The 72,089-nt window shown below is 36.5% G+C and overlaps 3 protein-coding genes and 1 long non-coding RNA gene across 4 annotated transcripts; 1 reads left to right on the plus strand and 3 right to left on the minus strand.

Moving 5' to 3' along the window:
- Window positions 1–11,488: 11,488 nt before the first annotated feature.
- On the minus strand, window positions 11,489–12,451 carry LOC126791145 (60S acidic ribosomal protein P3). The gene is made up of 2 exons (XM_050517551.1): window positions 12,202–12,451; window positions 11,489–11,809 (listed from the first exon to the last, which is right to left on the minus strand). The coding sequence occupies exons 1-2, from the start codon at window positions 12,397–12,399 to the stop codon at window positions 11,645–11,647; spliced, it is 363 nt and encodes a 120-aa protein (XP_050373508.1). The 5' UTR covers window positions 12,400–12,451; the 3' UTR covers window positions 11,489–11,644.
- Window positions 12,452–22,401: 9,950 nt separating this feature from the next.
- On the plus strand, window positions 22,402–24,061 carry LOC126792539 (uncharacterized). Its single transcript, XR_007671927.1, has 3 exons — window positions 22,402–22,552; window positions 22,873–22,937; window positions 23,938–24,061. It is a non-coding gene; the product is annotated as an uncharacterized LOC126792539 (long non-coding RNA).
- Window positions 24,062–25,147: 1,086 nt separating this feature from the next.
- Window positions 25,148–42,923, minus strand: LOC126790038 (protein NUCLEOLAR FACTOR 1). The gene is made up of 25 exons (XM_050516165.1): window positions 42,790–42,923; window positions 42,343–42,447; window positions 42,004–42,139; window positions 41,325–41,449; window positions 40,564–40,759; window positions 39,347–39,491; window positions 38,600–38,723; window positions 38,370–38,470; window positions 38,141–38,272; window positions 32,150–32,230; window positions 31,480–31,682; window positions 30,855–30,927; window positions 30,504–30,563; window positions 30,379–30,417; window positions 30,010–30,098; window positions 29,745–29,809; window positions 29,032–29,078; window positions 28,231–28,290; window positions 27,086–27,157; window positions 26,601–26,630; window positions 26,417–26,511; window positions 26,192–26,297; window positions 26,013–26,075; window positions 25,812–25,883; window positions 25,148–25,530 (listed from the first exon to the last, which is right to left on the minus strand). Exons 1-25 carry the CDS (start codon window positions 42,815–42,817, stop codon window positions 25,456–25,458), a joined length of 2,322 nt encoding a protein of 773 aa, XP_050372122.1. The 5' UTR covers window positions 42,818–42,923; the 3' UTR covers window positions 25,148–25,455.
- A 956-nt stretch (window positions 42,924–43,879) lies between these two features.
- Window positions 43,880–49,491, minus strand: LOC126791233 (2-methoxy-6-polyprenyl-1,4-benzoquinol methylase, mitochondrial). Its single transcript, XM_050517653.1, has 9 exons — window positions 49,395–49,491; window positions 48,790–48,888; window positions 48,263–48,389; window positions 48,097–48,158; window positions 47,089–47,247; window positions 46,838–46,982; window positions 45,939–46,010; window positions 45,206–45,314; window positions 43,880–43,995 (listed from the first exon to the last, which is right to left on the minus strand). The coding sequence occupies exons 2-9, from the start codon at window positions 48,884–48,886 to the stop codon at window positions 43,894–43,896; spliced, it is 873 nt and encodes a 290-aa protein (XP_050373610.1). The 5' UTR covers window positions 48,887–48,888; window positions 49,395–49,491; the 3' UTR covers window positions 43,880–43,893.
- Between the last annotated feature and the right edge of the window lie 22,598 nt (window positions 49,492–72,089).

Here is a 72,089-nt window from a genome sequence, read left to right on the forward strand (position 1 = left end):
CAAACTAGGACTCTAAACCAATTATGCGTTTTAACTCATGTAAGCACAAAAATGCATCCAATACCGCTCAAGAATCTTACTACGACTCAATGACTCAATAGTACAACAATAAGGGCTAAGCAAAGTACAAATTGAGGTAAAAACATGTTAAGAACGTCGCACAAAATGCTCTTATCACTGCAACGTCAGCCCACGACGGTCGAAATCTCGAAATTTCCGCACGGTGCTCAAAAACTTGAAATTTCGAGATTCCGACCGGCACTGATAGGAGCGTCGGAAGGGGAGAAGTGCGGCCAACACCTTCCAGGCCATCGTCATGACTCATGACCCACCAGTGATCGGAATTGCCAAATCACACGGTGTGGACCATGCAGATGTCCACAGCTGAGAAGTATGTATGTCAACCCATATGCCAATAAGTATTTGAGAATATTAGCTATGTTACAGAAAAATGTAATACACATCGAATAGGGAGAAGTATCATCATTATTCATTGATAAAGAGACCTTATATATAGGCATTACATTGAGTATCATGTAGATACAATGATTATACATCATTCCTTAACTAGACTAACCTATACTAATTATGACAAGATACACTGGAAGATTACAGAGAGTAATTCTCCAACAACACTCCCCCTTGTATCGCGATCCTAATGTGTCATGGTGCATAACCGTTGCCTCGGTAAAAACCTTGCCAAGCAAAACAAAAACCTCTTGGGTAAAATAAAAAGCTTCATCGAAGGAAAAAAGAGCACAATGCACCAATTAAAATTGAAGATAATATGTGGTATAGACTCCCCCTGAAGTCTACAAAACAACTCCCCCCAATCGGTAACTCAATCTCGGAGTTTAGATAGATAGCGTATACGAACGCTCTTCACATTCTTCAAAAGTAGTAAAGGGTCAATGATTTGAATATCAAATCTCACCAAACATTCTTAAAATCAAACATGTACACTTATCCGTACATGGATAAAAAAAATTGCATAACAACTCAAAACAAGAGTTTGCAATGAAAAACATATTCACGCGTGATATGACCTTCACGCACTTAAACAGTCATAAAATCTTCGATATATGAACCATAAAAGGTTTTGGAAAGTAGACACCCGTGGCTTTCCAGTGATATATGATTCACAACCTAGTTCGTTCTGAGCTAATCACAAAATTCCGTCGAAGTTGACTCAGCTGCAGTTTCCGGACAGATCCGTCCTATTTTAATAAAACCTCTATAACTCACTCAATATAATAGATATGGTCAAATGGTTGGTGTTCCTGGAAAATAGACACATAGAGCTTTCCAATGGTACCAAATTCACCATTTTCCAACAAGTGAGCTACCTTATAGGTCCCGTGGAAGTTGACCTATGAACCTAGGCAGATTCTGACATCGCTTCATTAAAGTGTCTTTTGTGTTGGGATATATAATTTGATGTCATAACATGCTGTGATCAAGCATTGACATGGTGGGCGCACTCAGCCATCATCTTGGCCTTATGAGTTTAAATCGAATGAGATGTCGAGTCATGTATATTACAACAAGTACATGCATACACATATCGTACTTAAATATGGAGAGTTTCATCTCTTAAGACTTATCATCGCTCATACGGCGGGAACACGTCTTTTATGACTTCGACTGATTCATGGAATACTTGTAGGCATTGGGTTAACGTCCTTGTTTCCTTTAGTCAACTGATGAATAACGTCATCAATAATTGTCATCACTTTTGAGACATAGTATTCTCAAGATCCTTTCATTCTAAGTACAGCTGCATGCAATATTGCATATCCCCATACAGTTATGAGTAAATTACTTACACGTAACGGGGGCCCTAGCTATAAGCTTTAACTGCTTAATTGTCACTCCTGCTCAGCCATTCATGCAGAATGAACATGGGGTTACGGGGATGTCAAATCCCGGCTATGCAATAAAAAGTTTTCGAAGTGAATTCTCTTGCATTGTCAAGGTGGTGAGCCCTGAGTTTTGAGCAAGGAGCTTCAAAAAACAACATTTTGGCTCTTAGTTCATCAAGAGTCCATCACACTTCATTTTACTATCCATACTTTAATCAAGTTATCGCACTCCGTGGTCTGGAGGCAATTGAATTAGGTGAAAACCAATCCATTCAGGATCTTTATCTACATCTCTTTAAGTTAGTCCCAACAGAGATGATCTGTGACCACAAGTTGCAAATTCAGTTATTTTAGAAACCACCTAACTGACAAGGTATTATGAGAACAAGCCGTCTCATATTTGATTCCAGGGCGTTTTGCTAGAGAGTTTGCGCCATAAGGTGATTCTAAACTCTTCACTTTCTCATTACGCCTAACAAAGGTATAATCGATAGGATTTACATTTGCGGTGTTGACATTACCTGACCAATGACATATCTCTTTGTTGAAATGGATCCTATGACTTTTAAGGAGGATGTGGCGGCGATATAGGTCGATCATCACTATCAATTCCTACCGGATAATACTTTCCATGTAGGCCAATCTACAATGTTGGAATTTTGCTTCAACAGAGTATGTATAGTTTGACATCAAACTCATTTAACATCGTCATTCTTCGAGATCTCTCATTTGGATTAATATTGACATTGAGGCGTCCCCCAATGATAATCATCATCCAAGAGAACAGACGAGTGAGTATCATTGATCATAGATCAAGTTGTGCCATAACTTACATTCAACACGTATATCGAACCAAGTGGTCTCTCTACACTTTCATAAGAGCCACGGCCTAGTGACACCATCTACCACATCTGTGGAGTCACCACGTCACCAACAAAGAGTGACTACATGTCCATTTTCGGACATCAATCCTTACAGGCATAGTTGCAGTATGTATCTCTAATCTCGTCACTTCCATTTGTAGGACTATTACGAACATGATGAGGCATAGTGGGACAAACCACGACAAAACCAAGTCGTTGAACTTGAACAAACTTGTTCTTCTCTCCCCCTAACGATGGGGAGATTGGCTCATTAAAAGTGACTAAACGAGATCGCCTGTTAAGGTCTTTATATAAGCGGACATAGGTGGAAGTTCATGTCTTATTCAAAGACAAAATTCAAAACATCAAATAACCCATCATTATGTGCTTATGGAAGCGTAATTTGGCACATAATATGTGGATGATAAACCGTTAACATAATCCGTTTACAAACATGCAAATTGTTAGATTTGAAACACTAACATGCGAATCGTTACAACCGTAATGTCAATGATGGTGATATATATGGATACCGTAAAACAAGACACGCTACAAGCCGTAGCTTATGGTTCGAATTGTTGGTTCGTTGGAAGTCTAGGCACATCAACAACCAATACCGAGCCTCTGTTTTACACTTCCTTGATGGTTCACTAACTTTTCAAACCCCGAATTCTACTCAATTTTAGGATCAAGTAAACACGGGTGTTAGGAATCCAATGCCACCGGCCTCACAACCGGAACCGGTCGGAAAGGTACCGAACCGGCCAGAATACTCGCCGGAGGTCAGTGACCACTTGTGTCGAGCAGTTCACCATGTTCCAGGTCTCCAAATTGGCTCAAATTTTGTGAGTAGGTATCCTTGGATGTTAGGAATCAGTGGCCACAAGAAGCACCTCAATAGTCCACTTAAAAGAAGGTGAACCGGTCCTCACAATGACAAGTCCGCAATCTGTAAATCTCAATATTTAAGGCTTTTTCAACTTTTTGTCATTGTGTTGGGTGCTCTATAACATCTAAATGTTATGGTTTGAGTTTAACCATGATATATATATCACCACAATATATTTTATCCTCAAAGTGAATCATGATAAGCCAATTTCGGCTTCCATCTTATGTCTCATTCTCTTTAGCGTAGGAGTGTGTATGTCACTCCTAAATTGTGCTAAAGAATAAGCTTAGAGATTGAGCATAGTCAATGAAGGATCATAGATGAGGCTTATGCACTTGTTAATGCATATATTACATCTCCATTACTTTGGAGGAATATTATTGATCCGTAAAACATTTTTGCTCAAAAGAATAGCCTAAATGAGTCATTGATTTATTATTCTGAATCATAGTATCGTGAAAGAATACAATTCACACTATTTTGACTCATGAGATGCGCTACATCATTAGAAGCGATACATAAGAACTTTTTCACAATGAGTTTGTAAGTGATAAATAATATTGGCACAAGGATTATCTTCAAGTAGCTTATCGTCTCACCAATTTTTATATATGGTATCGTTGTAACTCATTAACGTAGACAACTACTATGACAAAAACCATTTCATAGGTTCAATTGCTCTCTTGATGCATAAAAGCATGTGACTAGAATCATGATGTTGTAAGTCATTTAAGCTGGAGCACTTAAACTGCTCTTGATTCTATGTGTGATGATCTCGTCATCATAGTCACAATGGATTAAAACTAAATCCATTAACATATGAGAAACTTATGTGTGCCAAAGAGTAAGCACGTTGCCATTAGATCAAGTAACTATGATCGGCAAAAGACAAAAAGTGGCACTGCAGGGTCATATGGCCATGGCGGGGCTGCAGCGCCTCGACGGGGGTGCCTAGGCGGGTCTGCAGTGTCGCCATGCAGGGAAGCTGCAGAGGCCTTGCAGGGGGAACTTCAGGGGTGTGCGGAGGTCGTGCGGGGGGCTTCATGGAGCTGTTCGGAGGGGCTGCAAGGGGTCTGCAGGGCCGACAACAAGGCTACGGTGGTGGGTCTGTCGGCTTTCCGGTGACATCTACGGTGACTTTTCCCAACCAATTTCCGGCTAGTTTTCTGGCCAAAAATGTTAAACATCTTGCGGAGGTAAACCGGGCGGCGGACGAACTATCTTGGTGAATTTCCAAGGCCGTAGCTCACGAACATGTTATAGTTTGCCACTCCCCCTAAGTTTCATGTGTTAGTTCAATTCGAACCTTGTGAAAACATCACCATATTTTAGAACCGTGGAAATATAGAGTGCATTACATGGCATGTAACACTGCAAATCATCACCAAAACACAAGGTGGAAACATGTCATAACAAGACATCAATCTTATGCCACAATTAAAACCGTTGACTTATGTAGGTAGTGTCATGTAGTATGTAATGCGTTACATTGCATTAACATATTGCTTTTGGTAATGAAACCATAAATGCATTAAGACATTCTTGTATGTTCGTTTACTTGAACTACATGAGAATTTTATAGCCAACAATTGTATTGAGATCCTGACCATGAACCAATTTAAAATTGTAAAGACTAAGTAACATTAGTCACATTAAACTTGGGAATAAACGGATTTCTAGTCATTTAGACTATTAACCAAAACATTTATGCTTCATTATTTTCATTAAATAACCGCAATGTATAATTATTTTAAAAATACGTAATTCTGAGAAGATATTCTCATGTTCTTCCATATAATGAGTGTCTTGTTTCAAGAACTTCTTATATCTAACTCTTGTATATTTTCGACCATAATGTTTCTGTCTTTCAATGAAACGATGTTGCATCAAAAGAAATTAAACTGGACTAGGTGCATAAACACATCAAACATGAAAATCCCAAATTTCAGGCACATGTTGCGGTCAACAAGAGGGAAGATTCATTATGTATCAATATACGACACAACTTCCAAGTACTGAATTGGAGGTCAAGTCCCAAATTATGGTAACTCAATTCAATAAACCGTGACAAATTCCGTCACAATGATATAAGTAACAATTGTCGTCGCAAACCAATGTTTGTCTTTTTTTTTTCAAACTTGTAGCTACGCACAACGGCTACGAATGGTAACAGCGGCACTCCCAGCCGCTCCTAAAACTCGGTACCAGGAGAATCATATCCCCTGTGTACCACCCGAGAAGCGAAATAATCGGGTTAAAAGTCCCCAATGAAAAACAAAATTCAGAGGAATTTAAATTTGCATGAAAGCAGCAACGTTAATTTAAAACATACTTGGTTGTTTGCCAAATAAACAGCATATATATTGCTCTTGCTTAATTTCCACGGTCATGCATGAATCCACAAATATACGTCGCAAAGTGACTTTCGCCATTCGATTTTGTATCATCATGTGATAAATTTTCACCAAAAATGAAAAGATATGGTTAATTTAATTTTATCACATAAATAAAACAGTAAAATTGAAATCAAATTGTTGAGGGTGAAAACTACTTTTTACATGGGGCAAAATTACCACCCCTATTTTTACTATTTACCGAGAGGTAAACTCTGTCTATACGAGTCGGGTCACGCCACATAGATCCGGGTCGGATCCTACAAACTGGGTCGCGCTTGGCTAGTCTGCAGCGCTGGTCGACGGGGGGCAGAGTGCCGTGACGACATGCGAACGTAGCCTTGAAGGCGCGGGGCTGCACTAGCAGCGCTGGATTTGATCTAAGCCGATATGGGCGATGTCGGGTTTGTCGTCGATTTGGGTCGTTGGCGACCGGGTCGTGGAGCTGTTCTACCGTTGTGGCATGGAGGCGGCGACGAGGTTCTGGACGGAGCAAGGTCTCGGCGCTTTGCTGCGTTGACGCTTGGCGGCGCTGAGATGTGCTGCCGACGATGGGTCGTTCTCTATCGATTGGAGGGGATGGGTGCCCAGAGTGAAATTCTGGGTGCCCAAACTCAAAACTGATTTTTGGTTTTTTCTTTTTTTTTTGTTCGTATTTTCTGCGATTTTTCTTTAGTAGAAGGAAAATTTTCTTCATCTTCCGTCGAATTTTTTCATGACAGAAGGAATTTTACGTCTTCTTCTGTCGAATTGTTTTCATGACAGAAGGAGATTTTTCAAAATTAGGGTTCTAGACCTAGGAACTCAGGGTTAGAACTACGTGTTGATAACGTGTTACAAAAGAATGTAATACGCATCGAATAAGGAGAAGTATCATTATTATTCATTGATAAAGAAGATTTATATATATGCATTACATTGAGTATCATGTAGATACAATGATTATATATCCTTCCTTAACTAGACTAACTTATACTAATTAGGACAAGATACATCGGAAGAATACGGAGAGTAATTCTCCTACAACAAGCTAGCTGATTTTTATGTTTTTTCCCATCATACTATTTGATCTTCTTTGTGAACATTCACCTAACTGGCTAGACTATCACTCCAAAATTAATATTGTCTCCTAAGTCAAGAAAGATAGTTGAGAATTGAATTTTTGTGTTTCTTCTTGGCCTATATATATTTGTGAGCTGCCTCAACTCTCCTTCACACTTCAAAATCAAAATCTATGCAAATCTATAGCTCCTTAAGTTGATAGAAAACCTATTTAATGCTCCTCACACTAAAATTCTAGCCTCTACTCTCTTGAAAAGTTCATTCTTTGTTAAAGTAATCCAACTTTGGATCCACATCAAAACCTTCATTTCACCTCTGAAACTTCAAGAGTAAGTACGTTTTACATCCTTATAATCCTATGTCTTTTAAGATTTATCAAAGTGTATAACTAAGGATACAATGGAAAAGATCATACTTTGGCAAGAGTTGTATTTTCGAATTTCATAAAATCTGATTTTGTCTAAGATAACAATAGAATTAAATTCTTTATAAACAAATTCTTCAAGGGCTTTTGAATCACTCAAAAATGTTTAGAAATGAAGAAGTTATGGCTAATCAAAGTTAGATCTATCAAACTCAGTAAAAATCACTGGAGCACTTATGACTTTAAAAATTCATATCTCACTCATTGTCGAGTTCAAAGGCTTTAAACTTCAATCTAATGAATCTATGTGAAACAAACACACCTATAGTTCAAAGGCTTTCATCTTTTGATCATTGTTGAGTTCGATTATGAAGAAATTGGGAACAAGAACACAGAAAATTTGAGAGAGATTTTCTCTTGATTGATATTCTTTGATAGATACAATTGGAAAGAAATACAAGAACATGTATGAATCTATGTAGCACCGACACCGACACCGCGACACCGACACGGTGCGACACGGAAAATCTTAAAATCCTAAATCCCGACACGGCGTCGACACGATAATTTATATATAATTTAATATATATTAATGTGTAATATATATATATATATATATATATTAATGTTCTTCTTTTTCACATCTAGCAGATTCTCAAAATTAATGTTATGGCTTAGGGCTTAGATTTAAAAAAAAATCAAAATGCTAATGTGGCGTGTCGAAAACAGTAGGTGGCGTGTCGGTCAACGTGTCGGGCCGTGTCGAAAAAGCCACGTGGCGTGTCGGACACCGTGTCGTTGTGTCGGGCAGTGTCATACACTCCGACACTTCAGCCTTTGAAGTGTCGGTGCTTCATAGGTATGAATTATCACACGTTGAGAAAATAAAGCTAACAACTATTAAAACAACTAAAGCAAGATTAAAGCAGTGAGAGTATGATGCAGCAGAAGACAGTGCCTGTAGAGCAAAGCCAAGGGGCAAATGTCACATCTTCTCAACAAGAAAAACTGAACTCAATTAACAAAGCTAGATTAGGCTAACTGAGTTTCTTCAACAGATTATGAAAGCAAAATGAAGGAATGATTTATAGTATCATAATGGGACCAGATGTTGACAGCATGAATTTTCTGCTCCAGTTCTCTAAGTTATGATTGGATATCTTTTTGGGACTAGCATGATTCAGATATTAATTTGTTTTCATTACTGTAGTTTCTGAAATGAGTAAGCCAAAGTGGATCTGCTCGTTGATTTATATGCCATGGACTAGATTGTGCATTGTTAAATGTTATCTCAGGATCATTCATATTAGCTTCAAGTAGATTTCTATTTTAACTTACTGGTGCCTAGTTGATAAAATTCTGGCAAGAGATCATTTATCAGTTGTCATTAATTACTGAGTTTGGTCGTCGCCAGACCCCAAAAACAAAATAGCATTTTTTTGGTGATGCAAGCTAAGATTTGGGAAAGATGATGATTCGCTAACAACAAGGGGCTAGGGTGAAGTGGCAGAATGCACGCAGGTTCGATTCCATCTACAAAGGTTGCTAACCTTGCTGTAAGCTCTTTATACATATTATGCTGAAACAAGCTAGAGATCGATATATGTATCTCTAAAAGAAAAATATATTCGATTACATCCGGATGTTGTTGCTTACACATGTTTGATTCAAGGAGTCTGCAATATAGGCAGGTGGCAACAAGCTGCGAGATTTTTGAATGAGATGTTGAGTAAAGGTATTTTTCCCAATGTACACACCTTCAGTGTCTTGGTTGATACCTACTGTAAGGATGTGATGGTCGTGGAAACTGAAAGAGTGGTACAAATGATGATTCAAAGAGGTATTCAGCCTAACACGATCACATACAGTTCGCTTATGGACGGTTACGGTTTGCGAGGCTAAATGAATGAGGCCAAGAAAGTCTTTGATCTAAGGGTAGGAAGGGCTGTATGGTTAATGTTCATAGTTGCAGCATACTGATAAACGGATATTGCAAGAGTTAAAGGGTTGATCAGGCTTACAAGATTTTCAAGGAAATGACTTGTTGGGAGCTTGTTCCAAACACTTACTTTTAACACTCTTATTGACGGTTTCTACAAAGCAGGGAGGATAGAAGAGGCAGAAAGGTTGTTATCAGATATGCAACGTGGTGGCCAACTTCCAGATGTTTGAATTGATGCTGTTATACTTGATGGCATGTGTAACAATCAACAACTTTCTACAGCACTGGAATTGCTTAGAAGATGGAAGGCAAGAAGTTGGAACTAAATATTGTTATTTACAATATTATCATCGAAGGCTTATGCAAAGCTGGGAAAATGATTCTGCAATAGATATCTTCTGTGTTTTGTCGTCAAAAGGAGTACAGCCTGATATGAGGACAATCAATATATTGATTCATGGATTTTGTAAAGGAGGCTTGTTAAGTAAAGCAGAAGATTTGCTTAGGGATATGGAAGAGAAAGGCTTTTCTCCTGATGGCTGTAGTTATAATGTACTCGTCCGGCGTTTTATCAATAATAATGAGGCATCAAGGGCTAAAGGATATATTCGAGAAATGCGTAAGAACAGTTACTTTGCAGATACATGGCACAACATTGTTAACTTTCGAATTGATCTTGTCTGAGGATAGAGAAGTTTCTACTTTGCTGACATTGTTAAAGAATTCATGGTAAAGTTCATCTGAATATTTGAAAAAGAACTTTCCTGGTACAACATGAATTCTTGAACCTGCTGATCCTTTTTTTTCTTTTTCTGACCAAAGAAGAGTTGTGGTGTTACTTGCTAGCTCAGGATTTAAAAGCACAGTGCTATTTTCTGGTTTCTATCTAATTCTATCTTTATTTTTTTTCATTCATCTCCTCTTGTATATGGAGAGGAACGTTCAAAGTTCCACCACCAGAGAGGATTTAGGTGTTACTTGTATGTGCATGTATATAATTATGATAATCTCAAAATATTTAGTTGCTGGGAACCGGCATATCTGAAGAATTACAGCATTGTCGTTCAACTGGTACACAAACAAAAACTGACACTGTAAATATTCCTGTTTTCTAGTTCATATGTCTTAAATATGTCCTAAAGGCAATTGTGATTCAATTCTAGTTTATCTAGCAACTTCACATAAACAAGGACACAAAGAAAACTGAAATGAAGACAGAGCTTGAATTTATCAAAATAATACATGAGTTCCCTTTGGCACGTTGTACAGATACTCTATATTGATTCCAGGGTACCTAATTTTTGAGGTAGGTTCTGTCAAAGCCAAAGAAGTCCACAATATATCAACTCCTGCATTTTCTAGGCATAGCAGGAAACTTCAAGACAGAATTCTGTCTTTTTTGACAAAAGAAATTATTAACTATGATATATCTACAGTTCCAGAGGCCAAGATGAATGGACTGACTGAAACAGTCCGGGGAGTTCAACTCTCCAGAAATTGGAGGAAACCATTATATTCAAGTACACAGGAAAAATATGTAGCAATTGATGCAGGGTTTTAAAGATAATTTAGTCTCCCATCTTGACTAGGAAGAGAACAGCAATGGCAAAACGAAAAGCTACTCCAATTAGATGGACTACGGAAACAATCAAACCGTGCAACAAACAACAGAGCCTGTTTCCCAACCAACTTCTCATTCATCACTTGTCAAGTCAGATTCAGATTAAAGTCCCAAATTCCACATAACACAAAACTACAAGAGCGTTATGATCTGCAGTTCAAACCGTAGATTATTTATTTTGAAAATTAGGAAAGATATCCACCAAGCACAAATCAAGTTACTTCGCAAATAACAGTAAGAGTAATTTGATTCTTCAAATCTCATTACTCAAAAATATTCCCACCTCTCCTTCCAAGTACCTTTAACTTGGCTACACTAAAATGTAATCGTCAAGCATCTGACTCTGGACTCTTGGGTAGTGCAATTCTTGTCGAATACACTGCTGCTTTGGATTCATGGGCTTATAGCACAACTATTTGTTGAAATGAGTAATGATGCATATCGAGCATAAGATGAAGCAGAACAAAAGGAACATTAAAACATATGAAAATCTGAAACAAGTCAACAACACGTTCAATACTATCATTTAAAGATAGTGCATCCAATTGTCAAACATAAACGACCACAACAAAACTGAGCAATTCACAATAATCCAACACTAGGTGCAAAATTGAACAGCAAGCCTAGACAAACTACAACTTATACGACTTAATCAAAGAGGGAGAATCCCATGTCATCATCACTCTCCTCCTTCTCTTCCTTCTTCTCCTCAGCTGCTGGAGCCTCGGCAGCTGCAGATGCACCGCCTGCTGGGGCTGCTGCAGCAGCACCTCCAACAAAGGCACCACCGCCGCCGCCGCCACCAATGATCACCTGGTGTAACAAAGCTCAAAGTTCAAAATATATTCCACAACACACCCAGCTATCAAACAGGCATAAAAAACAAGCTAGCATCACCTAGCAATCAATTGTTTTAACATGTCAGCTTAAATTTCTAACCGATCACATCTGCACCATTATTGAGAACCATAGCCGAATACAACCTAATCACAATAGGGGAAGGTGCTCCCTATCTGAGCAACAGTTTCGGCAAACTTAACTGGCATCCTAATCCTAAACCAAACACGGTCTTTGTTTTACAATCAAATCATAGCCGTAGCTTATTTCAATGCCAACCACGCATTGAATCATCAAATTAGTTTTACAAATCCAATACAAGACGAATTGGAGGAATCAAAGTTTTGGATTGGGATAAGATGAAGGACCTGGAAGACAGCAGAGGAAGGAGTGACGGGGGAGTAGGAGCTCTGAACGCCGCCGGAGCTGTCAGAAGAGAGAGCAGCCTGGACGAGCTTCCTCTGAAGTTCATACGAAGAAGGAGCACAGGCCTCAAGATCGCCCTCGTATTGCTTGGCACTCCATTCTCCTCCTGAGCTCTTGACGACGAAGGTGAAAACTCCCATGGCGAATTTAGAGATCGGGCTGCGTTTTCAATCTGGGTAGAAGATACATGGAGACTGGAGTCTCTGATGTGTTCGTCTTTTTATACGGGGCAGAAACCCTAATTCTGGCTATGGAAAAGACGTCTTTGGCCTTATTCTCTTCACGTTAATTACTCTCCGACTTGATCACGGTAATTAAATTGAAGGAAAGTAATTAATCCTCTGTTTTCTTACTTTTACTCGTAGGAATAAGATTAATAATTTCATATATTGATCGAGGTCTCCTACTTACCTAAAAAGGAATTTGCGATTTATATACTCTACAATATGATAGATTTCACATGTAAAATTCCGGCAAGAAAATCTGCCAAATCCAACATGCACCAAAGTCTAAACTCTAAAGGGACGTTAGCAACACTTAAAACAAGTAGGACCAATATGTTAAGTCTCTCAGAAATCAAACATAATAAGTCCCTCTTGCCTTCATCAACAAGAATTTCTTTGCAGTCAAACAACAATGGAATGAGCAGGTATAAAAGACTAACATGGACTGGATGTTCATATTTGAGTTTGATCATGTAAAAGATCAACTCTCCTAGGATTACTAGCACTGAATAAACCTCTAGAACCCATGGCAACTTGCCCCAAACCAGATTTTCATCTTCATCAACCAAGTTGTTTCTCTTCAGTGACCTCTTTAGCTCTCAAATTGCAAGAGAAAAAGTAAAGAATGTCGTTGCTATTGCCCCATTCGTAATTTTAGGATTATGCTTATTTGCATGAAACTCCAACTAGCTGAGAAACACTTCCAAGCCAAACTTGACTCTAAAAATCACTCAATCTACCTAATTTTGTTCCTCTCCAAGCTTCTCATTGTTATGGTCAATCTTCCCTTTGTCATTTTGAGCAGCTAGCTCTATGAACTTTTTAATAGTAGTGTCCTTATCAACACCCTATTTTTGGACTTCAATTGTCAATTCATTCACTTGTTTCACCTTGTCTTCCATTTCATCCTTCAACTCTACAATTTCCTTTTTAAATCCATTCTGAGCGACGTCCCTTTCCTCCACCTTTGCAATCGTATCCTTCAACTTATTCTCCAACCCTGCAATCTCATCCTTCTAGATATTCACAACAGTATTCATTTTATCCTTCATTTCCTTCAATTCTGCAATCACTTTCTTCTGGATATTAACAATCAATGTTTTAAAAGGCTAAGGCGTAGCTGAGGCATTCGAAAGAGCCTCCTCGTTGAGGCAAAAGGCGTAAGCCTTATGAATAAAATCTCTATTGTTGTGCATTCATTAGTCTTATACATATATAATGATTTGTAACCAAAATAAACATGAGAAATTGTCATTCGTTTATAACAAATACATATCAAAACTATGCAATTCATCCAAAATCACATTGTATAACATAAATCCATATATCAAAGTACTAACTAGTCTTGAGATATAAAAAAAAAACATTGTTTCAACTAACTTCAAGCTTCAAAATTGTCATCATCATTAATTAGACTATCACCATCCAACACCTCCAACACCAACACCTCATCGAGGCTTACAGAGGTTGGGAGAAGAGTTAACGCAAGAAACAAAGACGATGAAGTCCTTTTAAAGTCTCAAAAAATCTTAAAACCCTAAACATGCATTGTTAAAAAAAATGTTGTCTATTCATAGAAAAACAATTTGAGCCTAGCAACGCCTAGGAAACCAGTGCTAAGGCATTTTTGCTTGCACCTTTATGCCTTTAGGTACGACGTTCTTTTAAAAAACATGTTCACAATGGAATTCAATTTATCCTTCACCTTCTCTAATCCTACAATCTCATCCTTTTAGATATGCATAATGGTGTTCAGTTTATCCTTCACCTGCTCCAGTCCTGTAATCTCATCTTTTTAGATATTCACAATGATATCATTATCCTCCACCAACTTTAAATTCTTACGCTCCAACCCACTCACAACGACTTTCTTCTCAAATCCAAGCCTTGAAACCTTATCTTGTAGCCTTTGGAACTCTACTGGCATTTGAAGCTTCAATTTTTTTTCTGGAGAGCAATATATGAGTGTTAAAATTAGTATAATGTACATATGAAAAACATGAAAAATCAATACTAAATTGTGAAGATTAACTCAAAGCGAAACAGAACTACTATAAAAGGTATTGACATGTGAATATAGTATATAATGCATATCTAAAAAATGAAAAAGCAGTATTCAACGGTGAAAATCAACTTGAAGCGAAACAACAGTACTATACCATACATAAAATTGAAGAGAAGGTTCACTACAAATATAGACAGACCATGAAATAAAGTACACTTGTTTTCATAGCAACTCTTGACAAAGTAAACATAGAGAAATCATAATCTATATTGATAAGGATGAACTGTCCATTTCTTATACTCTTTAAGAGACTATCAATTGCATAACTTAGTTTTAAATTCTATCTAGTGAAAGATAATCTTGAAGAACAATAGCATACAAAGACTATCATTTGTATACTAAATTTGGAAAAGTGCTCAATGCACATAAAAAATCTAAGGAAAGAAACACTAAATTCGAACAACTTTGCTGTTTTCATAAACAAAATCGTTACTCAAACAAATCTTCACAAATACTAAAGTCTAATTCATTGAAAACTGAGTCGTACATGCTTCTAGCCGATGATTGAACAGTTCAAGTTGGACAACATTAGTATCAAACAAGTAACAAAGCAAGAGCAGGATCTTGAGTTCTTCCTTAGGCATTATGATGAGAACAATAACAAGCTGTTCAGGATTAGAGATGTTGAGCTACGAATAGAATCGACTACTGTTCAGAAGTTGTTCCATCTGCCTAGAGCAGGGCATGTGATTGAGGACTTGTCATCCATGTTGGGAAAAGTATCTAATTATTTCCCATTTGCTGATAAAGAGACCATTAAATGAGTTTTGATGGCGGATGAACTGAAAAGAGAGTTGCGCAAGCCAAAGAAGAAGCATGGTGCATCAAAGATAACATCGTTGATAATGATGTACTTGTTGACGGTCTTCTTCTTCTCCAAATCTTGCACTCATCTTGATCAGAAGCTCATATTGGTGTGTGAAGACTTGGTAGAAATTAACACATACAACTTGTCTTAGGTGGTCATCAATGCTTTACACAATGGAATCAAGAAGTATACACCGTTGATGTCACAACCCTGAAATTTCAATTGATAAAAAAAAAATCGAATGAAGTCATGAAAACTCTAAAACAATCTCAAGTATAATGAAATCATCTTATAGCAACAGTGTATCGAAACTGAGTTCACAGTACGACTCAGTCGACTTGAATAATACATAACCAGTTTATATTTCAAGTATTATAACAATTGGAAATGTAAAATTCACTCAATCCTCACCACAAACAGAAGAAAGAAATCTTCAACAATCTTCAGAGTAAGCCATCAGAATCTGCTAATCCCCACCTGCAGAACTATCCCCTACACCATTGAATTGGTGCACCGAGATTGTAAACACAAATCTGGTAAGTTTTTCAGCCCGTATGAGTAAATCAACATTATAACATACATCGCATACAAATGAAAAATAACTGATAATATTTAAAGGCAAGTGTGCTCATGAGACACTGGACAACCCATCTGGTTGCCCAATATTATTTCAAAAATATGTGTACTCATGAGATATTGGGCAACCCATATGTTACCCAATATCATTTAAAAATATGGGTACTCATGAGACCTTGACAACCTATCTGTTACCCCTCATGCAGTACACTGACAGACACTCGGTAACACATCTGGTTACCCAAAATCATTTAAAATATGGGTACTCATGAGACCTAGGTACCCATATGTTACTTCTTATGCAGTACACCGACAGACACTGGGCAACCCATCTGCTACCCAATATCATTCAAAAACATGGGTACTAATGAGACCCAGGCAACCCATCTGTTACGCCTCATGCAGTACACCGGCTGACAGACTAGAGCTCTAACTGATCGTAACCGACACCCGGCAAGGCTTGGTTCCGATTTAATGTCAAAAACGTCCGAAGACCAGAAAACGTTTTAACAAAACTCAATGTTAAAACCACGTACAATATAACAATCAACACATATTTATGTACACAACCAAGTGACTCTTGTACAACAATATAAATATAGTCACCACAATATAATCTCATATTTGAATTAAAAACCGTAACATTATATAATATAACAACTCATATATATGTATCGTATTTACCATTTTTGTACACATACACAACCCACTATATTATATAGATGTCACAATTCACTCTTTTAAGAAATCGTAAATATGAGTTACCGCCAAGGGTAGACTTCTCATAGTGAGATTTACTCACTTTATTTCCTACGTGCAACTTCAACGACACCGAGGGTGATTCCCTCAATTGTTTCGTCGGTCACCTTATAGCATAACAATGTGCTTAGAAAACGATACGTAAAATCACATGCGATGATTCATTACAGCTGATCAACTGCGCGTGAGCTTGCTTGCGGCCACAAATTCCACCCCTCTTCCCCCCTGTTTCCTTCTATGGCCTAAAGCTGTCTCTCCGCCGCCCCACTTCCCCCCACGCGCTGCCACAGACGGCGGCACGCGCACTACGCCCACCTCCGCCCAAACTTCCTCAAATCCACAAACATCCAACAATAAAAATGTAGATCACAAGGAGGGAAACACACTTGTACCTGCGTCGCAACCCAGATTGCCAGAAAATGGTTGGAAAGTCGCCGGAAAGCTTCGGCAGCTCCAAGCTTGTCTCCGTTGTTAAAACCTCCGATTTTGAGCTCCAAATTAATGATAAATCCAGCTAGGATATCGAAATCAAGAAGATATGGTTCGGAACTCACCAGCGACAAAGCTTGAATCGGCGACAGAAGTTGCAGAAATCTTCGATCGTCGGTGTGGCTTCTCGGTGGTGATGGGGGTGCGTCACCTCCACGGGTTGGAGCAGCAGGTCGTGCGCTCCTTGTGAGTCCGGCAGTGAAGGCCACGGTGGCCGGAGGTGGGAGATCGGCAATGGTGAATTTGATGAAGGAGGGTCGAGGGAGGGAGAGAGAGCTGCCGGGGGGGGGGGGGTTTGTTTTGGGAAATTAAGTTTTCCCCAAAAAATTCCTTTCATACATTTCTGAATTTGGAAACCAACTTCTGTTGATAATAATTTTCACATATGACGTCTGATTAAGGTGTGTCACATGTCCACGAACTCGTATCAACAACCTCTACAATTTCTGTGAAGGAAGTTTTAGGAGATGAGTGACATAATAAAAGTCGACTCTTGAGCCAAAGAAACGTAACGTTTTTTAACTTAAATTTCCGAAATCAGTTTCGTTTCGCAAGATATAGACGAGAAGGCGTAAAAATGCGATTTCTCAAATTACCAAGCTTAATAATCTACAAAAATTATATGAATTAATCTTGAAAATTCCGGGTATTACAGTTGAGGTCGCAAATTTACAATGGATGTACAACATTGATACTTTACTGGTTCCTTGAGCACACAAGGGTGAGGGGAAGGATATCAGGGAGAGAGAACTTCAGACCAACCTTTGGGCTTTGGAATATAAGGGAGATTCTCTCTGCCGAAGAATGGAAGAAAAACCCTACCTTGAACAGAAATTATAAGCTATGTTACAGAAGAAGCTAGAGTTACTCGTACCAAAATTTATGCAAACTTTGTTGCTTGTTTTCACCTATAATTGATCAACAAATGATAGTGTTAAAGAACAATGTTTATATCTAAAACTAAACCAAATCTTGATCATGCATACTCAAAAAAGCGTAGAATTAACAATGACGGAGAGAGAGACAAACCTAAATTACTCCCCTTTAAATTTCTCACTGAATTCTCGAACTGATTGTAGAATAAGAAATAAACAATACAAAATATGAGGATTTGTGTAAGACTTCTTAGAATTATGCAAGAAATTAAAGGAACTTGAAGGACAAGCAGAGAGAGAGAGAGAGAGAGAGAGAGAGAGAGAGAGAGAGAGAGAGAGAGAGAGAGAGAGAGAGAGAGAGAGAGAGAGAGAGAGAGAGAGAGAGTTCTACCTTGATTCCTCAGTAGATTTTTCTCAAAATTATTGAGCTGATTCTTGAAATTGTAGAATGATAATTGCACGTTTTCTAACTTGGAATGAAATTGAATATTGATTCTGGATGGGGAGAATTTCATCGGCTACTAAGAGCATCTCCAACAACTTCTTTTAAAATTTTCTATTATAGAGGATGAAAACACCAAATCTCTAAAAAAAAATAGGCGTCAACTCTAACAACTCCTCTATTCTACTGTATAAAATTAAATACAAATATGTATAATTAAATGAAAATTGATAGATCGTTAATTAAAACGTCTATAATAAACCCTGTAAAACATCATCGTTAGTATAGAATAAGCAAAGATCGTTCATTCCGGGGAATTGAAGGGAACTCTAAAATTTTAATGTTAACAAATAATAGGGGTTTGAGATTGATTATTAACTACTAAAATAAAACCTAAATTACTATTTACATGATCAACTTCTCTTTAACAAACTTAAACCAAATTTACCACTGCACCACATAATTACAAGTTCGAACCTATCATGCATTCTAAATCGACCAATTACATTCTTTTTAGACACCAATACAATTAGAGCCTTAGGGGATCATCTAATCATGCAAGATTCCAATTAACATTTAGATTGACTTAGGTCATAATCTAAATTTGCATGCAATCGAGTTCAATAACACTTCGAGTAGAAATCAAACAAGATTACATTTAAGCACCAAATCTTTGTTAGAGACATGTTTCATGTATGGCGTCACCCACCATGGTTTTACATGTAAATTTTCAGAATTTTTACCACTTTTAATCAACACAAAACCGAACCTACTTAGGGCATGATTCGATTTGTGTCAATATGGTTGATGAATCCAGCACTCAAATACAATCTTAGGGACTGCATCCAAGCACTAAATTCATATGCACATATCTAAAATTTATCTAAAAGTATGAGAAAGATGATTAGAACACAACAATAGAAATACAAACTCAATAATTATAGGAAACCATCAATTCGACAACGATAAAAAAATCCAATAAAACAATCTGAAAATTTCGATTCTTAATACAAAACAAGAATCTCACACAAACATCATATTACAATCTTCATAGACAAAGTATTGTAGAAAATCAAAAACGAACAAACCCATGGAGATGAGTTGTGAGAATCACACGTTGTAGGAACCTTGGAGGTGTGTCTTTAATGGTGATTTCGGTGGAGATGGAATTGTATATGGGGGAAAACGGCTTGCTGTTTTGGTGAAGGATGTTTGAGGTAGTAGTTTGGTAGAGTTTTAGCTCTTGAATGTAAAAGATAATTGATATTATTTGAGAGGTGAAGCCATGTATATATAGAGTAAAGAGGGAGGGTAGGCTTGGTTTGAACTTGCCTCTTTCTTCCTATTATAATGTCATGTTTTAATCCCTTAAATCATGCCATGCTTTATTCCCTAAATCATGTCATGTTTTATTCCTTAAATCATGCCATATTTTATTCTTTTAATGATCATCTTCTAGCTTTTAGGTTACATATGCATGGCTCCATCTCTCTTCTTTTTACTTAATTAAACTTCACATTTATTTCTTCCTTCTTCTTTTCTTTTTCCCACGGCAATGACTCAATCTCTTAATTCTCTCCACTTTTTTTATCTCTTCTATTTAATTGTTGCATGACTTGTTGATGATAGGACTCCATGTGCATGAGTTCTCCTTGTTTTCCTCTAGTATTATCTCTTAAATCCAATCTGAAAATAAGAAAATAAAATCATGAGTAAGAGATAATTAGTTTCGAAACCTAACAAGGATTTCTAGTGCAAGAAGGACTCTCAAAATATCGTCAATGTGACCAAAATGTAGAAATATGAAGACTCCTAATCCAACTAGGTTTTCTAGTCCTACTCAAACTAGGACTCTAGACCAATTTTGCGTTTGTAACTTATGTAAGTACAAAAATGCATCCAATACCGCCCAAGACTCTTACTACAACTCAATGACTCAATAGTATAACAATAAAGGCTAAGTAAAGTACAAATGGGGTAAAAGCATGTTAAGAACATCACACAAAGTACTCCTATCAAAAATCAAATTGAATCTCATAATGCCATAATTTATACCAAGACCAAAGAAGGAGTGATAAATCATTCCCTTTTTTGGGTTATTTTTTAGGATGAAGATTGAACTTTTTTTGGTAAAAAATAAAGTTTTAGAGATTGTTTTCAAAATTATATAGGTTTTGAAAATTCTACGAATATAAAGATTATGTTTCTCTCTCCTCTCACTTTCTCTATTATAGATGACGGTTTAGATGAGTTGTTTGAGCTCAATATTGATGTTTTTCCTCTATAATAGAGATTATTTGGGTTTTAGAGGAGCTGTTGGAAATGCTCTAACACATCAAGGAATTAGATTTAATGTGAGTACCATCTCCTCATCAGGAATAGATTCCTAAAAAACCCCCTAACTTAATACCCAAGGGGGGAAGTGGGTATCAGAATCAATTCCTTCATCAGTTCGGGTATCAATTTTTGTTACCAAACCTACCCTAATGTAATTAAAAATATTTCTAAATTATCCAATCCAAATTGAGAATATATATATGAATAGTATTGTTAAAACATAATAAACAACCACATATATTCTACAGAATACTTAATATCACTTCTTCTCTTTCTCTAATAATAATCTCCAATTTTGTTCTTTTATTTACATATTATATGATCGATAGGTGAAATATAGTTAGAATTAGATTTGTCTTATTGGGTGCTAAAGGAAATAAAAATTGGTGTAGTGACCTTTATATGTCATTTACTAGTAAAAATTCATGTAGCATAGTAGCACTATTGGTAAGTAGAAGAAATACAAGACTTCATATATAGGGGTATTGTAGTAATCAAATTAATTTAAATTCGGATTCTGATAGTACGTAAACAATATTAATTGTAATTAGTATTGTTTATGTTTTTAATTCCATGTTATAAGTAAATAATTCAAGAAAATTAAAATCTCCACATCCAAATCTATTATGTCTCCTATTCCTAATAAGTTCCATTACAAGTTAGTAAACGTGCCAAAAATGAAACAAAACAGAGAAGAGAAATTGTGTAAGCCTCACTGAATATTAAGTAAGAAATCAAAGAAACTTGAAGAACAAGGTGAGAATTTGAGAGAGAGAGAGAGAGAGAGAGAGAGAGAAAGAGAGAGTTTCCGGTTTATAGGGGGAATGAGAAGTTGATAAAATTAGTCCATTTCCTTATGTGTGACCAGTTGGCCTTTTTGTCCCATTGTGTTACCATCTATTATCTTACCTGAATCATTTTGCATGCATGCGTCTCTCTCCTAAGTAAGTCGTAATGTAATAACCCGAATTTCGGTTTTCATTTCTTGTAATTTCATGGAGATTAATGAAATGATATTTTGGTTATATCCATATTCTACAACTTCTAAATAGCTTTCGTTCAAAGTAGAATTGTGTTCGTAAATCAAAACGTGTGATTCGATTAAATTCAATTGACTCAAGAGTTGACTTTTGATCCGTCACTCGTTTTCGAAAACTTCATTCACGAAAATTGATACGAGTTCGTAGACACGCGACACGCTTTGATCAGAAGCCGCATAAGTGAGATATTTTTATTTGGAGTCTGACTTGGAAGAGGTATAAATACAGGGGGTGAAATTTGGAAACTAAAAATTAGATGTTTCATTTGGTTTCAGCCGAGTCTCTCTCCTCCTCCTAAAACTCCCACCGCCTCTTTTCTTCATCAAATCCCAGATTTCATTCTTTCCCCCGATTCCTCATTTCTAGCCACCATAGCCTTCGCCACTGGATACATTGGCACCACGCCAACGTCTCTTTCAACATACCCAAGAATATCATTGCGCCACCACTTGTGTCAGGAGCTACAACGCCTAGCAGATCCGGCAGTGAACAACACCGTCGTTGCAGGCTGCTGTGTCGCCGGCAGGAGGGAGCTTGGGGTCTTGCTTACTTCGTCCTTGAAATTGCATAAGGTTGAGTGAGGAGCTGGGTAACATTTCTGTGCCACAGCTGCAGTTCGGCAAGGGAGGTGACAGAAGCCTTCCGGCGGCCCAACTGTAATCTTGACCGTTATTTTGAGTAAGGAATTCCATCTTATCATTTGGTTGCTGTTGAGTTTGAGTTGGTGGAGGTTTGTGAGTGTTTTAATTAGTTAAGTTTTGGGTAGTTCCAAAAGTAGAGTCGTTGTTAAGGTGAGATGTGGGTTTCGTTTTGGAATGGAAGTTCCAATGTCAAGTTTAATTGACACGTTAGGGTGGTTAAGGAGTTTAGGATGGTGTAAGGGAGTTTGGCTTGTGTTTGACTTTAGGATCTAAGTGAGGGTCCTAAGGAGGTTGAGAATTCTTGTGAGTCGATTTTACTCTATTCGTTTATTACTAAGTGAGGCTTTTGTCACTTAGGTGATTGAAGGAGAAAAACGAGTAAATTTCACGTGACGTGGTGAGAAGTTGCAAGCGGAGTTAAGGTAAATAAACCTCACGTTTGTCTAGTTATTTTTGGCGGTAACTAGACGTGTGAACTTACATTTTATATATTTTTACTTATTGTGTGATTGAAATATAAATATGTATATATTTGATGATTTATATACTTATATCTAAATGGTAATAGGATATGCATATATTTATCACTAAGTATATAAAGTTACTATATTTGCGAAATATATTATGTATTTTTAGTTGGTTTTCATTGAATTGTGGAGAATGAGACCGAAGAGGAATAAAATATACCTCTCGGTAATTTAGATGGAATACTTGTATAGTCAAAGTGCTTATATGTTGTGTAGCCGGAAGGAAAGAAAATGTACATTCCGGCGTTATTATATTGTGTGGCCGGGAGGGAAGAAAATGTACCTTCCCGCCTTATTGATTTATATTGTTGTTTTGTGGTTATCAGAATGGAAGAAAATGTACCTTCCGGTATGATTGTTGTGTGCGTGGCTTTGTGGGTTGTGGTATTGTGTTTGTGGCGGCCCTTTTGAGACAAGATTTTGTGTGAGTTGTTCTGCCTTATTGGCGAAAGAAAATGAATACATATGATTTAGCTTTAGTGGTGGCCCAAGTGAAAAAATGTATTTCAATGTTCTGCCTTTGTGGCGGCCTTACTGGCGTAGGCATATGTCAGAACCACTCCTTGGCCAGTTGTGGGGATGATCATCTAGAGCTCTAGTATTATTACCAATCTTCTGGGTGTGATTTGAGGCCGCATTAACCCAGAATGTTTTGCATGTATTGCGATATGATTGTGAATTGTGATTATACTTGTATTGCGATATGTGGCGTTTGTTGTGACATTGATTGCGAGTTTGACGTTGTTAGTGTTGTGATGATAATGTTATTTTATATATATTTCTAAGTTACGAAATATGTTACATTATCCTTGAGTATTTCTTTTAGTTTACTCATACCAACTTTATAGCTGATCAAGTTTGTGTTTACAATCATGGTGTACCATTATTGGTGCAGGGAGTAGTATTGCAGGTACTTCGCTGTAGTAGAGGTGGAAGGAGTGAGCAGCGTAACAACAGAGTGTTGTTTTCACTTCTGTTCATTTTCCTATTTTACTGTGTAATTACGTTTTGCTACAGTTTGCAATTTAAGTGTAGTTAAACTTGGAAAAAATATTCAACTGATGTAACGTAATTTTATTTATTGAAGTTATATTAGAGTGTTAGCATCCATAAATTCGAAATTTTACTGTTTTGAATTTAGGGATGTTACACGTAATCTATCGATCGCTACTAAGAGTCGTTATAGCTACAGCCGTCATTTATGTCACAAGGAAAACTTGTTTACCAACTATAAGAGCTTCTCGTCTATGGATGTTCGCACGGTGCAGATTTGACGATTCCGGCCACCGGCGAGGCGCAACAACGGCGCCGACCAGCATAGCCGCACTCCCCTCCTCCCGGCATTCATGTCTGTGCCAACCGGAATCTCGAAATTTCAAATTTCTGGGCACCGTGCAGAGATTTTGAGATTTCGGCCGCCATAGGCCGGCGCTGCAGCTCCCGGCCGGCACAGACAGGAGCGCCGGGAGGAAGGGAGTGCGGCTGTGCTAGTCGGCGCGTCGCTGTACGGTGAGGACGTCCGCAGCTGAGAAATTTTGTACCAACTATTAACTTTCTGCCAAGATACTTGCATTGCTGCTGCATATGGTTAACATACATACATACATGTTACTGATTAATCGATATTGTCTAACCCTATTTATAAATTTAATGAACTAACAATTAAGCTGGGTAGGCTGCTAATTGGGTAACTGCTTCATCCGTACGTACTGGCATCCTGCAGATCGAGCATTGAGTTTCTAATCGGGCATTGCAAGTGCCAAGTGGCAAACAAAAATGCCAAATGATTTCTCAGTTAACTACTGACTCATGATATCTACATTACTTCGATAAGCTATATACCATTGCATTGGCCTCCTCGTTGGCATTGTAACCAAATAACAAAGGAATAGATTTCCCACCAAGTTAAGTCAATGAATCCACAAAGGAAAAAACCAAAAGAGGCCGAGCTAGATTTCATATCAAAAATGAAGAACCATGTAGGGGCTACTAATGATTTGGGAAGATTGACGAGACTTTGAGAGAGAAATTTTCTTGTTTAATTTATTTACAGATCAAAGACAAATAATTACAGAACATCATAACCACAACCAAACACATCAATGTACGAAAAATTCAATGATATTAGATATCAATAGCGAAACAATGATTCTTTCCCTTATAAAAAAAACCATGTTTATATAAATGAGCGACAACTGCTAGTACACGCACTAGGTTCTTGAACATCCAAAAACAATGGGGTTCTATTCTATCAGTCCTTTCGTTTCAGTATGGGGGACAACTTCATATCCAATTCCCAATGACTTTCTCCACTGCCTTACGAATCATTCCCTGTACTCCACCTTCCCATTCTCACATACCAAAACCACTCTTTTCAATCTGTTCTCTTCGCATACATTAGGTCACCAGTTCTTCAAGCAAAAGAAAACAAATTCATTTTCGATGTGATCATTCTCTTGGCTGGAGCTGTTCCTACAATTCTCTCAAGCTAAAAGGCAGCAAAATGAAAATTATATCATTAGTATCCGCCGCATCAGGGAAGGAAGTTAGCAAGAGAAGAATCAACTCAATATGTACATCGTTTGTTGAAGAATGATAATAAATGCTCTAATATATATGTTAAATTTCTTTTATCCAATTAAAGATAACCATATTGGAATTTGATTTACTGGATTGATCATTAAGCTTTTAAATATTCACACATTCTAAGAAGATCAGCCAGCAATCAAAGAGAGATCCTGTATTTCAAAAGAGATGCGAAAATGTTACCCGGAGGAGATCAAAAGGAGAAAAGAGCACAGTGCATGCCATGTCTTGGGATCCATCAACCATATTAACAACCTGCAAACAAAACCACTGGGACGAAGTTCAGTAATTAAACCCACGTGATCAACAGTAATTTATTTAGTCATGTTTTCTTGATTTGGTGGGAGTTCAATTGAGCTGCATAGATAGAATATCCATGCTGACCTCAGGGTAAAATTCCTTCCTCTCTGGTAATGAATAGATGATTAGATTCTGAATTCCTCGGATCTATCCACGACCACCAAAAAGAAAATTGGTTAAAGTTTGATACAAGCCCATCATTCTTACTGGGCTATATTGATATATTAGCATTTTGACAAGAAAACACATTACTCCTACAGTACCTTATATCTGTGGTAAAAATGTGATCTCTCTGTATAGAGCATGATCTTTCTCTTCCCTTCAAAGAACCAAACCCGTGCCCGGGAAATATCTTTTTGATCCGAATATCTGACGAGAAAAGCAATTGCATTAGTATAATAGCAACCACAAGAAACTAATCGACTATAATTTAGTATTTCAGAAAAACATATAATGATCATCTAAAAGTAAAGAGAACAGATACTCACTCATGAAGCAGACAGAAGGAAGCATTCTGCGACTTCAAAAAATTCCGAACTCGTACATATTCAAAGTAAGAGCTGATAAATATCATTATCCCACCCTGAGTTAAAGGTAGATATTACTTACCAAGAAAACAAAAAATGAAAACACAAAAGTAATAACCGTTGATCCTGGGATTAAAATAATTACCTCAACAGAGTTTTTTATCTTTGGGAAGACCTGAAATAGATGATCAAGTATCTCAATACGAGGGAAGAACCAAAAAAGAATCAATTTGTATGTACTGTTACATAATCATAGCTTTGATACATTAGAGTACTTTCTTTAATCAGTCCAATTCTTCAAGTCCAAAGATTTTTAGTCTAGGTATTGACTATTGAAAGAGCAAATGGCGACAAATCAAAAAATGATCTTTTTAGGCTTTTAATTGGTTTAGGCATTAGCCAAAGAACTTGAAATCATATTATCCAGGTGAACTTTCAATAAGTCATTTGACACTAGTTACAGTTCAAACATATCATTAAGAATAGCTATTAATTCGAAGTTCTTTTTTTTTGGAAAGTTAAATGGAACTCTAGAATCAAGTTATTCTCAACACTCAAATTAATAAAAATAAACTATATTTCGCTTAGTCTCATGACATTGAGAAACTTTTTTAAGATAGCATAACAAACCTTAGTAGCAAAATGTTCAAAACGAGCATCATCAATATTCATTATTTCATCTCCCTCAAACCGCTGAAAAATCTGTAAAGGTTGAAGAGTGACAGAATGCATTATTTGATGAACTCTAGATCTACTTATAAAAACAACTGAAACAGAATAAAAATGAAACCTAATACCATACAGCTTCAGAAAGCAACTGAATATTGTGGCGTACAAATCTTTTACTAGGTATTCAAATTACACCAAAGAACAGAAAGTATATTTCATTGTCTTTATGCTGTTTAAAGATTGAGGAACAGCTATCTAGCAAGACACATGACGACCTTTGGTATCATAACAGGAACTTGATATCAAATTCCACCTCCACCAGGTAGAACTGTGTCTCAAAAAGTCAATTTTATGTGACCCTTAATCTCAAATCCCAAACAGGTTCGCAACAAACTCATAAACATGATAAAGTAAATAATATATTCATTTTAGAATTAAAAAAATAAAACTAACTTTAGTTTATCAATGAGAATGACAAACATTTCAATGTTTTCATTTTAGACCATTTAACCACTCATAATTTAAAATGAAGCTTGTTTTAGATCTACTAATGGGACATACTAACAGGTTGTAAAAAGAAAAGACATCGTATAAGAGGACTACCTTCAACTTATTTAAGTAACTACTTCTGTTGAAATTATATAAGACAGATCTGAGTGACTCAGTACCATTTTAGTAGTTTCAACTCAGGAGTCCGGACCATTCGATCATAAATCATAGATGATGAAACATAAGCGATATATTAGTGAAACTTATTATATAATCAATATTTGTAAATAGCATAATTATACTCGTTATTTTAGTTATTGAGTTAAAGCATAATCATTAGAAAGTGTTTGTAACATGTAAACAGGAACATTTGCAATCTAGAAAGTTCCAATTCTTAGTCACACACCTAAAATCTAAGAGAGATAGAAACAATACAAACACATTAGGCACACAACATTTAGGAGGATGGGGATCATATGCATCCATCATACATCTACATTGCTTTACAATATAAGCACAATGAATCTTGACCAAATATTGACCACCAAAAAAGTTTCGCATTTTATATTTTGCAACTGCCACCAAACAGAAGGAGAAGAGAAGAACTCCATACATACCTGGCGTACTTGTTGTACCACTTTAGGAAGAACTCCCTTATATTCATGCACCAACTTTACCTGTACATAACATACAAGTATCATTTAACAAATATCTTTTTACTTGCAGTATCATGTTACCATGCAAGAAGTAAGAGCATGCAACCCCAAAACAATAGATAATGGGTCACAAGCTAAACACCATAAAGATTATTTAGTCTGGCTTTATATTTTCCGCATGAAATAGATTCTCACATAAACAACATCCTTATACACACAGAGATCATCTGTTGATGCCTAAGGATGCAAAATTATGAACTGTTGACATACAAAAAGGCAGACTGTATCCATGGTCGAAAACAAGTAGACAATATGAATTTCATTTTTGGGAATCAAACCAATGCATATTAGCAATTTAAAAGAATAATAAAAAAAACTGTCCTTTGATACAACTACCATGATGTCTCACAGGTGTTCTACAAATAAACTGTCCCTGCTTTCTTTCCTACGAAGGATCTAATCTTTTCGGATTCTAAAATTATACATAATATTAACTTTCAATGATCCCTTATATGACAAGCATTTCAATTACCAATCTTTAAAATGCTTACAAGATCTGAGACTGTTCTAGAAAAATTTCTTTATCATGAAGAAATGGCAAAACTTAAATCAGATTTGAAAGAGGACAATATATAGAAAACTGAATTTTTTTTTAAGTTACTGAAAGAGGCAAAAATGAATTGTGGGAACATTGCTGGGCACAGAAGTGATACAGCACACATTTAATAATATTTTACTCTCAATTCTTGTTTATGAACACACCTTCCCACAGTAATTTGTGCAGTGCTTGTTAAACAAATTGTTTATATCTGCAATAACAAAAACACATCATAATTAGCGGATGATGAAGACTTCTTGAGATTGGAACTCAACATCAATTTATGATACCAACTCCAATTCTTTCATTACTGGGTATACGGCTGAGTGCTTTTTTTTTATGGGGGGGGGGGGGGGGGGGGGGTTAATGTCCACCATTACCTTTAAATGCATACAATGCTGATCTTAACATTGTATACAAAATTAAATCTTAGCAAAAGTATACAAGACTGCATGGTAAAGAATACTAAACAAAAGTTACTTATCAAGAACAGCAGGTTTGATAACCATTTCATGTTAGGTTTTTTGTCTGTCGGTTTTTAGATAAAACAGATGGGAAATGTGAAAAAGAAGATGATGGAAGGAGTTAGGAAAGACATATTAGGTACATATGAATGCAAGTATAGGCATGTTCAAATAGTTTTCTTTTTAAGGTTTTGTGATCTCCTCTCTTCAGTCATAAGAATGATAAGATTATAATAGAAAAGCAAATACTAATTATTAACATGGAAAGACAAAATTGCATGACGAATCATAAATAAATAAAAATTTACCTAATTGAAAAAACAAAATTGCATTTAATTAGTGTTACTATTTTTCTTCTTTCCCACTCAGTTCTCCTATATTTGTTATTTAAAAATCAAAAGTAGGAATCTTACCTGGGTTTGAATAATAACTCAAAATTATTGTTTGTCTATAAAAAGATGCATGTCCATCCAGGTACCTAATTGTGAAAACATTATTAGTATACCAATGATAAGACATGTCCTGGATAAATTTTTTTATCAAATATTGCACTATCTGAACCTTCACAAAAGTATACGTTGTATATGAAGCACTTTAAGGATGGAGACAACAAGAAGAGCAGAATTCTCTGCCCACAATATAATGTATCAGTTGGAAAAGATTGGCAAGAAAATATACCATGGTCTTATACGCATGATATCAGTTCCATGCTGCTTAGTTGGTTGACGGTTCAACTGCTCAACAACTGACTTCAAAAAGTCCCAATTCTAATATTTATCAACAGAAAAGAAAAGTTATCAACTTCGACAACTAGTATATAATACAGTCAGCTTTAGCTGTCTAATCATCTAGATATTTAAGCTCGTTAGTTTTGCTAATAGCCTAATCATAGGACTGTAAATGCTTATCTAGTTCTACTAGTAGCCTAGTAAAAGAACTGTAACTGCCAAATAGTAATTTCTGTAGGTTCCATTAAAATCTGAGCATTGTATATATAATATGCAGGTCTCAATGAGTGGATAACTCATCAGAGTATACATTATTTACCTGCATTGTTATAACATCTGCATGATCAATGATCAGAACCTGCCAAATCAAAGAAATATCTCCATTAACTGGAAAAGACCCGGATAAAGGACAAAACAAACTGATAAAGCAGAACGAGAACTTACCTCTATAGATGAAAGATAGTCGACATCCTTTTCCTTATTTGTTTTAGCCTCATCAATTTTCTGAAAAAAAAAAATCCTTACTCACTAATCGTAAGGGAAAAAAAGAGTTGGACAATAGTAATGCCATTCTATGGATAATAGACTTTACTCTTTTTTAATCGGGTTCTGTAAGTGCATTTTTTCTGACAGGAAATGCATTCACATGACATATAGTAATAATTACACAGTTATATTATATCCGTACAAGACAGGAACAAGAATTAGAAAAAAAAAATCTAAAATCTGGAGAAATTCAGCTGTAAGCAAATTGTGATTAGGAACTCCAAATAAAAAAGGAAGCTAATTACTTACTCTCAACAAACCAACAGCAGAAGCAACTATCATATCCGAAGAATAAAAATCACTGTACAACCTAATGCTCCTCCTACAAAACAAGTATGACAAATGAGTTTGTGGTCCATATAGCCAAGAAGGCCAACAGCAAAAGAGCACAACAATAATAAAGGAAAAAGAGAGACAAAAGCTCAATAAGTTTTTTTGAGGTTGGAAAACAAGATCAAACTACCCAACGGCCAAAGGAACTCATTTACAAGAAGATAACGATGTTTATAAGCTGTACTCAGCAGAACCAAAAGACGAGCTATTTAAGAACAGTAAATCATCTTGGACAAAAAAAAATTGTTAAGTTGGCAAATAAATATACAATCTCCATCAGGTCCAGTTACAACAACAAGAAGTGCAACAGTTTATCTGAGGTGATGGAAATCTGCCAATTTACTTGTTAATGGAGATGTGACATATTTCCAAGTTTCAAATTTCAACCATCAAACCCATCAAAATCATTCAACTTGTCTTAGCTGCTAGTGTCACACTAATTACTAAAAGTATATTGATATAGGATTCCAGTTAAAGCAACAATAAGTGCAACAGTTTATCTAATGGAAATACGTTAGCATAATTATAAGTGAAAAATTACTTCGTGAACTTGATGCCAACCATGAAATCATCCTTGCTATTCCCACCAAAAAGTACTTGGAAGTCACCAGGTTTTGTAGACTTATGAGGTTTCTCATTTACAAAGTTCTGGCCACCTGGTGGTAGATCTCTTTCATCTTCATTGTCACGAGCCTCTACACTTCCAAACTCTCTCGAAAATCGGTCCATATGGTCTACACTAACCTGAAAACACCAACATATAGTATTTTAAGAAAATAATGTAACTATTCTCTCATCAATTTTTTTCTTCAATTGACTATAGTATCCTGTTTTAGTGATTGCAAGGATGTCAGACTTCACAAGCTCAAGAATTTAGATATTCATAGAAGCACAAAGTTGAGGCTCATTCTAATTTAGTTGGCCTAACAATTATTCCAATTATACAGGATACCAGATCAGCAAATTATCTAGTCATTGCATGCTCGTGGGGTTTACATTCATTTCTTAGGAACACTTTATGGGCATGAAAGCCACTTTAGCAAAAAATTTGACATATTTCACTTATAACTTACCAACTCTCTCACACAACTGCAAATCCCTTTCTTTGGTTCAAAAGAACAGCAGATTATCTAAGTAAATTAAATTTACATGGCACTGTCAATAGACTACTTTTAAGTTATTAACCATTTAATACAAAAGCAATAGAATACCTTGCTAGTTGGAGGGGAAAGATGTATTATCCTCTTCACAACACGAAGTGCAATGCTTGCTATAGGCAGTAGGATCAATACCTGGTAGAACAAAATTATGGTAAATCTTCATCACTTAGGCATTTTAACTGCAAGCCAAAGATTATAGAGGAGTGCTCTTTCTATACACCAAAAATATGCACGTCTACTATCACAACAAAAAGAAAGTACAACTCCAAGCACAAATTCCAAATACGATCGCAGATAAGTGCAAAAGATAGCAACCACAGCCAATGGGATAAAGTAATTCAAATATATGATATATCTCATTTTACGCTTCCTCCCTTCCTCTCTTTATAGCAAATATAGCTTCTTTATATAAGCACCAAAACTTCACCCTCTACAACCAGTAGGTGAACTCAGGATGTCACATGTATTATTGGCATAAATGCCCATTACTGTCTGTCATGGACTATAAATTGATAACATGTATCCGGAAAACTGAATAATGATATACATAGATCAAGCTTTCACATGAATTTTGAATTAAATATAAGATATTGTAAGAAGAGAAACAAAAAATAATAATAAGCTTTTTACAACTCCATAATGTAGAGTTAGAGGAGTCCACAAGACAAGATGATTCGGAAGAGCCAAGTATTAAACTTTACTTATCATCTTGATAAAAAGAAAATTATACTCATTGTACTATAAATAGTTAATTATTGTTGTTATAAGCGTCTTTAGATCTTAATAGTTATTCGCGATATAAGCAAAGAAGAGTAAACAGAAACACACCAAAGTTATAGTGGTTCAGGTGAAGCCTACCTCCACTCTAGTACTGAAGAATTTAAGTACAAGTACTTATTGCAAACCTTAACCCCTCCCTATCTAGCTCCTATCTCTCTATCACCCTTAGATCTCTCTTTAGGATTTCTGTCTCTCTATCTAAAAAACCTCCCTGCAGCCATATTTATATCAACAGGGGCTGCTGATACAATATGGACTAGGATTACTAAACCTAACACAAATCCTAATAGAATATTGGAAGATATACTCTCCTAAAACATATAGAAAAGCTGTGCTAACTTATTTCATTTCTAAACCTGGATTTGATTACTGAATCCTAACTCCAACATGCATCAACGAGCCAAAAACACAACAATCTCCACCTTGGTGAGTTGATACCAAATGATTGTTGCAACCTTCAGGATGTCTTGTATCTCTTGAAGTAACCCTGAACAAACCTCCAAGATCATTCACCTTGGCAATACTCCTCTTGCCTCATCACACCTCAAGTGAGGAGGTGCTCCACCACAACTCAGCATGTTGTGACACTAGGCAAGTTCAAGCAGTGCTTGAACTTCTCCACAGAAACTGGCTTTGTTAGACAATCTGCTGCATTGTCATTTCTGTGAACTTTCTCCACAATAATATATCCAGCTTCTATCCAATCTCTGATCCGGTGATAGCGAACATCAATGTGCTTTGTCCTTGCATGAAACACTTGATTCTTCGCCAAATGTATGGCACTTTGGCTATCACACTTCACTACCACACCTTCCTGGTGAATACCAAACTGTCCTGCCAGTCCATTCAACCAAATAGCTTCCTTAGAAGTTTCTGTCAACGCCATATACTCTGCATCAGTAGTAGATAGAGTTGTAACCTCTTAAAGATTTACTTTCTAGCTCACAGGCCCTCCACCACAAGTGAAAACATAACCTGTTGTAGACCTTCTTCTATCTAAGTCTCCTGCAAAATCAGAGTCAACAAAACCAGCCACGCATGCTTCTTCTTGTTTTCTTTCAAACTTGATTCTAAACTGCCTAGTTCTCTTTAAGTACCTCAGAATCCACTTCACTGCTTCCCAATGACGCTTTTCCGGATTTGACATGTACTTAGAGACAACACTCAATACTTGAGCTAAATCTGATCTTGTGCATATCATTGCATACATGAGACACCCTACTGCATTAGCATATGGAACATTCTTCATCGCATCAATCTCCTTTTGATTTGATGGCTTATGCTCTGCACTCAGCCGAAAGTGTGCAGCTAATGGGGTAGAAACAACCTTAGCTTCATCCATGTTGAACCTTTCAAGTATCTTCATAATGTACTTCTCTTGTGACAGCCATATTTCACTTGTGTTTCTATCCCTTCTTATTTCAATTCCAAGGATCTTCTGTGCAGCTCCTAGATCCATCATGTCGAATTTAGCCCCCAACTTTTCCTTAAGTTTCTGAATTTTCAACATATCCTTGCATGCAATCAACATGTCATCTACATACAAGTAGTAGAATTACCCTCCCCATCTTTGAATACATGGTAGTAAACGCAGCAGTCATATTGACACCTTGTGTAGCCTATCTTCAGCATGTATGTGTCGAAACGCTTGTACCACTGCCTTGGCGATTGCTTGAGTCGACAAACCAGATTCTCTTTCCCTGTTTCGACAAAACCCTCCGGCTGCGACATGTAAATGTCTTCTTCGAGGTCCCCATGAAGAAACGCAGTTTTAACATCCATATGCTCAATCTCCATATCATACTGAGCTGCTATAGACAACAACAACCGTATTGAAGTGTGTTTGAGCACCGAAGAGAAAATCTCATCATAGTCCACGCCATCTTTCTGCGAATACCCTTTTGCCACCAGACGTGCTTTTTACTTTATGACATCATCATCATGTATTCCTTCTTTCTTCCTAAACACCCACTTACAGCCAACAAGTTTTCTTTCTTTGGGTTTAGGAACCAGCTCCCACACGGAAATCTTATGCAGAGATTCCATCTCTTCTGCCATAGCACCAATCCAACATTCCCTTTCTTCGCTTTCTATAGCTTCTTGATAAGTAGTTGGATCACCTTGACTTATGGTCAGAGCATGACTCACATCTTCTTCGGTTTCAAATCCGTACCGTTGTACCTTCTTTAAATTCCTCTTTGGTTTGTCAAGTGCTATGACTCGCCTCACTGGCTCAGGTTCTTGTGGGATGGGAGGATTTTGACCCCTACGTGGGGACTGCTCCACCTGAGTCCTAATTGGTGACTGTTGTTGCTGCTCTGGTTCCTCAATGGCTACTTGATCATTCCCTACTTGCTCCACCTAAGCTTGAAAATCTTCAACTGATCGTTTAGCTAATGATATCTCGATTGCTTCTTCATCTTTTTCAGCAACAGTCATCTTCTCCTCCTTACTATTAGCTTCTATATTTAACGGCATAGTCTTCTCATCAAAAACAACATCCCTGCTGAGCACTCTTTTCTCGTTGATTATATCCCACAACTTATAACCTTTTACTCCTCTTTGAAAACCAATAAACACATATTCAAGTGACTTTGATTCCAGCTTGGTTCTTTCATCCTTGGGAATATGCGCAAAGGCGCTGCATCCAAACACTCTCAAGTTGGAATAATCAACTGGTTTTCCAGACCATACCTCCTCTGCACACTTGAAGTTAATAGTCTTTGAAGGTGATCGATTAATCAAGTAACAAGCATGATTAAGCGATTCTGCCCAAAACTCTTCAGGCAACCCTGCATGAAGCCTCATGCTTCTTTCTCTCTCCAAGAGAGTTCTGTTCATCCTCTCTGCAACACCGTTTTGCTGGGGAGTTTTCTTAACAGTAAAGTGTCTTGTAATGCCTTCATCCTTGCAGAATTGTAAGAAATGATTACTTCTATATTCACCTCCATTGTCGCTTCTCAAGACTTTGATTTTCCTACCCGTTTGGTTCTCGATTTCAGCCTTCCACTCCTTGAACTTTGGAAAGACCTCATCTTTTGTCTTGATAAAGTAAACTCAGACCTTCCTTGAAAAATCATCTATGAAAGAGACAAAGTATTTGGCCTTACCCAACGATTTTGTTGATGCAGGCCCCCAAACATCTGTGTGAATATAGTCTAATACTCCTTTGGATTTGTTCTCACTGCTGCTCACTTTGAATGATACCTTGGTCTGCTTACCGAGTGTGCAATACTTGCAAAAGTCAAGGCTGTAACTCGTTATGTCTTCTAGCTTATCTTGCTTATGTAATTCTTGCAGCCCCCTTTGACTCATGTGCCCTAGCCGTCTATGCCAGAGCTCAGTCTTGTCTTCTTCCGTACAAACTGATGCTCCACCTACTATTGTAGAACCTGTGAGTTTATAAATATTATCAGGCTGCAACACACCTTTCATGTAGACCAACTGACCCTTTCCGACTTTAAGCACTCCATTGTTACCTTTATGCCACAATCCTTCCATATCCAATAGACTTAGAGAAATCAGATTTCTGCTCAAATGTGGAATGTGTCTGACCTTTCCCAATGTTCTAACAATGCCATCATACATTGAGATCTTTACTGTGCCGATTCCCATGATTCTACTTGGTGAATCATTCCCCATCAAAACTGATCCGGTGTCCCTCTCTTCATATGTGTCAAACCAATCTCTGTGTGCACACATGTGAAATGTGCAGGCTGTGTCCAAGGTCCAATGTCTAGGCGTGCCGAAGCTGGCTGAGATTGCAAGGAGTTCTCCATCATCGCTATCATTCTCAATAACGACATTGGCTGACTGGGAGCTTCCTCTAAGCATCTGCACCTTCTTCTCCTTCCATTGTTTGCAATTTCTTTTCCAGTGGTCGGGTGAACCACATACGAAGCAACCATCCTTCTTCTTTTTTTTGCCTTTTCCCTTGGATTTAGACCTACCATAGTCTTCAAATCCACCACCTTTACTCTTAGACCTTCCTCTCTCCTTCCCTCTGACACTCAGTCCTCGTGCTTGGGAATTATCTTCTTCCATCTGCATCCTGACATATTGTTCCAGGTTCTCACACTCCTGCAAGTGTGATGGTCTCTTTGTTGAATATCATGGTGGTCTTGAAGTGTTTGAATGATGATGGCAAAGACTGTAGTAGCATCATAGCCGAGTCCTCATCTCCCATCTTTGCCCCAACCTTCTCCAAGTTAATTATGCAGTTCTGAAACTTGGATATATGATCAGTAAGATCATCCTCTTCCTCCATCTTGAGGCCAAAGAGTTGTTCCTTCAAGAGTAGCTTGTTGTTGATGGTTGTACCCATATAAACGCTTTGCAGCTTGTCCCATGCCTGCTTTGCAGTCAGCTCCTCTCCGATCTGAAGCACAACATTATCAGCAAGATGCAACTCAATGCAGCTCTTTGATATCTTACACTTTTCTGCCCAATCTGCATCAGACATTGATGTAGGCTTTGATTCTTCAAGAGCTACATCAACCTTATGCTGGATCAGAACGTTCCTCATCTTCCTCTGCCAAAGCGTGAAGTTGTCCTTGCCATTGAATAGCTTTATGGACGCTCTCACCTCTCCTGCCTCAGCCATTCCTTTGCCAATCGACATCGCAAAATAAAACAAGCTCTTGATACCACGTGTTGTTATAAGCGCCTAATTATTCGCGATATAAGCAAAGAAGAGTAAACAGAAACACACCAAAGTTATAGTGGTTCAGCTGAAGCCTACCTCCACTGTAATCTCTCTTGAGAGATTTACTAGTACTGAAGAATTTAGGTACAAGTACTTATTGCAAACCTTAACCCCTCCCTATCTAGCTCATATCTCTCTATCACCCTTAGCTCTCTCTCTTTAGGATTTCTGTCTCTATGTCTAAAAACCCCCTTGCAACCCTATTTATATCAATAGGGGCTGCTGATACAATATGAACTAGGATTACTAAACCTAACACAAATCTTAATAGAATATTGGAAGATATACTCTCCTAAAACATATAGAACAGCTGTGCTAACTTATTTCCTTTCTAAACCTGGATTTGATTTCTGAATCCTAACTTTCCAACATGCATCAACGAGCCCTAAACACAACAAGAACTGGCATGTGCCTAAGATATGAAACATATCCAAGAGACATTGAAAATAATGGAACTCATACCACATCAAAGTCAGGAAAGCCCGATCAAAAAAGAAAAAGAAATAAAATAGACGTCCAATTTGTAACTAGCACATGAGAAGAAAGCATGTGTATACCTTAGGACGAGTAAAACCAAGGTCACGGAGACTATCATCAGTAAGAATTTCATTCTTAGCATTTTCCTGAAGCTTGGCCACTTTTGCATCATTCTTCATTACAAGATCTCTAGTTCTGAAGACATGGTTCAGCTGCATGATATTGCATTCATCAACCATCATAAGAGGAATACATGTAAAGAGCTTATTTGAAATTCATATCTTTCAAAGCATAGGAACAAGAACGTACACAATGCATAATATATGCATCCATGACGCTTGAATCTTCTTCTGATCCTCTGTGATAAAAGGGTTTCTTGTTGCAATGTAGTATATCCCGATAACTGTTGACTGGGGAATGTAAAGGTCGATAACCACAAAACAGATCAAAACTAAGTCAACTTGAAAAATTATGTCCTTTAGAACTGGGATTATATAACTGCCAGCGTGACTAGGCATTGACAGAAATGGAATACTCACGGAGGGAGAAGAACAATCTTTGTCTGGATGAATGAAAGTCCTTGCCTCCAGATGTGTTATACACATCCAACCAGTGCTTATACAACTTTTGCTTCAGATCATAACTAGCATCTGGATTAACATCCTGCTCATCAACATAAAATAGCAACATAAAATAGTTTAAGAATATGATTCAGCAAATTAAATAAGAGATGTGATAAGAAGGCGTCATCCACGCGTGAAACATTGCTGTTGAAGCTCAAAAAGATTCCAAAAATCTATTCTAAAACCCAATAAGAAAATCCTGAGACTTCTTTATGAGAGGCGAATATTGATCCCTCTTATGGACATTCAATATTTCCCTCTATGATCTATTTGTCATCGGCTGTTGAGAAGACAATCATTTGTATTGGGTACACAAAATGATTAAAGTTGTTCATCATATGCTAGTGTCATTTAGATAGGTGTTATGGGACTGATTAACATCTCTTTTCTATATTTTTCTCCTTCATGCAGTTTACTTAGTCCGGTACCTGGTTTGGAACCCTTATCTCAAACAGGTGCCAGCTACAAAGTTGGCAACTCATCTACAAAAGTAGGGGTCTATTCCCCCGTCACATAGGGTTGGCATATCATCTACAAAGCTGGGATCGATTCCCTCGTCTACTAGGGTTGGGAGGTTTATGGGAATGGGAGAGTTTGAACTCCATTTTGTATCCCAAGCCTTACAAAAGACATTACGAAATTCAGTGGTCACAGTAGACATACTTTTATGCAACAGTCTCCTGTTCCTGCCCATTTGCCCTTTGACATTCCAGCAGCAGGCACATCCCATTTATATCTCCATTTCTTTTTTGACAGACTTTCAACCTCTGCTTCTGTTAGCTTGTGCTCCAAATGTATACCAAAGGAACTGCAAGATGGAATATAAAATAAGGGCATGAAATGCATACAATTTGGAATGTTTTGTTCAAACATAAAAATAAATACCGACATGAAAAGCATAAGAGACAAAGTTTCAATCTATAAGCATAAATATCCATAATCTAATAGCACCACTAAAACAAAAGTTCAACAATGCGTAGTCATGAAAGAAGAATTTGTTTGTGAGTCACAAAATAAAATGCATGCTTCCTTGTAGACGTCAATGTTTAAGCACTTTGCATAGTCCTAGGGTCTCTTTCTTACTGGCCTTTGTACTTGCGGGGCATCTTGTTTGTTCTTCCTCTTTATATATACATTCCAATCAATGAGTATGTTATTCCATCCAACAAGCTAACAGAACACCTATTTATTACGCATTCACAGCCTCCATTATATTAACAAGAAAGGAAAACGCGCTAATGGCCTTCACAGTTAATATTTTATATTTTAAATATTCTAAAAAAAAAAATTCTTGCTTCCATTCCCCGCAAGAAGCACGCCATTAGTCAAATTGAGAGGTATCTTATGAGCTTCAAAACTTCTTTCTTAGACAGAATTTCTGCCCATTATATGTCCATTCCAAGGGTCACATGAAACAAGTCACCACAGAAAGGCTATATTATTCTTTTCCCGAGCAACTATGAACATATTCATCACAACCTCAAATGAGCCATACTTCCTACCAAATGATGTGAACTAGAGGGATTGTTTGGTCATTCAATCCTGTTTACTGTCATATACTTCTAATCAGGTCATGGGAATTCACCCGAGACTGGGTTAGTGGGTTATCAATCTCAAGCTTGCTCTGCACTCTATCAACCAAACCATATATAAAGAGATACTCCCTACCTTTTTATCAGTTAGGCATCCTAACTTAACATTACTTCTATACCCAGCATAATGTAATCAATTTATATTCCTAAAATAATAAAGCTTGTAGGCATTTTTCCTCTATTTAAGTTGTAAGATACTAGCAATTTAGACGAAGCTTCACAAGCATTACATTAATGAATGACAAAATGAAAAAAGGTACATGAACAAGACATTTTATGTAACCGCACCTCAAGCATATTGATCCATCAACAGCAGATTGAGAATGGATTTCCAGGTCCTCGTCTATATCAGAGTCAGAGGTCTCCTGTTCATCCAAGTCAGAGGTCTCCTGGTCATCCGAGGCGGAGTTGTCCTCATAATCCTCACTTTTTGCATCTTCAGTTGCAGGGTCTTTCAGTTTTCCTTTCATAGCATTGTCACCTCCTATGCAGATACAGTAGAAGAATTAAATGCAGTTCAGCACATCCACAAATAAATAACAAATGGAGAAAATGCTATCAAGTGATCCTAGAAAGACGATTCATTAGACTTGCACTCATATTGTTGAAGCCTGCATTACCTGACAATAAAATAGCATAAACTCAAAAAGTGAAATGAAAATGAGAGATTCACGTTCTGTAGCCTCACAGCCCAAAAGATATCAACAAGTTTTCTCGAGTTTAAATGCAAGCTTTTTTCCTTTTAAAAATATAAAATATTAAATACCAGGAGCAAAGCTCAAGTCCCTCAACTGCAGTCTAAACTATTGGTTTACAGTTGTCTGAGCCAGTCTTACGATTAAATCTCCAAATTACCACGTTCAATTTAGTATTTTTACAGTTTAAGTCATCTATGTGATGAATTATCAGGCATTTTAGTTAGAAATTCCTCAAAACCTATGCACATAAAAATACCGTAAGGAAGGTTATGATACAATCATTACAATGAACTGAATGACATGTAAACAAGATGTTAACTAACATCTTTGGGAAAATCAGATAAATTTTACCTTCTTCACCATCATCTGTGTCTTCCAAGTAACTAGAAGATTCACTTCCGTCCTCGTCATCATCAACCTCCTCCTCCTCCCCCTCCTCTGAGTCTGAGTCACTTTTACCTTCTTCTTGTCTTTTTCTATATGCAATAATGCAGGCAATACCTATTAGTTTACTCCTTAAATCGAACTAATCTATAAAATAACACTAATAAATGAGCTGAATATCTATAACTTCCAAGTAGAGTCCATCAAATAATGTTGTCATTAACTAAACAAAGTGTAGCACGCTACTGAATCCAAATTGACTGGAATTATATTCTTCTTAGGTCCCAAGTTCTAAAAGAAACCGAAATGCTGAGATACTACACCACACATGCATCCAAAACCACATAATGAATTTCAAAGGACAATATAGCTTGTTTGCCCTTTTTCCACTTATCTTAAAAACAAGTTAATACATATGAAGGAATAAGCAACATCACACCTAATAAACCCAAAGAACATCTCATAAAGGACTGCACCACTCATTGAGCGTCACACATGTCAGTTTGTATCCTACCCGCATAACGCAAGTATAAACTAAGACCTCCCAATAGCCCAAACTCCCAAAACAACTTTCTTTCAGTTGGCTACACCTCAAAGGTCCAAAATCAGACTGAAGTATAAAAAAAATGCAAAATTTTGACATTACCTCTGCCTATAAGCAGCCGCAACAGCTTGACTAGATGATCCTAGTGCCATCAACAATTTGTCATACATAGATGTCTCTTTATAAACAATTTCATCTTCAGAAGCCACACCGTTGACTTCTTCCTCTGGCAGTTCCCCTGTGCGAGAAAAATTAAACAGATGTTGGATTTTGATGCAGAGACCAGTCATTTTTCTGATTATCCCCAGTTTCAACAAAACAAAACTACCAAAAATCATAACTTCATTATCGTAGAAATCATGACTAGATTTAAACAAACTCAGAGGATGCAACAGATACCTCAATTACACACATTTATTTTCAAACTGAAAAATAACATGCCTGATGAAGTCGGTGAAGGGCTAGCCGGCGCAACCTTTTCTTCTTCAACTCGACGACTTTTCCCTCCTTTCTGGAACTTGTTGGGCATTTTGCGTTTCCTCCATCCTACCAAACCAAAAAGACACAGCAGCATTAAAATAAAGACAGTGAAAGATTGAAACTTGCATGATGAAACATATATAACAGGCTGAACAATACCACTACTAAATCATAAGGGGCTCAGTAAACAACTAAACCCCTCAATTGGGTTGAACCCTAAATCATGGGGCAACGCAAATGAGTATCCATTAAGCTAAAGCAGAACACTTTTGAGTTATAATCAAGCAGCAATTCATTCAACTACAAAACTAAAGCAGCTCACTTTTCATTCATCAGTACTATAAGCCCTTAAACAGTGTCTATATGGAATCAATCTAAAACCCTGAAAATCCCTCAAAGAATTTGTACCTGGGTTATGGCCTGAATGCTTCCCCATGTTGAGAACCTCGAAAGCGGACAACTTTATCGGCTGAAATCCAAGTTACCGAGTTCGAATTGCGACTTCTAAGCCTTGGGTGTCTTCTAGTTTGTTCAAGTTTTCCTGGGTTTAAAGACTCTTCTTCGGCCTTGGGGTTTAAGGACACAAGGGAGTTAGGGTTTAAATTTGAGTTTTGTTCACAGAATACCCAAACTACCTCTTCAATTCTGTTCTATTTTCCTTCCCCTTTTGGTTTTGTAGCATTATCTAAAGGATAGATTGGGTAGTTTGCTAACAAAATTAAAACTCTTGGGGTAAAAGATGGGGGTTGTGTTAACTTTTGGGTGTGAATAACACTTGGTTTTAGAGAGTGTAGTCACGTCACTCAAGTGCACCACTAGTTTAATTTATGGTAGAAATTTGTTTGATAATGATTTTATGTAATCAAATGAAAAGTTGGTGAAGGAAAAAGAGAGAGAGAGCACCAATTTGAGAAACGATCTTGATTGATCATAGAATATCGCTTGAACCAGCAGCAACACATCGGATGATGAGGGCAGAGTCCCCTTCCATTTCAAGTTGAGGGCAATTGAGACTTTGAAGCAATAAGGTCATCCTTTAAACTTTAAAGCACACTCAGCTTTTGGAACATATACACGAAGGAGATTTCAAGCGGCATAAACAACAGGGACCTTCCGATTGTTCTTATTTGATTTCTTGTTTTCCTGACTTGGTTTTCTACAGACATCTGAAAACGAAAGACTTTATTAGTTTATTCACTGAGCTCTTGTTGCAAGCTCTTTGGGGTATGAGAGGTATTTCTCAATTTATTGTGTTCTTTCTCATTCCTCCATTATTTCCTAAATTTCAGTAATTGTTCACAGCCGCTGCTTTATCTTACCATGAGAAACTAAGCATCAAACTCTACTTTTGGCCTTTTGGGTGTTGCTCGAATCTGGGATGATTCCTTTTCCAATCAGGGTGTGTATAGTTTCATGTAAAAATAATAAAATATATTATATGTGACATTTCTTGGTTGATTCATCATGTAAATGAACATGCTGTCATATTTGAAGCCAATTTCTTCTATCATACTAAACTTTCAACCCTGAATGAATCGCGACCACTCCTCCAAACAGATTTTCATACTCAACCTTCTGGAAATCTGCATCCGCAATCATTGAAGCAAATGTCTCCTGCAGTCATCAATTCAGATGAATGAATTAGAGGAAATTACAAAAGCCCCAAATCACGTACAAATACAAGGGATTATCAAGCCATGTAGCAAATGCTACATTATACAGTACATGCAAGGAAAAGGCAACAAAATTAAAGATAAAAGGAATGCTGCAACACCTCAGTTAAAAAGTCACTAAAAACATGTCATAGCCCAAGGTTTCAAGTGTCAACCTGATTCCATCTGATTGGATAATGAGGCAATGCAACCAGAGTTTGGTTAAGATTTACTACCACTTTTCTAATTACCAAATCAGGTACACCAACGCATACAGAAGTATTACTGACACTGAATTACTGTATTCATTTACCCAAGACATTAAAAACACCCAAGAGCGAGAGCTCTGTATGACATTAGAGCAAGCTTCTTTTCCTTGTATATTAAGTTAATTAGACTTGCAATGTCATATGCCCCAAGACCAGACAATATGTATTATGCCCTATGTAGCACCGACACCGATACCGCGACACCGACACGGCAAATCTAAAAAACCTAGATTCCGACACGGCGTCGACACAGCAATTTATATATAATTTAATATATTTATTAATGCATAAAAGAAATATATAACACATGAAATAATGCATAAAAGATTCAAGTTCATTCTATTGCATAACAATTCAAAAGAAATAAATCTAACAAAATAATAAAAGGAAAACGATGGGGCTGAAACAAAACTTGGGTTAATTCTGTTTTGTTTTTATGTTTTTTTAATCTAAAATGATGATGTGCCGTGTTGGTCAAAGTATCAGAGAACTGTCAGAAAAGTCAATATTATTGACACACCATGTGGCGTGTCGGGAAAGTGTCGGAGTGTCGGGAAGTGTCGGACACTCCGACACTCCGGCCTTAGAAGTGTCGGTGCTACATAGAATTTATGCCTCATTTACTAATTAGAGCACTTTTCTACAACCTTATTTCTATCTAGTTAGTATTCATGTTCAACTATGATATTCTGTAGGACTAAAAATAGTACATGCTGGACCATCAAATTAACTTCAATTTCCGCTCTCGAAAAAAGACACTGTTCAAGCTTTTTGCTTTGCTCAAAAGCAAAATTAACCTCTTTTGTTTGGCCTTAGTTGTTTCCTCCCTGTTGACAAGGTATCTTCGAACAAAATGCATACAATACTAGAATTAAGTATTCAAGTGGCAAGATGAATATGAACCTGCGGAGGAAAACGACGAATACTCTCAACCAAGTACTGATACGATTCTCTATCTCCTGCAACTAGCTCTCCTAGGGTGGGAATAACTGAGAATGAATAGAAGTCATAGCTGCAGGACCAAAACAATTATATCAAGACAAGGTTCATTAAATTACAGTCTGCCTTCACATTAGAAACCTTATTAAAGATCTATTGGGTGGTGTTACCGACAATTAAGTTGACCAAGTAATGTGGTCCATGCCATATGGAGAGTGAAACAGAAAGTGTCAGCCATGGAAGTGTGCAGCTCATGTTAAAGAATCCTTGCTAAATCTTTATGGAAATTCATTGTAACTGGCAAAAACTATTTTGCATTAAACTCTAGTGAAAAGGTATCTTTTAATAAACAGAGTGGTATGTATATGAGCATTTTAAGTGTGGACAGTATCTGATATAAGGCTCTTGAAAGGAGAAAAACACCCATCAAAGCTAACTCTTTATTCATTCTTGGGGGGCTTAGAAATATCAAAATAAAAGTTCTAGCACGCAGATAGGGTAGTTAAACCTTCTTTCATTTTTCTTTAGATAAATATGGACAGAAAACTTACAGAAAAACATCATACAGTTGGGGAAAACTATATCTCAAGATTCCAAAGGTAAAGATCCTTTACATTTCTACCATAAGCCTATGATTTCCGTACACAAAATGATGATGACATATCACAACTTGACAAAAGTATAAAGTATCACTTACAAGTCTTTGAATACAGGTGCTTCTACATGGCTGAGTTCAAGGCACAGGAACCTTCCACCCCGTTTTAGTACCCTAAAAAAATCATAAAAAACAAACATGATAAGTTAATTTTCCAAACTGTGTTGATACCATTACCCACAGAATAAATTATAGCAGTTTGCCTTATCAGGAAGACCTCCATAAAGAAACAACATCATATAAAACCCCAGATATAAATGATAAATCTCAAGAACTTATCTGTGGATTCCAATCCAATTATCCATATATTCTTCTTCATTCTAAATAGACCTTTGATTTCCTTCCAGAATCAAAAATTTATGACTTCACGTGCCCAAAATAGTAAGACATGCAATATTGGTCTTCATCTGTTTCTTTTTAAATACTCTTAATATTGGTTTACAAGCAACTGTATCACTAGAAAGTAGGTGTTCCTACAGTGGATCCATGCATCACGTGCTAGGGAAACCATTTAACATATCACAAGTCTTCAGTATAAAGTAAGCGAGCAATAGAGGATCAATAGTATTAAAGAGGTTTTAGCATTTTATTTAGTTGTCTATAACATCTAAAAGAACATGGGAGACAGCAATTGACAGGTCTCAAAATCCTTCTTCAGCCAATCATTGATTCCCAGCCGTGGGGCGAATGGAATCTTATACATAAGCTCCAATATAGCGAGAACCAATTTGGAACTACAGTACCACGTACACACTTAGAATGATGAACAGCTTAACTATTTAAGCAATAAAAATAGTTACATCGGGAAGGAAAAAATGCTGTAGCTAAATGTGCCAAAGAAAACTACTATACCAAGATTAATGCAATGATAGTTTGCCTTGTATCAGTTCTTGTCTCTTAATAAACAGCATGAAAAGAGAAGGGATAGTTGTATACGATACCTATAAGCTTCAGAAAGAGCTTTCTCTATGTGTGTGACGTTCCGGATACCAAATGCAATTGTATAACCATCCATTGTATTATCTCCAAAACATAAGACTTCTGCATCCCCCTCCACCCATAGAAGGGATTTGTCTTCTCCAAGACCTATATTTCAGCACAACAACCTTAAATTAAAAGGAAGTAAATTATATGAAATGAATGGAAGAATGTCCAATCGAAACAAAGCCCCAAGTTTATAAGATCAATATACCTCTCTGCAAGGCCCGCTTTTTACCAACATTCAACATGTTGGGATTGATGTCACATACGTACACCTTAGTTTCTTCTTCTAAATCATCTTCAACAACATTCAGCAAAGCTCTACGTTTGATGCTGTTTATACTGTCTAGTATTCTGAAAGCAACATCCCCTGCCAAAAACAAAAATAACATTTACTGTAAGACCAAAGGAAAGTCTTCATGTAGTTTAAGGGTCTTATGAGATTAATTTTCAGATACAAAGAAATGAAAGAATAATCATTAGTCTAGAGTTTTAAGAGTCTAGTAAAGTCTATTTATGTTTATTGTCAATAAGTTTTAAGCGTCTTATGGTATTCTGGGAGTCTTACAAGTTGTGTTTGAAGCCTAAAAATATGGCTATTGTAATTTCAAATCAGATTGGAATGAATTGAAATCTATCATATTGAAGGTTTCTCTCCCCCTTCTAGAAACCTCTGTTTCGTCTAAAACCTCTCTTCTTTCTTAATCTCTCAACACTCTCCAGCCCACCCTATTCATTCTCTCACCAACTGCTGTTCGCTGCTGGATCACTCCAGCACGAGCAGTCGAGCACATACTATATCACCATTCACCCATTACAATTAGCACTAGAGAAACAAACCCACTTTTACTTCTGAGATTCAGGTACTACAAACTCTTTATCCTCCTTTTTTTTACTATCAATTTTTCTAATTCAAAAGGAAAACTCTTTATTCTTGAAAATGTGAGGATACATAAGTAATATTTGTGTGTGTGTGTTGTCGTAAGAAATTATCTCTTGTTTTGGCTAATCACATCCTCAGCCAACTCCCTTGGTCAGATCCCTCCTCAACCCAAAGTCCCAAACTGGATTTGAAATTTTGTGAAATACATGCAAAATTGATTTTTTTTAAAGTGTGCAAAGTTTTTACAGATCTAGAGCACAATTGACAAATGTAACCATTTAATATAAATCAACAGTTTGACAAATGTAACGTATAAATTGAGTATCAGAAGCTCACCTGTCCCACCAGCCACATCAAGATGATTCATTCCAGGAAAAGGATTCAATTTGGAAACCAATCTGAAAGTAGGGGATATTGACTTAAAGTACTGTAAAGGAAACGTGCAATCAAGCTAACTGTGTTTTGATTTACAAGCATAAGAGTACATGTTCAAGAGGCCAACCTATCCTTCCATAATCGGTGTAATCCTGCACTCATCAAATCATTCATTGTATCATAGTTTGACGCAACATTGCTGAAGACGTTACCAACCATTTGACTCTTTTCTTCTTCCCGTACTTCTTTGAATCCTGCAAATCAAACACTACCCAATTACCAACCAAGGGACTGGAAGCCAGAGAATGCTGGAAATAGAAACAACACCCCCACCCCAAACCCAACAAAGGGAATAAGAAAAACTTCCCATGCGGCCTATTCTACAGAAGAAATATATCGCGGAACCAAAATTTTGCAAGAGACTAGAACCCCCTCCTCTTTGCTTGAATTAAATCCAAAAAATCAACAGGCATTACACTTAGACCTTGCCTACTATTAGCAATAACGAACAAAATTCATCCTTTACAACACTCAACCCAATGAGTTTGTAAAGAATTCAACACACTCATTTTCTCTACACATATTAAACTAAGCACTGAGTCCCTATGCATGTTCACCAATATAGAAAGTGAAGGGAGAGAGACAAGGACCCACCAAAGCTTGTGGCATGAGAATGCAATAGAGATGATGAAGGAGAAAACCTGGGTAACAGTTTACTCCCAAACTTCCTTGTCACTGTTCTCAAGGCCATGACTATATACCGAAAAACAAAACAAAGTCAGGAACTCATAACAGAATCAAAGCTACATGACCGAACCATATTCTCCACAATTAAAACTTCAAAATTTTATAACAACAACAGTCTCCAAAGTCCAGACCCAAGTTTGCTTTTCCAAAACAAACAAAAAAATCAGAAATTTATTTGAACCCACACATCAAAACGCAAAGACCAACAGAGACACAAAATCTGAGATTCAACAATACAGAAACTACTTGGGTGATCTTTAAGGTGAAATTCAGTGATTTTAAGGTGAAATCACGCATTCGAAACGGTCATGGATCACACACTGATAGTCAAGAAGCTGCCAATCTAAGCAGTAGATAGATGTAATGCATGAAGTTGTGTCAGGCATTTCATCAAACATCTTCGGTGCGCAAAAAAAAAAACAATCTTTTCCTTGAAGCACGAATCAAATACAAAGAAAAAGAAAACTACATTCACATTAGACAGCGAAATGTGACGAATTTGAGAAAAGAACCTGTTGTTCGATATGAGCCGATTCTTCACCTACACCCAGTACTCGCAGTCTCAGGCTAACCAATTCAGTTTTTGCTTTTTTGTCAAAGCAAATTTTGGAAGAAACAAAATGTCTTCTGTAAAGAATAATTAAAATTAACAACAGCGGTCAATGAATAGATGCTCATCTGGCTCAGTTCGTTAAGCGCAATGTTCGTCCTTTTTGGTCGTTGGTTCGAGCCTCACGGCGGGCGTTATTTTTTTTTCTTATTCCATGTGATTCAAAGCCCCCCCAGTGGTTTTTTGGTTTTGACATGCCAACATCCACGATTTCAAGATTTCGGTTGACACACTGATTCACACAATGAGACAGCATATGCAAACGCAAGGATCAATTCACATAGACAACACGTACTCGGTAAATACATTTTTGTAAAAGAAATTCGAAGGTACATATAGCACACTCACATGTATATAAACATATTAGTTAAGCCTACACATTGGAGCATGGTCTGGGAGCCACGGGTCCCACCTCTAGTGCGCAACTTAGGGGAATTATTCCAACAAGGGCAGCTCTAGTGCAGAGAAGAGTGGACTTTAGGGACCCCCTTTGTGTCCTTTGCGGTGGTGGTATGGAAATGGTTGTGCATTTATTTAAAAATTGTCTAGTGGTCCAAAGCTTTTGGTTGTTGGGATCGCTTCAGCTTCAGGCCCAGACACATTCTGCTACTTTTTTTACTGATTAGGTGGAGATGATAGAGCCTATTGATGGGGGTAGCAAGGACATGTTATTTATGTGTTTGTGGGCAATTTGGCATGAACAAAACCAAGTTCTCTAGAAAGGTATGTCGTTTTTTATGAATGAATATGATTCACTGGATTGTTAAAAAAATGGAAGAGTTTCAATTTCATCACCCAAAGCCTGTGTGTAAGAAGAAGATCGAGAGCTCTTGTTAAATGGACGTCTCCTCCTAGAGGATGACTGAAGCTTAATGTGGATGGTGCGTTTGATGTGGGTTTGAATAGGGGTGGTGTTGATGTAGTTTGCAGGGATGATAGTGGAAGAAGTATCGTTGTGCTTGATATGTCTTATATTTATGCTCGCTCAGCTCTTGCTATGGAGACTGAGGCATGTAGAGAGGACTTGCTCCTTGGGATTCACCAAGGATGGGAAAATGTTGACATTGAAAGTGATTCTTCTGTGTTAGTTGCTGCTCTAAGTTCTAATAGAGCAGATTTATCAGAGGTGGATCGTGTTGTAGAAAATTATATACATTTCTTGCTTGCTTTGCCTTCTTCAACAATACACCACACTTTCCGAGAAAGCGAATAGTGTTGTAGATAGGCTGGCTCACTTCGCTTGCAGTGGTTCTATGGATAGTGTTTGGTTTGAGGAGCCTCTTAACATTGTACACGGTATGTTTTACAAGGATATGAGTGGTGTTTCTAATGTAGCACATGGTTATGGTATTACGTCCCCCCCCCCCCCATGTTGCCTATTACTATACTATCTAATAATACTTGCGACACTTAGCTTTGGCTAAGTAACCTGCCTTCAAAAAAAATCATATTAGTTAAGCCGATAGGCCTTATGGAACTAACAAACTCCATATTCCTACAATGTCCCTGCAAAATATCAATTATCCGAAATACAATTACATAAAAGTAGGGCAAAATTGTACTTGAGTGGTAAAATATTAAAGGATAAAAACGGTTGAGATTTAGGATAAAATTTGAAATCACATATAGAGGCCACGTTCTAGATTTTTTCTCCCCAACTTCCTCAAACTTATCACGTATAAGTTTATGACTCTCGAGCAATGATTAAAAATGAGAAGGGAAGGAAATATTGAGAGGAATGGATTTGAAAGATTGAGCAATCTCAGAGTTTGCATGACATTTAGGTAATTTGGGGCTCCATTTCCATTTTCATTATTATATTTGTTTTTGGAAGATGTGTTTTAGGGCAAAGCCACGAAGGGAATTTGTGGGTCACGTGCCCCACTGAAACAAATCTACAAATATTTATGTGTTAAGTCAGAGCGTAAAAAGTCTTGGTGCCCCAGTGATTGGGCATCTTCCTCACTACCAATAGGTTGTAAGTTTAATTCCTCTTGCTTTGTTTTCTCATGTTTTTCATTTTGTTTATCTGTTTTTCTTTTTACGGTGTTTTTGGATGTAATAACCCGAATTTTCATTTCTGATATCATGTAATTTCTCGAAAATTATTTAAATGGTGATCAGAGTAAATTCTTATTCTATGCTTTAATTAGTCGTTGTTTTTTTAGAGCCAAAAGTTTGGAAAACGATTAAATGGTCAAGGCCCAAAAGTTGACTTTTGGCTCATAGTTCTTTCCCTAAAACTTTCTTTACGAAAGTTGTAGAACTCGTCGATATGTAGACATGCGGTACGAATGTTATAGAACTCGTCGATACGAGTTTGTAGACATGCGACACACCTAAATCGGAGTTCGTATGAAAAAGTTATGAATCAAAAAGGAAGTGAGGCAATTTTAGAAAATAGTACAAATATGGGTTTAAAGGGAGAAAATTAGAAAAATTAGAAGTTTCATATATTTGGGTACTGTTCACGCGATTTTTCCCCTCCTAGTTGCCGGATCTTTCTCCGGTCATATCTCTGTCATCCGGTGATGGAATTGAGTGAGACCGGTGGCGTTGGAACCATCTCTTCGTCCCTTACCGATTTGAGTTAGTGTTTGAGAGAAATTCGAGCTGTTTGAAGCCCATAAATGAAGAAACAATATTGTTGTCCCATTTTGAAGAAGTGAGGAGAACTCCCTCCTCCGGCAACCAATCAAGGTAATTCTTCCTGTGTTTTGAAGCTTGTAGGATGTATATCAACCCTCTAAAATAGTTTTATCTATTTCGAAACACACAAGGAGAATCGACGATTTCAATTTCTAGGGTTCATGAATAGTACTAAGTTATGTTCTTCACTCTCTGGTGACCTTGGTACGTCAATGAGGGAGCTTGTTGCTTCAGCGATCTTTGGGTTTTGGGGCTAAGAGATGAGTGTTAGATTCAACTTGTGTATTATTGTTTTGGTTATTTACTAATTTATAAATGTTTCACTTAGGCTTTTGAGTTGGAAGCTTGGTATTGATGTGGTGATATTAAAGGATTTGCAGGAGCAAAAAATGTGAGTAAACCTCACGTGTAAGCTAGTTACCTTTGGTGGTAACTAGACATTTACTTATGTTTGTGTTTTGTTAATGTTGTGTGATTGGTATATAAATGTATATATATATATATTTGGTGAGTTATATATGTATATTTAAATGGTATTAGGATATGAATATATTTATCACTAACTATATATTGCTCTTATGAATGTGAAATATAGTTGGTTTATATTGATTGTGGAAGATGAGACTGAGGAGGAATAAAATGTACATCTCGGTAAATTGGAGGTTTGTGGACGGATTAACTGCATTGTTGATGTGTATACATATTGTGTGGCCGGAAGGGAAGAAAATTTATCTTCCGGCATTATTGTGATTATTGATAATTGTGTTGTAGCCGGGAGGGAAGAAAATGTACCTTCCAGTATGATTGTTGTTGCTTGGCCTTATGTGGTGTTGTTTTTCCTTTATGACAATATTTTGGCAAAAGACTGTGTGCGTTGTTCTGCCTTTGTAGTAGCCAGATTGGCAAAAGAAAAGTAATATATGTTGTTTTGCCTTAGTAGCGGTCCAAGTGAAAAAATAGATTTAAATGTTCAGCCTTTATGGTGGCCTTTGTGGTGTAAGCAGTGCGGAACCACACTTTGGCCGAATGTGGGGATGATTAGCTCAAGCTCTAGTCTTTATTGCCAGTTTTCTTATCGGTGCGATTCGAGAGTCGCGTTAATCCAAAACTGTCATACATATGTTGCGTTGTTGTTCTAAGTGATGTTGTTCTGCATGTGTTATGTGGTTATGGTGGTTTATGCATGCGTTGCGAGTTGTTTTGATTGTCGAGGCATTTGTTGCGTTGATGTTGTTAAGTTGAGTATTTATATTAAGTTTACTCATACCAGTTGTGAAGCTAACCAAGTTTGTGTTTACAACCCTGGTGTACCATTATTGGTGCAGGGAGTAGTACAACGGGTACTACGCAATAGTTGAAACTGAGAGTTTGAGCAGCGTGACAGCAGAGTGCTGTTTTTACTTTCTGTTCATTTTTTTCCTATTTTTAGTGAGGCTTGTGATAGATGAAAACAATACATCTTTACATTCGTGTAATTATGTTTATGTTTACAGTTTCTAATCCAAGTGGTTTGATGAACTTGGTAAAGATATTCAGCTGTTGTAACATAATTTCATCTATTGAAGTTATATCAGTGCTAACATCTTTAAATTTGAAATTTTACAGTTCATAATTTAGGGATGTTACATCGTCCTCTTAGTATAATTGAGTGTTTGCTAATTATTTCTTTTCTTATTGAAGAATCATAATATTTTCCTTTTCTTTGTGTAATAAATAATTTTATTAAGGGTAAAATATTGTTTTATTTGTTAAATGTCTATCAAATTAATTGATTTTTTAATTATTTGATTTTTAGTACTAATGTACACACTTTTTTTCAAGAAAATACATTAGTTTGAAATACAACCATTTTAGCTTTTAGAAGTTTTAATATAGAAATTTTGTAGACATTAACTTGTGCCCCACTCGATTATGAAATCTGGCTCCGCCACTGGATGTGTTAGTGTGTTACGACATTCATCAATAGCAATTTTCTTTTTGTATGAATTGTTTTAGATGTGCTTCTTCTATGTTTTCATATTTGTGTACTGAATATTTTTTAGTAAATCATCAAGTTCATGAAATACAAATGAAAGTGTGGTATTTTTTTCAAACGTATGAGTCATAAACCTTTATTTTTAAGAGTAATGCTCGCGTGGAAGTGTCTTTTTCAAAGGCGCTAGTGTGTGCAGAAAGGCTAGTAAGAATGAAAGCATGCAAACTAATAGCTATTTATCAACCATAAGAAAAGACATACATGATACCGAAAAAGAGTCAAATGCCATTGACGAAGGGTTGATCTTTTGTAGTTGAACTAAGTTTGTATTTTCTCATAATGGGGTTGAGGTCCTTGATACTCCTATATAAAGAACGCAAGGTCCGTTTATATATATGTATAGACAAACCTTAATGCTCTAAGGGTGTGTTTGGGGGAGCTTATAAGCTCCTCAACTTATAAGCAAATGTAATTGTGGTGTTTAGTAAACACTTTAAAAGCCATTTTTCTATAAGTTTGAGCTTATATAAGGTAATAAGTAGAAGTTAGTCTGACCTTCCTTTTATAATAAGCAAAAGCCAGAACCCGCGCGGCACTGTAGCGAAGTTTAATGAAGTTTTAGAAATACCAATGGGTACCCTCGCGAATGTCAAGTTATTATAACCCAGCCTTCTCTCTTTCTTTACGCTCTGAGTCTTCCTCGCTCTTCGAATATGTTCCCCATCGGCATCTCTACCATTGCTCTCTCCGGTTCATAAAGTTCCGAGTTCACTAAGTTTGCCACGAAGCAAACAAGATTCAACCCATCGGTATCTCCACCATTGTTCTCTCCGGCATTTTTCTCTAATGTGCAGGCAAACTCATGACTTTTAACCCATTTCAGGTTCTAAAAAGAACTTTGGTGTTGATTGATGCTCTTTTGTTTCTTGGTTGAGTTACTAGGTTGGTTGATTAATAATCTGGGTTTCTATTGATCTTCCTATAAAAGGATGACCTTAATGTTTCCGGAAGTATGAGTTTTTTTTTTATGATGGGTAAGTTAAGAACTGGATTGATGAAATAGGAAAATTCTTAATTATAACTTCTTCTTCTTCTTCTTCTTCTTCTTCTTCTTCTTCTTCTTGGTATTATATCTTTATGTTTTGAATAATTTCTCAGGCTTCACTTTTTGTTTACCTATTTTCTAGGTCCCTCATTCTCAAATTTGCATCTATTTTTATTTTCTAGGTAAATTGTTTTTGTTGGTATTTGCTATTAAGCGTATGTATAAAGTGAAGGATTCACATGGTTGCTTTTAAATGATTATTTGGGTTTACACCAACCCCTGGAAGATTATAATTTGATATGAGTAGTTAAGGATAAGAAGTTCTTGTTTTCATGTAAAGAAATATGTGGTTCAATATTAAATTTAGATTGAAACAACATGGATTCCTTTCGTTCCTCTTTCTACCAGTGATCATATCTAGTGATCGGCATCAGCATGCAGTGGTATTGTAGAAGTCATGTATTTATCGTTTGTAATTGTATAGCTAAGTATTGAATTCTTAGAATTTTGTGGTTACTTAGATGCCACTAAATACAAATAAATCATATGACATAATAAAAGGTTAAACTAACCATAAAAAAGTTATAGTATTAGAATTGACCCAAATAAAATGAAACATTGAGGTGAAATGTCATGTCCAAATTAGTCTTTTTACAAATAAGAACAAAAGTCAGTTTGTGTTTACTAAACAGTTTGCACTGTTTCTGTCATCAAAAGTGACTTATAAAAAGTCAGTTACCAAACACTCAGCTACTTTACTTATCAGACACTTATTCTCAGAAATAAGTATAAGTCAGTTTTTCTTATAAGTCACATTTGCGCCAAACACAACCCAAGACTTTTTTCTTTCTGGTTCAGTTCTTTCTTCTTTCTTTCCTTAGCCTTCGGCAGCTACCGTGTCGTTAATGGCGATAAGAATTCATTTCCTTTTGGGAATTGGTTTCCTAATACCTTCGGGAAGGAGAGGAATAGTTTCGTATAAATAGGTAGAGGGAGAGAGCTTTCTTTGAGCGAAGAAAAATTGGAACAATGTATTGAGACCGTGACCCCATCTTCCTCTACAATACAGTTTTGTAGAGATTGAAAGTTATTTATGGATTCAGGTGTGTTCTCGAATGTCAATCATATATTTTAGTTTCATTTACTTCTTTTTTATTATATTTTTTTATTGATTTTCGGATAAGGATCACAAGATTTTCTTTAATACACGATCTGATAGGCCGATCTAATATATATATAGTAAAATCTCTATAAATGAACAATGTCGGAACTTAAGGAAATTATTAATTTATCGAGATTATTATATAATCGTTAAATGAATAATTTATTTATTTATCGATAAATTAATAAATTATTGTTCTTGAGAGTTTTGTTGTTCTTCCAATTGAATTGATCACAATCGTTTAGTTTGACTACTATGTCTATTTTTAGCTAGGATTCCATATTTATTCACTTTCCAAATTTGGTATAATTTCATACCTAAAAGTAACTTTAGAATAATAAGTTACATAATTACTTTCCTTAATTTGTATTATTAATTAATTTTTTTTTTAGAAAAATGAATAACTTCATTCAGCGTAAGTCATGCAATATAATATTACTAGGCCAGGCAGGAACAAGCTCCAATACATTATAAAGAAACAAGCTCATTATTACCTACAACTACAAATGGAAAAAACCAACATGAACAAAAAAACTTGAGTCCAGCTAAAATGAACAAAGCACTAAATCAAGAAAGCAAATAACCTTCAACTCTAGGATATGACTTGATGCGTAGGTATCTTGCCTTAGACCCAACAATGAACCTTTCAACCAAAACACATCAAGGTAACCCCACCCTAAAGATGAAGTGATCGTCCCCGAGGCTAGCTTAGAGATATGAAAGCAAATGGGCTTGAGAAATAAAGCCCAACCAACTACCAAAGCCTGCATCCCTACACCTGAGTTAACCATTGCCGAAACCCAAGTACACCTATTTAATTTTTTACTACACACAGTAAAAAAAAAGTTCTTGTAACTTTATAGCGCCTTAATTAAGTTAACATGATTGTAACATAGAAAATTACTAGTTTTTTCATATCCAAATTCTTTAAATTGAACGCATTTTTCTTAATAGTCATTCAAAAAGTTAATTCCTACTAATCATTTGTGATTACACTAACTTTTTTTGTATATATGATATGCAACTAGATATGTTGATGCACAACCCAAAATCGATGCACAAGTCATTTATCTTATTTGAAAAAAAAAATTGGCTTCAAAATTAACCTCCTAACTTTATATTGTTCTGATCTCTAAATGAAAACGTAGAGTTAAATTATTTTTTAAAAACATTGACAACAAAATGTTTTTTGCACTAGGTATCAAAATTCTCAAGACTAGCCCTGACCTTTGCAATCATATCTTTCAATTTATTTTCCAACCTTCAATCTGATCCTTCTAGATATTCACAATGGTATTCATTTTATCCTTCAGCTCCTTCAATTCTGCAATCTCATTCTTCAAGATATTGTTGACATCCTAGACACACGAGGCATACAAGACTTCACAAATTTAAAAAATCCTATCGAATGTAGTAAGAGTAAGCACATGTTTTATCGTTCTAACTAAAGGATAAATGGTGCTCCAAAGTACTAATCTTATTCGATCAATTACAATTTACCTATACGATTTATCAGGGATTTACAATCGGATTAACCGACATAGAGCACAAACACAACTCTAAGAGATGAAAGGATGAGATGGAAGAAGTTAACAAGTACACATGTAGGCTTATGTCATTTTATTGCTTTCGATTTTTAACATATGCTATACAAGCCATCAATCAAAAGATAAGTGTCTCGTCATTGAACTTAACTCCTTTTCCAAATTCAAGATTAACTACAATGAATGCTCATATTTATAGAGAACCTTATATGTCTAACATGCATAGACAAATAAGACGCGACCTCACAATCCTAACATATTAAATGCTAGAAGATCATGGAAGACCGATCTATTAGCAGCAACCTTAGTACCTTTAAACCCTAATTACTCGAGTTGAAACCCATCTACTTATGCAATTCGAACCAAATGATCATGGCATCCAAACTACTAGAAGCCACATATATTACGAAAACCCTAGCATGCATTCTAGAGTAAACATCATAAACATGTATTAGAAGTTGCACAGAATTAACCACAAGCATATATACATCAAAAACATATAGCCTAGGAAATCCTAAACATGTGCTATCATCAAATAACAAACAACCAATTGAACTTCAATCTTGTAGCTACATGAAACAACCAAAGAATAAAATCTAAAACAAGTTTCATTAGATAAGAAACCAAAATATATCGAATTCAAGGAGTTCAAGACAAGGAATACAACTTGTTAGTTGAAATCACTACAAGAGGTGAGATGATGATGAAGCTCCTAATCGTCGAACTCTTGTGATCTCTCCAAGAGCAGCTCACGGCTCCGAGGGTGAAGGGAAGGATGGCGGAAGGACTTTCTCTTGTGGGTTGGTTGTGTCTAATGTGGTACCTAGATTGATGCACAATGGTCTCTATATATAGAGGTCAACAAAACTAGGTTGTTTGTTCTTCAAATTGCTTCAACCAATCACAAAATAGTATAATCCAAATCCAAAGGGGAAACAACATCTTTTGCGCGTCATAGCCCTTATCTCTTTCCTTTTTGGACTTGATTCTCTCCTAATGCAATCAGGACTCCTTATATGACTTAGATTGAGTCCCTTCTCTTTCCTTACAATGCCCTTATCGAAACCCTAACATAATTTGGGTTTTATCCATCATCTTTTGCGTTAATAGCTCTTGTGCAAATCATGTGATCTTCTAGAACCATCTCATACTCAATCTATAGCAAACTTGATGCAAGAGAGGTTCCCTAGTCAACTTAGGATTCCTTCTTGAACTTGGACTTCCTTTCCTCATCCAATTTGGACTTCATACATGAGATAGGCTCATTCTCATATTGCCATATGCACTGCTTATCCAACTAGGAAAGAGATTTCCTAGCTCAATTCGGATACATTCTTCTTGCACATTCTCATATTATCCTGTTATCTTCCTTTGTCGATTCCTTTCACTCTAAAGACCTAAAACACGAAAGTGAGTCAAATTGATAAAGTAAAGGAAGATGTCATGCCAAAATGTAGGTAGGTATGCCCTAAAAACAAAGACAAATTTACGTTGATCATATATTCACAAGCAATGTTTTAAAAGACTAAGGCGTAATCGAGGCATTATTAGAAGAGCCTCACCAAGGCGTAAACCTTGAGGCAAAAGGCGTAAACCTTATGAATAAAATCTCTATTCTTGGCATTTATTAGTCTTATACATATAACATGATATATAACCAAAATAAACCTGATAAATTGTTATTCCTTCATAACAAATACATATCAAAAACCATGTAATTCATCTGAAATCACCTTGCATAACATAAATCCATATATCAAAATATTAACTAGTCTTGAAACATTAAAAAAAACAAGAACAATGTTTGAACTAAGAAAAAATTAGAGATACACACATTTTTATTGTTTATGTTTTTTTGTGTGGTTAGAAGCGAGGCCTAAAAGGCCTAAACAAACAGAAAAAAGAGACTAACTATTAGAGTAGGAGCTGATCCTCGTAGCTCTAGCAACAACACAAAGATCATCAATGAAAGCATCAACAACATACATAGGAAGGTTCTCAAAGCTTAAGAAACCAAGCTCATGAAGGATACTTGACTTGGCCATGACATCAACAACCATATTACTTTTCCTGAAAATGTGAAAGATTATCACATCAATCATCTTGGACATCAAACAACTACAACCATCAAGAAGAGATGCAAGAGACTGGGACACAAGATTTGAACTCTATTAGAGCTGGACCAAAATAGCAGAGTTGGATTCAACTTCCAACTTTGAAATATTCAGACTATGTGCAAGTTTAAGGCCATAAAAGAGATCCCAAGCTTAGCGTCCAAGATTTCAGCTATGCCAAGATTAGTTTGAAAGCCACTTATCCAAGCACCATGATGATCACGCAAAACACCTCCAACACCAATTTTACCAGAGGAAGAAGCTCTAGTGCCATCAACATTCAACTTAAAATAACATTCAACTTAAAATAACTTTCAGGAGGTCTCTTCCAAGATAGCATAACATCACTATAATTGGTGGAACCCTTCGAAATCAACTTAGCTTTCTTCCATTCAGTGATGTAATCCCAAATAATCTTTTTAAAACATTGAGGAAGGGAAAAATTAGCCTCAAAAACCTGTTTGTTTCTCCATTTCCAAATAAACCAACAAATGAATATAAACAAGTCACACCATTTGAGGTTATCACTAAAACCAGAATGACAATGAAATTGAGCATTGATCCAACCATTCCAATCCAAGGAGAAAGAGTTAGTAATATTGTTATACAATCAGTGATAAATTGCGTATATAATTTAATAAACTGAATTATAAATAATTATAAAACAGAAACCAATATAATTCTAATAACGAAGAACATGAAAAAGAAATTCAACCAAAATACCGAACGATTAGTGATGGAAGAACTAGTCGAGACGTGTGTGATACCACACTGTCCTTAAGACGATTACGCCTCCTCTACCGGTGTAAGGATGCTTGGCGCTTGTCTCCCAGGATATAACGACTAAACAATTCTAGAAAGTTGCACTACTAACTAGAACCCTCAACGAACTCGAAAGGTACCTCTATCTATCACCAGAGAAGAACTAAGAACTTTGAGAGTGGGAGAGAAATGTGTTTCGAATGGGATGATTTTACAATGAAAGGATGGTGGCTATTTATACTGTGAGGAGTTGCAATTAGCAATAAATAAGATGGCGGTTATAGAAATTAAAAGATCATAACATATATGAGTTACATATGTTACAAACATTGGTTTCAATTCTGTTATAATTCTCCATAACACACAATAACTCAGTTGTTACAAAAGAAGAATTTGAACAGTCAAGAGAATTTGAAAAGTCAAAACCGAATTTTCGGAAATGCAAAAAGAATCTGCGTTCCGACCCTCAATTCGGTGTTGCATTCGTGTCCGCAGGTCGCACGGGCATACACGAGTTTCCCTTGCGACCTAGGATTTGCACCCCCCCCTGCGCGTGCGCGAGAGGGTATAAGGGGGCTTACACACTTTACAATCCATACACAATGGATTCTATATAGTCATTTCAACACTTCTCTTTTCCAATGTGGGACAAATACCTTTCCCTCATTCTAAGTAGTCATCTTTGAGTGACAATTTCTTATTCACCCACAAACCAAATTACACAAACAAACATATGATCTTGTAGGCCTCATTATGGGGAACTCAAATCTATGTTCATCTTTGATTAATTATAAGTTTAACTTAATTTAATTAATCAATTAAAATTTGGTTTTAAATGGTTTTTCCAACCATTTTTTCCAACAATTCCCCACATGAATGAAATTGGCCACCAAAGACTCGATAGAATTTGGTGATAGATTTCTACGGTTGAAACCTGCATAGGATAGGTAGGTTTGACCCTTTGAACCTTCCCTTATAAAAGTATGCTTACTTTACTACCTAAATAGTAGACGCGATGTCTTTGAACTATTCGTCATTTGTGTAAATGATAACATACTTTACACAGGAGTCTCCCTGGTACACTTCGGTTCTCATTTTTGTGCCCATTTTGGCCATGGAACACACGCCTGGTTCTGCAAGTATTTTGATAAGAGTTATGCCCTCATTAACTCCCCTAGAAGCGGCCCTACTTCTCTCTTGCATAGGTGATCTCTTAATTAAGAGTAACCCGCATTACTCTGCTCGATTTCTCGACGCATAAGAATCATTAAAAGTTTTAGCTTAACCTCATCCTTACGGGTATCACTGTTTTTTATCATAGGAATGGACTTGGGGAACTCCCCACAGTGATCTGAACTAATCTCTACAGTTTGGTTTTGCCTTTTGAACCTAGATCTTGGGATCTCCACTTTAGTCCCATTCCCTTCGATGATTTTTCAACTAACTCTCTGTTTAACCCGTTAGTTAAAGGATCAACAATATTATCCTTAGACTTTACATAGTCTATAGAGATAACTCCAGTTGAGAGTAGTTGTCTAATGGTATTATGTTTTCGACGAATGTGTCTAGACTTACCATTATACATCTTACTCTATGCCCTGCTAATTGCAGATTGACTATCACAACGTATACCAATCGCAGGCACATGTTTTGTCCATCTAGGAATGTCCTCTATGAACTAGCGTAGCCATTCTGCTTCCTCCCCACATTTGTCTAGTGCTACAAACTCAGACTCCATTGTGGATCTAGTTATAACTGTTTGTTTTGAGGACTTCCAGGACACGGCTGTACCTCCTAGCGTAAATACATACCCGCTAGTAGACTTTGAGTCTTTCATGTCAGATATCCAGTTCGCATCAGTGAACCCTTCTATAACAGCTGGGTATGATGTGTAGTGCAACCCGTAGGTACGAGTATACTTTAGGTATTTGAGTACTCTTCCAAACGCTTGCCAATGCATAGCTCCAGGATTACTCGTGTACCTACTTAGCTTATGAACCGCATAAGCTAGATCAAGTTGTGTCCACATAGTGTGTTTGACTCAACACTAGCCCTTCTGATGTTCTCGTAATTTTAATTCCTAAAATGACATCAGCAAGTCCCAAGTCTTTCATGTCAAACTTAGAATTCAACATGTCTTTAGTAGACTTGATCATCTTATCGTTGCTCCCAACGATAAGCATATCATCCACATACAGACATAAAATGATATATCCATTTTCAGTGTCTTTGATATATACACACGTATCACCTTCATTTATTCTAAATCCACTGGTGATCATGGCATTATCAAATTTCTCATGCCATTGTTTTGGTGCTTGTTTTAAGCCATATAATGACTTAACTAATCTGCACACCTTCTTACTCTGAGAAGGAGCAGAAAAACCTTCTGGTTGTTCCATGTAGATTTCTTCTTCTACATCTCCATTTAGGAAAGCCGTCTTTACATCCATTTGGTGTACTTCAAGTTTGTGCAACGCTGCACTTGCAAGTACCATCCGTATGGATGTTATTCTCGTCACAGGAGAATAAGTGTCAAAATAAACCAAACCCTCATTTTTCCTATAGCTTTTAATAACAAGTCTAGACTTGTACTTGTCTATTGACCCATCAACTTTTAATTTCGTTTTGAAAATCCACTTGGAAGTCAAAGGCTTACATCCAGGTGGCAAATCCACTAATTCCCAAGTGTGATTTTGCATGATGGAGTCAACCTCACTTTTGATTGCTTCTTTCCATAGAGGACCATCAATAGAGCTAACTGTCTCTTTGAAGGTACGGGGATCACCTTCAACCATATATGACAAGAAGTCAGGTCCATAGGACTTTGCGGTCCTTGCCCTTTTACTTCGTCTAGGTTCAACCTCAGACTCAGATTCGGACTTCGACTCAGATTCTTGATCCTGAGCATCATCAGTCTCGGCTCGGTTGTCTTCACGTGCCCGTTTAGAAGAATTAAATTCCTCTCTAGACTTCCGTGGAAATACATTTTCAAAGAAAGATGCATTTCTCAATTCCATTATCGTATCCTTATGAATTTCAGGAATATTCGAATCATGGGCTAGGAATCGATAAGCCGAACTGTTATGTGCATATCCAATAAAGATGCAATCACTGTTTTAGGCCAATTCTTCACCTTTTTAGGTTTAGGAATTTTCACTTTTGCCAAACATCCCCATACTTTTAAGTATTTGTAGGATGGTTTTCTCCCTTTCCATAACTCATATGGAGTTTTCTCTTCTTTCCTTTTGGACACCTTATTTAAAAGGTTATTTGCCGTGAGAATCGCGTCTCCCCACATGTTGGGTGGCATCCCAAAACTGAGTAGCATAACATTCATCATATCCTTTAGAGCATGATTTTTGTGTTTTGCTACACCATTTGATTATGGTGAGTATGGAGCAGTCCTTTAATGTATAATCTCATTCTGAGCACAAGTCTCAGCAAATGGCGATTTATACTCACCCCCTCGGTCACTTCTTAGTGCCTTAATTTTCTTGTTGAGTTGGTTCTCAACCTTATTTTTATAGAGAATGAACTTCTCTATGGCCTCACTTTTGCATTTTAGCAAATACACATAGCAATATTTCATGCTATCATCTATGAAGGTAATAAAGTATTTATTATTCCCTCTAGATACCGTTTATTTTAAATCACACACATCTGTATGAATCAGATCAAGGAGTTCATTGTTTCTTTCAACACTTTGGAAGATGATCTAATCAGTTTTGTCTCTACACAAGTTCACACTTGTGCATGTTAATTGACATATATTATATTCTTCACTACCATAAATTAGGAAGACTCATATAGGTGTAATAACTAGTTTTTGACAATAAACAATCCACCACCCATGGCTCTATGTCAATTTCAGACAAAACACATTTGTCAACACGAAGTTTTATACTCATAAAACCCTTAAGAACATACATCAATTTATTCGATAATTTCAGTTATGTTCTACAGATCAATCCAAAAACTTGGCTTGGTCATACCATAGCTCTAAATTATTTAGTCCCCAGTCATAATCACTGACTTTTTCCATGCTATCATCTGATATCATACAACAGAGGTTCATGTCTGCAAACTCCTGAGTGACGGCTTCAATCAGGTTTGCCTCTCTCTTTTTGTTCCTCTTTGGTTTGTTGCAGTCCACAGACTTGTGACCAGTCTTGTCACAATTGTAGCACTTGCCTTCAAACCTTGGCTTCTTGGAGATGCCTCCTTTCGGCCCCAGTTTGGTACTTGCCTTTCTCTACAGACTTTTGCATGATACTTGCCTTTCTTGTTTTTGGAACCTTGACCATGTTCCATCATGTTTGCCTTGGCAGAGACATCATTGATCCATGCTTTCTTTTCGGATCCTCGGTTGTCTTCCTCAATGCGAAGTCTAACCTCTAGATCCTCCATGGTCATTTCCTTTCGCTTGTGCTTCAAATAATTCTTGAAGTCCTTCCAAGCAGGTGGTAACTTTTCAATAGCACATGCCACTTGAAAACTTTCACCTTGTTGCATTCCTTCAGCGTGAATCTCATGCAGGATTAGCTGAATCTCAGAGAATTGACTCATTACAGTTTTGGAATCCACCATTTTATAATCAAGGAAGCGGCCCACGATAAACTTCTTGGCGCCGACATCCTCGGTTTTATAGTTTTTCTCCAAGGATTCCCATAGCTCCTTTGCCGTTCTCATGCTAATGTACACATTGTACAATGAGTCGGCTAGACCATTCATGATATAATTCCTACAAAAGTAGTCAGAATTATTCCATGCATTCACAGCAGCAATCTTTACTTGATCGCCATGGTCATCTTCCTTTAACTCAGGAGCATTCTCCGTCAAAAATCTTGCAAGATTCAGAGTGGTCAAATAAAACATCATCTTTTGTTGCCACCTCTTGAAATGCAAACCGTTGAACTTCTCAGGTTTTTCCCCATGGGATACTGAGACAGGTACAACGGGAGCAGTAGGCACAGTTGACACCAAAGGTCCCTTGTCTTTTCCAGAATTTTCTCCGTTAGTCATTTTTAGAAACGAAACACACACACAAGGTGTAAGTTTACTTGAAAAATTGTAGATAAATATCGAATACAAATTATATAAGCAATATCAAAATAAATGTCTTAAGATTGTTATACAATCAGTGATAAATTGCGTATATAATTTAATAAACTGAATTATAAATAATTATAAAACAGAAACCAATATAATTCTAATAACGAAGAACATGAAAAAGAAATTCAACCAAAATACCGAACGATTAGTGATGGAAGAACTAGTCGAGACGTGTGTGATACCACACTGTCCTTAAGACGTTTACGCCTCCTCTACCGGTGCAAGGATGCTTGGCGCTTGTCTCCCAGGATATAACGACTAAACAATTCTAGAAAGTTGCACTACTAACTAGAACCCTCAACGAACTCGAAAGGTACCTCTATCTATCACCAGAGAAGAACTAAGAACTTTGAGAGTGGGAGAGAAATGTGTTTCGAATGGGATGATTTTACAATGAAAGGATGGTGGTTATTTATACTGTGAGGATTTGCAATCAGCAATAAATAAGATGGCGGTTATAGAAATCAAAAGATCATAACATATATGAGTTACATATGTTACAAACATTGATTTCAATTCTGTTATAATTCTCCATAACACACAATAACTCAGTTGTTACAAAAGAAGAATTTGAACAGTCAAGAGAATTTGAAAAGTCAAAACCGAATTTTCGGAAATGCAAAAAGAATCTGCGTTCCGACCCTCAATTCGGTGTTGCATTCGTGTCCGCAGGTCGCACGGGCATACACGAGTTTCCCTTGCGACCTAGGATTTGCACCCCCCCCTGCGCGTGCGCGAGAGGGTATAAGGGGGCTTACACACTTTACAATTTATACACAATGGATTCTATATAAAGTCTTTTCAACACTTCTCTTTTCCAATGTGGGACAAATACCTTTCCCTCATTCTAATTAGCCATCTTTGAGTGACAATTTCTTATTCACCACAAACCAAATTACACAAACAAACATATGATCTTGTAGCCCTCATTATGGGGAACTCAAATATATGTTCATCTTTGATTAATTATAAGTTTAACTTAATTTAATTAATCAATTAAAATTTGGTTTTCAATGGTTTTTCCAACAAATATTACCAGGCAGAATGAAAGCACTCCATATCAATCTAGATCTAAGGTACTTGAAGAGGTGGAGAACAATTTCCTTAGCATTATGACAAATAGGGCAAGAGGCATCAATAGAAAAACCTCTAGAGTCTTTGAACATTGGCAAGAAGCTTCTTCTGCAACATAGTCCACATAAAAGTTTTAAGCTTAGGAGGGACATCAAATTTCCAAATGGATTTCCAAAGAGAATAGGTAGTTTCAAAAGTTTTAAATAAGGAATTGTAAGCTGATTTGACAGAGAAACAACCATTAGAATTAACAGCCTAGATTCTGGAGTCATTACCACTGTTAGCAAAACCAATAAGCACATTGATAATTGAATTCACCACAACATTGGGAAGAACAGAGAGCAGAAGATCAATATTCCAACATCAATCATCCCAACAATCACAAACAATAGCATTATGCACAACAATTGCAGCAAGAAGAGCTAGATTGATCATAATTCGAGGAGCTAACCAATAATCATACCAAAATCTGATGGTCATACCATTTTCAACCCCCCCCCACTTACAATTTTTCTCGAGCTCACCACTAAACATGATGCATCTCCATAAGTGTTATAAATATCGGATATATTGGTCGATATATTTGTGATATTTAGAAAACGATACGATATCGCCATATCGGTTGAAAATATCGGTCAACGATCAAATATCGGTCAAAGTTTGATTTTTTTTTCAATTTTTGTTTAATTTTTGTTTAATTTTTTAATATTTATTTCCTCTTTAAAAAAACTTATTTTTTTTCCTTCATTTTTTCATATATATTCTTAATTTATATATATGATAAATTTCAAGCCTAAATAATCATTCTTAAATATCTATTTTTATTATTAGGTATCGTTCGTGTACTTTAATTGTCACAAAATCAAGTATTTATTTTCTTTAGTTTACTTAGTACTTTTTTTTTTAGTTTATTTGGTACATATTGAAGTATAATTTTATAAATTTTATTGAAAATAAGCAAATCTGATAAAACTGATATATATCGATATATCCCCGATATATCTCCGATATATCATTTTACCCCTCGACCGATACGATACGATACCGATAAGAAATATTTAGACCATTGCTCTCCAGGTACTGGATATCTTTGAAGGAGGATCATAGTCTTCACTGAAAATACTTCCATGGTTAAGATACTTAGCAGTGAACATATTGGCCTAAAGACCATTGTCATTCTGAAACAACCTCCAACTATCCTTGGCAAGAAGAGCCTAGCTCATGTCCTTAGATTTTTTAATTCCTAAGCCTCCTAGAGTTTTAGGTTGACAAATAGAATCCCAGTTCACTAAATGCACTTTCGTTTTATCATCCACATCACCCCAAAGAAAATCCTTGTTTAACTTGTCAAGTCTATCACAAAGACTAATGGGAAATTTAGCAGTTTTCATATGATGAATAGGAATAGAATAAGTGACTGAATGAATTAGAGTAAGCCAACCAGCCATGCTGAGAATCTTACTTTTCCAGCTAGAAAGCCTATTTAAAACTTTATCAACAACAACACCATAAGTGTGTTTATTTACCCTGGAATGAATAAGAGGCATGCCCAAGTATTTGCCTAAATCATTTGTCAATGGAGAGCCACAGTGAACAATAATATCTTTAACCAAACTCTTACAAGTATTAGGGGAGCAAAAAATCATAGATTTTTTTTAAAACTCATAGCTTGTCCAGAAAAAGAGCATAAGGTATCACGACATTTCTTCAAAATAAAATCTTGATGAGTGGAAGCTTCAGCAAAAAGCATAAGGTCATCAGCAAAGAAAAGATGAGAAATCTTGGGCCCAGAGTGTGAAGCTTTGACAGACTTCCAGTGACCATAATCCACAACAGATTGGATAGATGAGATAGTTTATCCATACAAAGGATAAAAATGTAAGGGGAGAGAGGATCACCCTGTCTATGCCTCTCTAGCATGGAAAGTATCAGTTAATTCCCCATTCAAACTAATTTGGAAGCTAGTAGAGGAAATGCAGTGCATAATCAATTTAATCAAAGGCCAAGGGAAATGAGTTTCGAACAAAACACTTTCAATAAAGCTCCAACTTAATCTATCATAAGCCTTGGACAAGTCAATCTTCCACGCACAAAAACCTTACTTTCCACATGAACTTTTGAATTTAAAGAGCATTTCTTGAGCAACCATCACATTATCAGGGATATTTCTTCAAGGGACAAAACTAACTTGATTAAGGCTAATCAACTATAGCATCAGAGGTCTTATTCTAGCCACAGTGATCTTAGATATAATCTTATCAATAGTAGTACACAAGCTAATGGGCCTAAAGTTAACCATATGTTGAGGACCATCCACCTTAGGAATAAGGGCAATGATAGTATGATTAAGGCCAGCAGGGAGAGATCAAGAACTGAAGGCAAGGTTCACAATGCTAAAAATCTTAGAAGAATAAAGATTCCAATGTTGTTAGTAAAAATTGCAGGAAAACCATCATATACAAGGGCTTTAAGAGCCTCAATAGCAAAGAGAGAGTTCGTAACCTTGCATAGAAATAGGCTTGCAAACATTACTCCAACAGACCTGGTTAATGCCAGAAAAAATGCAAGGAATAGTAATTCTAATATCTTCAAGAAGGGGCTGAGAGAACAGATCAAAGAAGACATCCACAACAACTTTCTTCATCTCACTAGTATTAGTGCACCAAATTCCATCTTTGTTAAATAGGCCTTCAATCTTATTTTTCCTTCTTCTTACCAAAGTAGTAATATGAAAGAACTTCGTGTTTCTGTCACCACCTTGAATCCAACAGTCTCTAGACTTCTACGTCCAAAATAAGTTTTCTTGATCTCTTAAAGTCTCATACTCCTGAATTAGATCGGCTTCAAGCTTCATCAAAAAAGGATTTTCATATCTATCTCTAGCTTTCTGAATTCCTCCAATTCTAGCTAAAAACCTTTTTTTTCTTATGGAAAAGATTCCCAAAAACCTCCTTATTCCATTTGGACAAAGCAGCAGCCATATTGATAGTTTTGGAACTAAAGTCACAATTCAAAGATTTTCAAATACCGTCAATGAATTCAGCATATTGAGAATGATAACACCACATAGCTTAAAATTTGAAAGGAACAGAAGATCTATTAACAAAATTAATATAAAATAATTGTAACAATATAGGACAATGATTAGACTTGGTCTTTGGAAGATGATGGATAAAAGCTTCATCAAAAATTTCTCTCCAAGCAAGAGTACAAAAGCCTCTGTCAAGCCTTTCTTTAATTTTTTTGTTGGTCCATGTGAAACAAGAACCAATGAAACTCATGTCAATCAGAGCTCTACTATTTAATCTCTTAAACCTCCAAATTGTCCATTAAAAGGTCCACAGCTCTAATCAATATGAGAAACCAATTCATTAGTCACCAATGAAAACTCTAGGGAGATCAACAAAAAAAATGAGATTGTCAAGATAATTCCACATACAGGCTCTGATAGAGTGTGTTGGACTAGCATAGACCACATTAAGTAACCAGGGAGGGTGATTTTCACTGAATGGATTGGGAAAAATGATCCACATAATCCATTTGAGCTTTCTTCTGGTTCCAAATGAGCCACATAGCTCCAGCAAAACCATTTTCTTCAACAATCTTGACCATGAAAAGACCAAGTTTATGTAAAGTAGCACTAGCCTTACTAAACCAAACCCTAGGCTCACAAACAGCTAAAACATTAACTGAATTCATCTTCACTAGGTCCTCATTAGAAGACCTAAATTTCTCACTACCAGCACCTCTTGCATTCTAGTAAATAACTTTAAACATGAAGACAAAGATGGGAGGAAATGTTCCAAAAAAAAAAACCAAATTATGCGTCAACCATACCTCCACCATCAAAAGAATGTAGGCCACTTTCATTAGCCATCATGATATTATCATTGAAAACATTCTCAACAAATATTGAAGAGACATTAGCTAATTTAGAAGAGGTATTAGCACCAATTACTTCTATCTCAAGAGGACAATGTCCATAAATAGCAGACACCATTGCATGACATATTACTACTGACAAGATCAAAAGATAGTTTCTTTGAGACACTAGCAACATGTGGAGTAGAACTACAAGCATGATAAGACTTTTGAAATTTAAACTCAAGAATGGGAGGAGCATTCTTGACTGGATTGGACGATGTAGCTTGCTTATTATTATTAGATGGTTCTTGATAGGAGCATACAGTGTGACATTCTTAATGTGTTTATGTCATATTCTTACTCTTTGTTACCTCTTATTTAGTATATTTTAGTTTCTTTTGTATGAATAAGTGTCTAGGTAGAGCTTATATCGATTATGAGTGAATTGGTGATGAAATCGTGCTAAGTGTTAAGATTCATTGTTGAGATATGAGTCCTTGTTCGAGTAGGATTCATCCTTTCCTATTTCTTTGTTTCTAACGTACTTATTCTTATTAGGAAATAAAAATCCATATTGGAGAAGGAAAGCAATCCTAGTTCCACAAGGAAAGAGAAGAAGATATGCACTTAAAAGCCAAATCCAGGGAAGAATGAAAATGTTGTCAAGATTCGTAGTCCAATTTCGACGGGCTCCCTTGGATAGCTCCGATCGAATTAGAAGACTTACCATATATAGATAGAAAGCTATGTGAGTCTAGTTTCTGTAGGATTTTCAATCAACTCAATATCTTATTCCTACATGGAGATATGACCGAATCATTACTCGGAGGTCCAGTGGGCTCGGCAGAATTATCTCAGCTATTGATTTGCTTTTGATCCAATGGCTATGAGGGAAACTTGGGACCTTGTTTTTCCTACATATAGAGCACAAATCTATATCAGAATCACCATAAGTTCATGCACCAAAAAATGTCAGAGAATGCATGCAGCAAATAAATGAGAAGATGTAAGAAAGTCAAAGAAGACATGCAACAAATTAATGAGAAGAGGTAAGAAAATTCAAACAAGGCTGTAACAATTAAGAGTCATGCTGCCTCCCTAATTCAAATGAAGAAATTTGTGCAAAAGATATCAGCATTAAAGGAGGAAGAAGATGTGCAATTAATGTCCAATCATTATAGAAATTAAAATTCTGGCAGTGCAGGTCATCCAAATTTGATGGCCTCTCCTGGACAACACACAATGACTTAGACAATCCATGATATATGAATGGAAATATACGGAAGTCTAATT

Source organism: Argentina anserina, chromosome 4, assembly GCF_933775445.1.
Source record: "Argentina anserina chromosome 4, drPotAnse1.1, whole genome shotgun sequence".
Taxonomy (NCBI): Eukaryota; Viridiplantae; Streptophyta; class Magnoliopsida; order Rosales; family Rosaceae; genus Argentina; species Argentina anserina.

What these genes read in the sequence shown, in the direction of transcription:
- LOC126791233 (XM_050517653.1), bottom strand. Translation starts at nt 48,886, where the DNA reads ATGGCCTTGAGAACAGTGACAAGGAAGTTTGGGAGTAAACTGTTACCC. An exon ending in TGATGTGGCTGGTGGGACAG is followed by an intron (nt 47,248 to 48,096) that starts GTGAGCTTCTGA and finishes TGTTTTTGGCAG; the next exon opens with GGGATGTTGCTTTCAGAATA. An exon ending in TTCGTCGTTTTCCTCCGCAG is followed by an intron (nt 43,996 to 45,205) that starts GTTCATATTCAT and finishes TGATGACTGCAG; the next exon opens with GAGACATTTGCTTCAATGAT.
- LOC126791145 (XM_050517551.1), bottom strand. Translation starts at nt 12,399, where the DNA reads ATGGGAGTTTTCACCTTCGTCGTCAAGAGCTCAGGAGGAGAATGGAGT. An exon ending in CTTCCTCTGCTGTCTTCCAG is followed by an intron (nt 11,810 to 12,201) that starts GTCCTTCATCTT and finishes TTGTTACACCAG; the next exon opens with GTGATCATTGGTGGCGGCGG.
- LOC126790038 (XM_050516165.1), bottom strand. Translation starts at nt 42,817, where the DNA reads ATGGGGAAGCATTCAGGCCATAACCCAG. An exon ending in GCGGCTGCTTATAGGCAGAG is followed by an intron (nt 41,450 to 42,003) that starts GTAATGTCAAAA and finishes TATTGCATATAG; the next exon opens with AAAAAGACAAGAAGAAGGTA. An exon ending in CACAGATGATGGTGAAGAAG is followed by an intron (nt 40,760 to 41,324) that starts GTAAAATTTATC and finishes GTATCTGCATAG; the next exon opens with GAGGTGACAATGCTATGAAA.